This window comes from Equus quagga, chromosome 5, assembly GCF_021613505.1.
Source record: "Equus quagga isolate Etosha38 chromosome 5, UCLA_HA_Equagga_1.0, whole genome shotgun sequence".
Lineage (NCBI taxonomy): Eukaryota > Metazoa > Chordata > Mammalia > Perissodactyla > Equidae > Equus > Equus quagga.
The window spans coordinates 37,655,270-37,725,309 of record NC_060271.1 but is presented as its reverse complement, the minus strand read 5'-3'; the positions used below and the strand labels follow the sequence as shown (position 1 = coordinate 37,725,309).

Here is a 70,040-nt window from a genome sequence, read left to right as displayed (position 1 = left end):
CTGAGGATGAGGAAAGGTCCACAAGGCACTTGGCCCAGGGTCGTCCACCTGGTTGTTGGGACGTGTCAGCGACGGTTCTCGTAATTCCTGTCCTCATTCTCGCAGCGTTGTCCTAGAGAACCCCGGGGTCCACTGGAAAAGTGCTGCCTCTGGGGAGGGGGCTCATCTCCAGGTTGAGACCGAGGGGCTGGGGCAACATGCTAACAGGGCGGTGGGTGAGAAACCCAGAGCAGATGAGATGTGGGCAGTCCAGGCCAGACCGCAGCGGGAAGCAGGCCTGGGGGCAGCCTCTTGGCGCCCTGTCCTCCGGGCGCTCTACCGCTGTCAGTCCCGGCACAGCTGTGAAGCCGACCTCTGTCCAGCTGCCCCCCGAGCTGCAGAACCTCCTCAGCTGAAGAAGCAACCTTGTCAGGAAGCTGCTGCTGGCGCAGAACTGGATGCTTTTCAGGAATCTTCCAGAACTGCCCAAGACAGGAAGACTCTCCCAGCCCACCGAAGGAGCAGAAGAACCTGGGGCCAGCGCTTTGGTTCTTGAACAGGCCAGCTCAGGGACGCGGGAGCCGGCTGGCGGGGCCTCTGTCTTCCCTATGGATGGGGGGGGGGGGGGGGGGGGGCGCGGGTTGTCCGGTCTGATGAGCTCACATGATAGATGAGGCCATCAAGGCCCAGAGAGGACATGTGGCTTGCCCAGGGTCACACAGCTTGCTGGGGTCAGAGCCAGGACTGGAGCTAAGATTTAGATCTCACTCTTCTTCTTCTTTTTTTTTCTTTTAAGGAAGATTAGCCCTGAGCTAACTACTGCCAATTCTCCTCTTTTTGCTGAGGAAGACTGACCCTGAGCTAACGTCCATGCCCATCTTCCTCTACTTTATACATGGGACGCCTACCACAGCATGGTGTGCCAAGCGGTGTCCTGTCCACACCCGGGATCTGAACCAGCGAACCCTGGGCCGCCAAGAAGCAGAACATGCGCGCTTAACCGCTGAGCCACCGGGCTGGCCCCAGATCTCACTCTTCTTAATCTTGGCAGAGAGAATGGCTCTACAATCATTGCTTACAGAAGAAATCCCCAAAACAGTGGTGCTCAAACTGTGCTCCACGGAACCCCAGAGGGCTCTGAGGAACCCCTCTGGCAAGCCTTGGAAGGTGAGATCCACACCTCATCCCTGACCAGGGTGCTTCTGGACAGTCCCTGGGCGCTCGCTCCCATCAGGGCCTGCCCCCCCGTGCCAGTCCAGCCACGTGCGGGAGCACAGCCCAAGGTGAACAGGATTCAGCCCCCAGGGACCTGCCTTCAAGGTTGGTGGCACCACTGACCACCCGCGTGACCTTGGCCCAGATGACAACCCAGCCTTAGTCGCCTCCTCTGGAGTAGAACTTTCTCTCCCTGGGTTTTTGGGGGATCAGATGAGTAAAGGAGCCTCATGCATGGCCAAGTGTGAAACACCAGCACATAACAGTCACAGCCCGGCTCACCATCCCCCACATGCAGACCTCAGAGTGAGCAGTGATTCCACCTGGGAGGGGCAGGTGGAGGGAGAGAAACAGTACAGGATTCTTGTCTGGAATGAAAGTAAGTCATGCTGTGAAGCTCACATATTCGTTCATCAAACACTTATCAAGTGCCTTCTCTGGGTGGGACCCCAAGCTTGTCTCGAGCAGTGAGGAAACAAATGGACACAGTGTCCCTCCCCTCAAGGGGCTTATGTTCCACTAGAAGGAGACGTGTAAGCAAAGAGAGGCCCTGAAGAGCAATGGGAGCGGTCACAGAGCACGCGGACCCAGAAAAGATGCAAAAGAGGGGTGCCCTGGCATTGTCTGTGTGCTCGGATGACAGAACAGCTGCCTCCTGAACCGGAGCTTGAGAAAAATGTAGGAAAGAGGAGAGAGGTGTTGAAGCAGAGAAGAAAGGGCTCTGCGCCGGCGGTCAGAGGACGCGAGTTCGAGTCGAGCCCTGCCTCTGATCTGCCGTCGGATCCTGGGCCCAGAAGCCACAACCCTCGCTGGTCTCAGCTTCGCATCCGGAAATGAAGGCACCTGGACAAGGCAGCCCTTCCAGCCCTGACAGTGGGGACTCTAGAAAAGATGAGGATGCTGTGACTAGGACACTTGGCCAACAGACGCTGAACTTCATATAATGAATATTCGTATATGAATATTCAAATATGATGAATATGGACTGCATGCCCGGGGCCCTCCCTCAGCTCTGGACCTTTGCCTGGAGGGGTCTGCCCTTCAGAGGCCCGTCCCCAATGTCCTTGTGGCCTTTCTTGAGTAGTGGCCCCAGTAATTAATGTTTATGCCACACAACACATGGGGCTGCTGAGCAGCTTAGCAGAGGAGCGGACAGAAATGACCTGTGTCTGATGCCACCTCAGGGCTCAGCCGAGGTGTACAGTGGGGCCATGGACTGCAGGCTTATTTTGTGTGTCAGCCATGAGGGATGGTCATTATCCGAGTGCCACCACTCCCTGCCACCTGACAAATGTGTTTGTCACATACCACCCACTTGCTATACTAATGTTATTCTCATCCAGGAAATAGAATGGACTTGGAAGACAGAAAGTGGAAAAGAAGATAAACATAACTCTCTGCCCAAAACATACGGACGAAGAGGGAAATGTAAATATTTGTCTAATGACACAAATTCTATTAGCTCTAATTGATGTTGACTTTTTCCTATCTGAAATCTTAGATAAGTTATATAAGTGAAAAGCTATTCATCCTGTTCTGGTACTTTCTACAATTATTCATACGACGTGAAGAGATAGTTGTGGGTAGCTTGGAAAACCTCCTGGTTTTAATAACCTTGTTGCTATAAGAAAATGTATTTTGATCCCCAGTCACACACCTATCAAGGAAACGTTGGGGTGTAACCGGCTCCTTAGGTGTCGACTGGCCAGCTCCTGTAGAGTTTTCTTGAATATCACAATAAGGAGTGTTCAGTGTCCACTTGTCACTGGCGATGCCATCGGATAAATAAGGACAGAATAACGTCTTCCCCCGGCAGCCACCCTGTCAAAGAAGCTCCATCTGTCTGCAGAACTTCATACCTGGGAGGGGAGAAGGAATCCTCACGTCAACGCAAGGCGCAAGGTCTAGTTTATAAACCTTCCAGGGGAGAAAGACCATTCATTTCACAGGAGAATGAGACCATCCGGTAATTAAACCGAGGTCCTTCTGCAGGGGCTAGGGCAATGTTAAAGACTCATGAAAGAGACTTTGGATCAAGTTCCCACTGCGGATTGGTGACAGAGGGCCTGAGACATTCATCCTCCGAGCCCTGGGCAGGTGCATCCAGTCTGTCACCTCTGGCCGGCAGCAGCCTCGTCTGAAGTCTCCAGGGTGCCAAGCTGTGAGGGAAAGCAGGGCCCTCGTTCAGCGGTCCTCAGGCTATAATGAGCATGGGAAACACCTGGATGGTTGTTAACACTAGAGACGCCCCGCCCTAGACATGTTGAGCTAGCCAAGTGGTTCCTAATCCTGGAGGCGTGGGGCAGCAGAAACACCTGGAAGGTTTATAAACCCTCATGTTAGAGTCCCACCCCCAGAGATTCCTGTTCAATTGATCTGAGGTGGGGCCCATAGCTGTTCTTTAGAAGGCAATCCTAACACCCCTGATTGTTTAATCCAGCCACCCGCCCACAGGGAGCATTTCCCAAGACACCTCGACAGGTGCCTGGTTCCCGGACACCCTCCGTCCTTCCTGCAGCTGAGACCAGAGCAAGCAGGTGCAAACGCTGCCTGCCGTGACTACTGTTGTTGTTATCATTATTACTATCTTCATTTGCATTTGGTCATAGCTGCAAGCTCAGCCAAGCTGTTCCGTATCCCAGGTGCCAGGACCCTCCGGTTTGGGTGGCACATGGGAGCTAGGCTAAGCCAATCAGAACAGTGTTCCCGCCCCCCAGTGATTGGTTCAGCAATGAGCATGTGACCCAATCAAAACCAAAAGATTCGATTCTAAGGTTTATATTGATATTGTTGGCCAAGAGAATCATCTTCTTTTCCCCTTGTCCTGGGAGCATGTCAGTCTAGAGCAGCCAGGGCCGCCAGCATGAAAGAGAGGCTGCCTGAGAATAAGGCAGCACAGAAAGAAGTACAGCCAAGAGGTGGAGAGAGACCTTGTCTAGATGACATCATTTGATGTCCTGGATCCAGCCATATCTGAAGCTGGTTGTAGTCCTGGACTTTACATTCCCTTTTCTGTTCAAGTCGATTTGAGATTGGTTTTCTACGACTTGCAAATGACAAAGACATCCTACTACATTACATAACGCCCAAGCTCTCCTTGGACCACATCCACGCTGGCTACCAGCCTGGAAAAGGGCTTCTGCCCCTGAACCCCCTACTGCTGACTGGGGCATTGCTACCTGATTACAAGTTCCCCAGGTGCCAACTGTCTGCCAGGCTACTCTTGATCTCCATTGCCGCGCTCTGCTCACATGCCAGGATGCCTCTAGGTCATCTTGAATTAGGGTGACCCACTGTCCCAATCCGCCTGGCACTGAGGGGGCTCCCCAGCTGTGAGAAGTCCAGTGCTAAAACTAGGAAAGTCCCAGGCAAACCGGGGCAGGTTGGTCCTCGTATGTGAATTGCACATGGTTCGGAAGTAGAAACGGCTGGAAGCACTGGACAGTGGGCTCCAACAGCAGCCAACACAGCTGGGGCTGCCCCCAAGGGGCTGACCTGCTCCAGTGGGAGGGGAACCAGTGCCAGACCTTCCATCCTGCCTGCCTGCTCCGGCCGGTCCATGGCCAGCACAGCCTGAGATGGCCACCTCCAGGAAACCAAGTCCCACAGGACAAATCGTCCCACTAAGGGGACCCTCGCTGCCTCACAGGGAGTCCAGGTTTTGGTTTGGAAATTTAAAAATAATGAGATCGTGTGTATGATGATTCTGGCACCACACCTGGTATGCTGTGGACCCTAAATCAAGATGGTAACTAATGCTCCTGATCCAAATAGTGGTTGACTGTTTTCCCAGTAAGCACTAATTTTTATGGTGCTTCCTATATGCCAGGACTTACTCCCAGTACTTGAGTGATATTGACTCACTCTTCACAGTAACCTCAGGAGATAGCCGTTGCCATTATCCCCATTTTATGGGAGAGGAAACCTCAAAACTTGCTTCGTGGAGATTGAATCTGTAGGCCATTATTCTGGAGTCAGCCCAGCTCCTATTCAGGTCTGACGGTTCCATATTCATTCAACAAACATTTCATTGAGCATCTGCAAGGTGCCAGGCACTGTTCTAAGCACCAGGGATACGGCACTGAGCCAGACAGCCCCTATCTGCCTGGAGCTTACATTCTAGTGGAGAGGACAACAGTAAAGAAGGAAAACAATGACAGAACGCTGCTCTGCCTAGCTTTCGTAAAGGGGAATTTACCGGAAGGAGCTCTCAAGGCATCAGGAGCCGACGGACCTGCTCAGAATTCAGATCAAGGCGGGAGCCTCTGAGTGGCTGGGGCTGAGTCACGTGCCCACCCCCGTGGCCGTGTGGGCGTGAGAGGTGGGGTTCCTCATTACCTTCCTCTCCAGGAGACTGTGTGCGGAGATGATGTCATTCAGCCAAAAGGACATCAGAGGGGCGAGGACAAAGGAGGAATGGCTGCCGGGCAGCCAGAAAACAGCAGGCGTCCTCGACACCAGCCCTTGGATATTTAAAGACACAACAGTCCCAGGACCTCGTCTGTCCTCTGAGCTGAAACCCCTCCTTCCCCTCCGGGACTTGGTTTCCATCACCCGAATCCTAGAACTGTATGACTTTCGAGCTGAAAATGATAGTAGCCAGCTGTACCAGTGACCGAGCCCCCCCCCCCCCCCACCCCGGTGCAGGAGAAGCGGGGCATCCACGAGGGTCCAGCTGGAGAAACAGAACCAGTAGGAGACATGTATTGGGTGATTTATCACAAGCCATTGGCTTAGGCAATTGTGGGGGCTGGTGAGGCAAGTCCAAAGTCCGTCTGTGGGGCCGGCCGTGAGGACGGGTGGCTGCAGCTCTTGGGCAGGGGTGAAGCCACTGCCCACAGGGTCCACGGGGAGGATTCCTTCTTCATCAGGGAAGCCTCAGCTCTATTCTTATGGCCTTTCAACTGATGAGATGAGGCCCACCCAGGTTATCTAGGATACTGTCTAGGACTTTAAAGTTGATCATTACGAACATTGATCGCATCTATAAAATACTTTTGCAGCAACACTTAGATTAGTGTTTGATTGAATAACTGGGGGCTGGAACCTGGCCAACTTGACGTATAAAACTGACTGTCACACAGCAGTGACCTCACTAAGCCTCTCAGAAGATGTGGTGTGCTTAGGGTTGCCAGATAAAACAGTTAAATTTGAATTTCAGATAAACGATGCATAATTTTTTAGTATATATATGAAAGAGAGAGAAGAAGGAAGGAAGGAAGAAAGGGAAGAAGGGAGAGAGGGAGGAAGAAAGGAAGGGAGGAAATACACTTTAAAAGCCCACTACCTATAAAGACTCAACCTCTGAAAGACTCTGGGCAGGAAGGGGATGGCCCAGGGTGTGTGTACCAGGGGGCGGGGGCGCCCGGGCCGTCCTGGAGGCTCTGTCACATGTTAGCTGTCCCTCTAGGTACTGAGCTTGGTACTCGGGGAACTGACAGTCAACAAGACCAAGTTCCCCCCCGCCCTTCTACGCCTTCCGGTGTGAGGGAAGGAAGAGTCGACAGGTCAGTAACCACTACACATTGTGGCTAGCGTTCTGAAGGGAGCAGAGAGCACCCAGGGGGACCGATCTCCAGGAGGGAGGTCAGCGAAGGCCACTCTGAGGAGGTGGCATTTGAGGTGAGACCTGAAGCCTAAGGAAGAGACGCCACTCAGAGAGCAGGGCCAAACAGCAAGTGCAAAGGCCCAGAGGTGGAAGAGGCTGGCCTGAAGTGGCAGGAGGAAGGGCAGGGGAGGGGCCTGACCCAAGGCTCCAGGCCTGCGAGCAGTCGGGGTGCGGTCAGCGCCTCCCAGAGAAAGAAAGTGGGGATCTGAGGGAGGGACCTGCAGGGAAGAATCTAAGCAACTTCTCCTGCCCAAACATACTCACACGCACACGCACACACACGCACACAGACACACGCATACACACACGTGCACAGGATGCACACGTGCCCACAGACACATGCAGGCACATGCACACACGCACGTGCCCACATGTGCACACACATTTACTTGGTTCAGGGGCTCAGTCCTCTTGCAGGAGGACCTCTCCCCACCGACTCTGAGGAGGGAACCTGCAGGCAGGATGGAGGAAAATGAGACGCAGTACCTGGAACTCAAGGGCCTTCTTTGCAAAGCCCATCTGCGTCACATTGTGGTCGGTCTGATGTTAGGACCAGCGGCAGCCTGCCAGGGATCCTGGGGAGCTGCCTCCAGATGTTGCCGGGACGTGTCGCCCTGCACTGTCTCCGCCTGGCCAGGCCCCATCGTCTCTCATGGGACTACTGACATGACCTCTTCGATGGCCTCCCCGTTTCTGTCCTTGCCCCAATCTACTCTCCATGCAGCAGCCAGAGCAGCCTTTGGAAACGTTGTCAGGTCTTGTCTTCTCTGAAGAAAACTCTCTGAAGGCCCCGTCTCACTCTGAGCAAAGGCCAAAGTCCTAGTAGTAATCTACACGGCCCTACAGATGCCCGTGCCCTCACACCTCCGACCTTGTCTCCTGCCACCCTTCCACTCGCTCACCTCATTCCAGCCAAAGGGGTCTTCTCGATGTTCCCTAGACACCCCAAGCAGGCTCCTGCCTCGGGGCCTTTGCACTTGCTCTTCCCCCTGCCCAGAACACTCTCCCATCCCTCAGCCCTCATGCCACCCTATGGCTGGCTCCCTCACTGCCTTCAGCTTCCCTGATCACTCTGTTCCCCCAACCCTCCCCACCTCTAAGCCTCCAGCACTTCCCATGCTCCTTCCTGCTTTGTTTCCCTCTGTAGTACTTATCTTTATCCAACTTCCTTCGTTTTACTTGCTTGTGTGTTTATTGGTCTGTCTCCCCGGAGAGAATGCAAGTCACACGAGGACAGGAATGCTGTTCTATCCCGTGCCGTATACCCAGAGACTAAAGCAGTACCTGGCACACGGCAGGCAGTCATAAGGTTTACTGAATGTTGAATGGAGTCCATCTAGACTCTGACATCTGACAATCACAGGAGGATGGCTGCTGGAAGACTAAACTTTTGGGACAACGGCTTCAACTTAGCCCGAGAGCAGCGGGGAAGATCCATGAATGTGAGCCCTTCCTCCCAAGGTGAGGCCACCAGAGACCAGGGCTCTGTGTTCCTGGCCCTGCCACTTACCAGCTTGAGGCTTCAGGCAAGTGACTTCTCTGGGCCTCAGTTTCCCCACTTGTAAAGTGGAAAGAATGGACTTGATCATCTCTGAGGTCTGGCGACATTCAGGGCTTCCACAGGCACCCTCGGGAGGAGAGGGGAAAACTTTCTTCCGGGGTTCGGAGACCTTTCCCACACATGGCCAGCAGAAGATCAGATGACAGTTTTGAAAGGGGAAATGCTGTTGGCCAGTGGCCAACATCTTTCTCCACCTTCTGAGCGCGGCTGCTGCGGTGCGGTACCCTCTCTCCTTCCCGCTTCTCAGGCTCTCCCGTCTGCAGCTCAAGGCCGGTGTGCAGTACGGCGGGAGGGGACGGGTAGTTCCCTTTTCCCCTATCTTGGAGCATTTCCAGACAGAATGTCTAAAAGGCCTGGAGCCACTCCGAGGTGTACGCCGGACAGAAATCAGAGCTTCTGTGCACCAAATGCCAAGAGCAAAAATGTTCGTAGCTGCTTTATTCATAATAGTCCCAAACTAGGAAAAACCTGAGGTCCATCAACGGGAGAATGAAAAATAAATTATGGTATATTCATACAGTGGAATATTACACAGCAACTAAGAAGAATGTAGTGCAGCTATACAGAAAACCCTGCATGGGACGCCCAGGCACAATGTTGAATGAAAGAAGTCAGACACAAAGAATATACACGGTATGACTGTTTATTTGAAGTTCAGAGATAGACGAAACTTTATGTTGGTAGATGTTAGAACTGAGGTTACTTTGGGGAGCTTGACTGAGAAAGCGTAGGGAGGCAGCAGTCTTGGGACCCGGGCATACCCTAGATTTTGATGTGGGTGGCAGCTCCATGCATATGTTCATAGGTGGAAACTCACTGAGCTGTCCACTTAAGAGTTTCACACCTCACTGAATATAAATTATGCCTCAATTAAACAGAAGAAAGAAACATAAGTAAAGGGCCTGGAACCAGAGGAGGGTTCCAGCACAGGAGGCCCTCCGCCACCCCTCGACAGGGGATTTCCACGGCATTGGGTGGCATTCCCCCCTCCCCCCACCGTCCCCGGCAGCCCAAGGTCACTAACTGAGAACCCAGCCACAGCTTCCTCCTTCCGGGCAGCCTGCTCCTCAGAAGCCGGGAGGACGCAGGGCCCGGCTGCTTCTGGCTCCGGGCTGCGGGTGCTCCTCCCGCCCCCTTCCTGAGAGCCAAGGCCTCAGAGTGGGCCCCATTTCTCCATCCTTTGCCGGCCTCCCGCAAACAGTGTTCCCTAATCCCGGACGAGATGGAGAGGAAATCCTAGCCTGGCCTTGGTGGCTGTCTGGGTGAATCCCACAGAGCACCCAAAGGTGGTTGCGTGGTGCCAGCCGAGACACTGGCAAGTCTAACCCAACAGCCAGGACTGTGTCCTTGATGCTCAAATCATAGTTCTGCTGAGACCAGTGACCCAGACTCAAGAACAGCGACCCCCTCACCCTGCCCCCTCCCTAGCCCAGAACGGTTTCATTCACACTGGGAGTTTTTCCCCAGTAATGATAGGGGCCTCCTTTTACAGAGCCGCCTTTCCTGAGCAGGCATTGGTGTCTGAACTTCACAGGCATCCACTCGGTCAGGACTATCACTAACCCCATTCTACAGATGAGGAAGCTGAGGCTCTGAAAGGTTGAAGGACCATCCAAGGAGCTGTGATCAGTAACCACAGGGCCAGGATTTGAACTCAGCCAGCTCGGCCGCAGGGCCATGTGCCTCAGCACCAAACTAGACCGCCTCCTAAATGCATGGCTCTAAATACCAGTGCCCACACTGTGAATGTGCCCGGTAGGAGCTAAAAAGCAATAGAAGGTGACAGAAGTGGGGAAGTTTCTAACAAGATAATATCACAATCCCAATTCATACAAATTTTTAAACTTTCAATTACATTGAATTTAAAAATAATAATAAAATGCTTCCAACTTTCTGGCAAACAGAGGAGCAGTTAGCTCTGCAGTGCTGTTCCAACCGGGCCCAGATGCTGTGTGGGCTCGATGTCACCCCTGAGAAAACCCTAGGGCCCGTGGGGGGCTGTCTTCTCCTGGGGCTGCTCTGACTCGCTGTTCCCAGCCTGCTGGCTGCGGAAAGCTCAGAGCAGAGCCGCTGAGTGGGCAGAGGGCCGGCGGCACAGATGGCTTCGCAGGCGCTCCTGCCCACCTGGGGTGACGGAGGAATGAATGCCTTCGTGCCCACGTGCGGAGAGAAGAGCTCTCCAGGAGCCCGGGAGACTGGCAAGCTCGTGGATCTCTAGCAGGGCCCTTTGATGCGAGGCTGTCAAGGCACATGGGGTGAGGCCCTGCAGGGAGCTAGGCAGAAAACCCAAGGTGGCCCTCCTGGCTCAGCGTTACGATTGGATGTCCCGGGAAAGGGCTTTGTCCAGCTTGCAAGGCGGGCTGTAGATTTACAGATGGACAGCAGCCGGCACTCACTCTTTCCTGTAACTGGGTTTGCCCACTCTCTGACTCAACCTCTTGTTTCGTCCTTCCATTTTTATCCTGTTCTTCTCCAGGGCGTCGATCCACCCTGGCTTTCAGGACTATCAGGCTGCGGTTAAAGCGGCCTGCGAAGGGTCAATCTATTTCAGCGTGTAGATAATGGACCGCCTGTCAGGCACAGCCATCCTGCCAATCAGCTAGGGAATAGGCGGGCCTAAGAAAAGTTCGACCAATGGCCTTTAAGTTTCACCCAGGTAAGGATTGTGACTGGCCGCTGCCCTGCGCAGACTGGCAGGGACCGGAGGATGCAGGAAACCGGAAAAGTAGTGGTGAAGTAAAACCGGACCTTTGTGGGAACCAGTGGTTAAGAGGATCGGCTCTGGGTTCGAGTCCCAGCTCTGCCCCTCACCAGCTGTGGACTTTTGGAGAAACACTTCATCTCTTTTAGCTCCATTTCCAGTTTGAGGTTGAAATCACATAATCCATGTAAAGTGTTTAGCACAGCGTCTGGCATGTGGAAAGATGATGAGGAGTGACATTTTAACTGCTGTGTTTTTCGTTTCCAGTTTTTCTCACTGCATCAAGACCTCCCCCCGCCCGCCCCCCACCCATAATTCAGGCAGCTATTATCCTGTGCTTCCAGGAAGAGATGACAGCGAAAAAGGAGACCCAAAGGGTCCTGGCTTCGAATTTTGAAATTCTAGTAGATCCGAGGGAACAGAAAGGACTGGTGTTTATAGACAATAGAATAGGTTGTGGGCGGCAGGGGTGGGGGTGGAGGGGTGATTTGACGCAGATGCTGGATTAGCAAGGCTTCCTGCCTCTTAAGACCAAATAGAGCTTCCCAGATCAGGAAGAGGAGGAGGGAGAGTCTGAAAGGAAGCAAGTAAACGGAGAACGAAGGCCCTGGGCTATGTCCCATGGTGTCCCTTTCCCATGTGGAGCCAGCGAGGGCAGCAAGACCCTGGAGCAGGTGGCCATGGGATATACCTGTGTAGGTGGATCTGAGACAGCTCCATAACATTCCTCTGCACCCTAGCAAGGAGCAGGAGAAAAGGGGTCCCCAGGGTCCCAAAAGTGGCACACGAGTGGGGAAGAGTGATGGCCGCTAATTCAGGTGTCCAGGGGGGCCAGGCAGGTTCTGTAGATGAGTGAGTCCAGCCAGAATATGTAATAGGGAAAGGAGGGCTGTGGAGAACCCACGCGGCGCCTGCTTGGTCTAAAGGGGCAGCCATCACAGTCAGGTCCAGCGAATGGCCGCCTTGCTGGGTTGTGGGCCCAGAGCAATCCGCTCTAGATAACAAGATTCTTCTGTGAAAATTCCCATTTCAAATATTGGCAACTAATTTTTTTTTTTAATGTGTATTTTTGGCTTGATTATTTTTTTTAAAGATTCTTTTATTTTTTTCCTTTTTCTCCCCAAAGCCCCCCAGTACATAGTTGTATATTCTTCGTTGTGGGTCCTTCTAGTTGTGGCATGTGGGATGCTGCCTCAGCATGGTTTGATGAGCAGTGCCATGTCTGCGCCCAGGATTCGAACCAACGAAACACTGGACCACCTGCAGCGGAGCGCGTGAACTTAACCACTCGGCCACGGGGCCAGCCCGGCAACTAATTTTTTAAAATACTGTATGGGCCAAATAAAACATATCTGAGAACTACATGTGACCTAGAGGATGCCAGGTAGTGGCCTGTCGGCCGGCTGGGCTTCCCTCTGGCCCAGCATGGTGCGGGAGTCAGGGTGAGGGACCGCTTAGCGCTGACTTGCAGGGACTGACAGCTAGTCTGGGGAGAAGGATGGATGGCATCTGCACCAGATGTTCCCCCAGGGGGCTTTGGCACTACAGAAGGCCCTTGGAATTCAGATGCAGCCCCAGCAAAGGGGGGAGGGGCATTTCTACCACCTGGAAGAACAGCGGCTCATAAATAAATTAAGCTGAGTCATGGAAAAATAGTTATATTTCCTGCCAGCTCGAGTTTGTGGTCTGAATCTCTTACCTCCTCTGCTAATTTGGGGAATTTAATTATTTCTATGCTGCACGTGTTTTCCGAGAATTCTTTTTTCTCTTATGTCACTATGTATTCATTTATTTTATTTATTTGTGTATTATTTGGGTTAAGATCTTTATTTTGAAATAATTATAGATTCATAGGAAATTGAAAAAAAATTTCAAGGGAGGTCTTTTGTGTCCTCCACCCAGCCTTCCCCGGTGGTAACATCTTGCATAACCATCATACGATATCACAGCCAGGAAATTGACGTTGGTACAATCCAGCAAGCTTATTCAGATGTCATGTTTCACACGTAGTCATTTGAGTGTGTGTGTGATGCGTGTTGGTCTATGCAGTTTTATCACGTGAGCAATCAAGATCTGGAACCGTTCCATCGCTACCAGCTCCTTCTTGCTACTCCATTGTAGCCACACCCCTCCACTCACCTCCACCATCCCCGACCCCTGGAAATGTTCTTCCTCTCCATTATTTGGTTATTTCAAGAATATTATATAAATGGAGTCATACAGTGTGTAACCTTTTGAGATTGGCTTTTTTTTTACTCAGCATGATTCCCTTGAGATCCACCCAGGTTGTTACATATGTTAATAATTTGTTCCTTTTCCTTGCTTCGTAGTATTCCATGGTATGGATGTACCACAGTTTAACATTCACCTATTGAAAGACACTTAGGCTGTTTCCAGTTTGGGGCTATTATGAATACGTATGTATTTATAAGATTAGTTTAGAAAATGTCAGTCAGTGGCAGCTGTGTTCTGAGTTAGGATGAGGGACAATATTTTCTGTGGTCCCTCAGTCTTGGAAGTTTGCACAGACTTTTTCATTTGAACCCTGCAGAAGCCCTGGAGGGAGACACGGTGGAGAGTCATTCACTCAGTCAACACAATTGAGCACTTACAATGGGCGTGTACTATTCTAGGCGTTGGCGTTATAGCAGTGAACGAAACCAATTAACACCCCTTTCCTCCTTTATTATCCCCAGTATGCATACGGGAAAACTGAGGCTCAGAGAATCTCTAAGACTTGCTCATGGTCACCCAGGTAGCAAGCGACAGAACTGGGACTTGAACCCAAGCCTTCGACTTCCAGGCCACTGCTTTTCTGATTCTATTTTGCTGTCTACCCTCATTAACATCAATATCGGAGCAAAGAGCACATGCTGGAGATCCTGCGTGCGATGTTTTTAACAGCAGTTCTTAACTGGAGGTGATTCCCCTCCCCGACCTCCCAGAAACATATGACAATGTCTGGAGTCATTTTTAGTTGTCACAACTTGAGAGGCAGTTGCTACCGGCATCTAGTAGGTGGAGGCCCAGGGAAGTGGCTCAGCAGCCCGCAATGCAGGGGACAGCCCCACAACAAAGAACCATCCCACTCAAGTGTCCACAGTGCCAAGGTTGCAGAACTCTGGTCTAAAGGACCGTAAGAATCATGGACAAAGACAACAGCTACCCAGATGACTCAGTGTCGCATTGAACGTCCGCCCAAGTAGACACAACTGTTTCCATAACTGGTATGTTAGAGCAGGTGCATTCTTGGTTGGGGGCTGATGGAAGGGCATTGTGAAGCAGGGACAAAGAACCATCACCTCCACTATATCAACACTGGGAGGCTTTTCCGCCAGAGATGACGGTGTAGGGACAGCTGGAACGGCAGAAGACAGACTAGCGGGCTGCCTAAAAGAGGATGCAGAAAGGGCAGGAGGACTGTCCCTCCGCTCCGCGCCCTGCCTCGTCTTTTCCCCTGAGGAAACTTGTTAGCCTCCGTCGTGCTGTAGACATGTGCAGTAGAGCAGAGCTGAACATGCAGAGCCTTTGAGGAAGGGCAGGGACACGGTAGCACATTCAACCACACCACAAAGTGTGCAAGCAACACACCTTCAGTTCCAAAACCAAACTCTATTTCTATTTCAAGGCCCCAGTCTGCTGGGTGGAAGACACTTGATCGTAACTGATCAGAGTTTCCGTACCTCTTGTCTGGGTTGTGTCTTTATTTCTTGTTTGGTGGGAGGAGCTCACAAAGGGCCAAGACCTGGGCAGGGGGCAGTGGCAATCTGGTCTTCTCTGGCGCCTGCTGAGATGACCTCATTTCTGTCTTCCAGATGGCAGATGTGCCCTCCTCGGCCCTCCTGGAAGTCCTCGCTGCACCCAGCCTCTCTCTCTTTCTTCTCTCAACTGCTTCTGCCCTCTTGGGCACATGGGAGATGTTGGCAGGGCCTGGTAAACCTCTGCAAGGCCGTCTCAGCTCCTCTGCCAGCCACCCCATGTGATCACACCCTCCAGGGCCATGCTGGGGAAGGGACAAACACTCCCCTGGGCTTGCCCCCAATCCACACTCACTCATGAGGTCAGCTCAGGACCACTGTTGTGGCCACCACTCACCTCTCTGGAGACCCAAGCATCGTAACTTCCACTTGCCTGGACCCCCAGCCCAGAGACACTTGACCTTATCTGGGTCGGGGGAAATGGCTCTTGGATCTTGCTCAGTCTTCAGACCTTTTGTTAATGACACAAACTTCACGCCCACAGGGCTCCGGGGACTCCACTTCTGAAACTTAAAGCCTAGGCTCCTTCAACTCCAACGTCTCGGATCTTGAAACTCAAAAATGTTGTCTCTGCTTTTCTGCTGAATCAAGCTTCCCCCAAAGTGAGAAGAGCAAAAGGGAAAAAATTAAAACTTGCATCAATGTCACTAAATGTTAGCCCACTCCAGCAGCATGCGCGAAAGGAATGTGCAAACAGGACCATAGCAGGCGTGGGACACACTGTCATCTCCTGCCCTGGGCTCCTCTCCGCCAGGGGAGGCTGAATCGCTGTCTGCAGGTTCATCTCCCACCCTCCGAACCTGGATCAAGGCGTCGGATCAGACAATCACAAGCACCACCAGCATGGGAGCTGGGGTATGCGGCAGCTCAGACTCCTGGCAGCCCAGGTTCATGGCCAGACCCCGCCACTTAGCAGCTGAGTGAGCTTGATCAAGTCACTTAACCTCTCTGTGTCTCAGTCACCTCATCTATCAAATGGAGGAAATACAGTCCCTTCTTCCTGTGGCTGTGAGGATGATCAAACGAGACAGTGCTTGTAAGGGGTGTGGACCAGCGCCTAGCATGGCAGCACTTTGTGAACTTTGGCTGCTATTGTTGTCATTTCTTTACCTAGAGGTGAACCACATCGCATGCCCTCGTGGTCGCTGCTGGTGGTTTCGATGCAGTTCGTTACCTGGGAGGGGATCAGGGCATCTGTGCCCAGCCCCTGGCTCTGCTTCTCAGCTGCTTGCAAAAGCTTCAAACGGATTCTCTTTGGGTCCTTTCGTTGCAAGAAACAACTTATCAGACTAGTTTAAGCAAAAAAGGGAAACTCATTGGAAAAACAGGAATACTGCTCAGGCCTGAGGCCTGGAAGGCCAGCAGCAGTGCAGGCAACTTCTCTCTCGCACCCTCTCTGCAGGGGCCTTCCTGCTTTGGGGGGCACCAGCCCAACAGGGCGACCTCCCTGCCCTTGAGGGTGCCTGCTCTAGGTGCCTGCTGGGGGCGACCAACAGCCATTGGCCTCACCTTCCTGTCGGCAGAGCCTCCATTCGGTCCAGGTGTCTGCACCGATCCCAGGTGACTCCAGGGGAATCTTGAGAGTCTACACCGGTCTTGAGGGTCCTTGCCAGTGGCAGGTTTAGGAATGGGCATGTGATCCAGTTCTCGTAAGGGAGACATCAAGGAAGTTTACTGGGGCTTCTGGGAAAGGTTTCTTCATTGACGGAAAAGGGCCCCACAGGAAGAGAGGATGACAGAGCATGGGGCCCGAGGGAGCCGTGAGTAAGGAGACTGAGCAAATCAGAAGGGCCTGCCCGATGAAGTCCCTGTGTGTCCTTTCAAAAGGGCTCTGGCCTCGACGCCGAGGGCAGAGGGGAGCCGTCGCTCAGATCTGTGTTTCACACCGCTGAGGGTTCGAGAACGGATTCCAGGGGGCGAGCCGGCAGCAGGGCAGCGGTGAGGAAGTGGCCTGGCTGAATGAGTGATGGAGACGCAGCAGAAGGCTCTACGCGATGGGGTACGAAGGAATATGGGGCGATGAGATACTGTTGCTGGCTCTCTGTGTTCAGGGGTCTCAAGAACCTGTACCCCAAAGCCACGATGTCCTCACTGGCTCCATTCTGGGCCATCTGATCCGTCTGCACAGCCCTGGTTACGCTGGTAACTCAGGTAGAGACTATTTCTTGAATGACAATTTTTCAGGAAACGGGATGAAAATTGTTTCCCTTAAACTAATGGTCCAACAATCCAATTTCGCTTTGCACTACCGGAGCACAATTTCTCTGCCACGTGGACCTGATTCAGCCTTCAGAGAGACTGGGCCAGTGTGTCTCGGGTGATACCTGCGTGCCAGACACATCCGGTCCCCATGACTCATGTGAACCGCTCCAGAGGAAGGCTGGGTCACAGGAACCCGCATGCGATTTACTGCTGACTTTGGCGAGAGTCACTCGGCGGCGCGGAGGCATTGCTCAGCTCCTCGGGGTGTAGAAACGCCCCCTCATGGGGAGTAAGCGGGAAGAGGGGCTCACCCGCTCAGAATGGAGCGAAGGCAAAGAGTGGCAGATGGAGAAAGACCCCAGCAGGAAGGGGAGGCCCAGGCAAGGGAGGGGGTGCTCCCGGTGGACAAGACGAGGAGTTCCCGGCCTCCTTTTTTCCCCTAGTTTTTATTTTTAATTTAACACATTCTTACAGAAAAAAATGATTACTTCCCCCATCACACACACACACACACACACACACACACACACGCCTCTTCTCAATTTCTAAGGGTAACCACGGTCTGAGTCCTTCCACACACTTTCTGTGCATAATCAGATATGTATGTGTCTATGTCTTTTTAAAAAAGCACTTGTGTGGCATCATCATGCATAGTTTTGCTTTTCTCAGTTAATGATACGCCTTGGATATTCTTCTCTGCTATCGCTGCCTCCTTCTTTTTCATGACTGCATAGTATTCTGGGATGAGCCTGCACCATAATTTATTTAGCACATCTCCTATTGGTGGCATTTGAGTTGGTAACAATTTTTCACCATTACAGATAATTAGCAATGAAAATCCTTGATGGTTTTTCAAGCAGGCTCTTGAGCACATGTGTGGGTTCTCCTACACGAGGATCTATTCCTCTAAGCAGATTATCCAGCTTTACTTCACGACAGATTGAGGTCTAGTCCCTGACCAGGCAGTGTAATACTTTAAATTAGCTATTTGCCCACTGAGCCAGAGCAAATGGAAATGTACGCTCAGCACAGCATTCTCTCCTCTTAGAATCCAGTCTTTCGGAACTGGATAGCTTACTGCCCCAAACGACTCATGTTCAGATGACCCTGGACCATTTACAAGGTACTTTGTCACATTCTGGCTCACCTGATCCTCTTATTGATTCTTCAGAGTAGCTATCATTAGCATCACTGTTTTACAGATGAAGAAACTGAGGCTCAGAGAGGAGGAGACATCTGCCTAAGGTCACACAGCTCATAAGTATGAGCTTATGACAGAAACCAAAGACAGAGCTGATGAAATCCTGCCTTCTTTCTAAATCCATGATACAGGCTGTATCATGCGGCCTCATGAGAAGAGCTTTAGGGTAGACAGTTAGCTGAAAAGGCAGGTGAAATAAACATCTGTCTCCATGCCTGAGTCACAGGACACATTAGTTTCCTGTGGCTGCTGTAACAAATTACCACAAACTTAGAACAACACAAATTTATTGTCTTCCAGTTCTAGAGGTCAGAAGTCCAAAATCAGTCTCACTAGGCTAAAATGAAGGTGTCAGCAGGGCTGTGCTCCTCACAGAGGTTCTAGGGGAAAACCCACTCCTGACCTTTCCCAGCTTCTAGAGACTGCCCACGTTCTTCGGCTCATGGCCCCCGCCAGCAATCGCATCACCCTGACCTCCACACATCTCCTTCTCTGACTCTGACCATCCTGCCTCCTTGCAAGAACCCTTGTGACTACATTAGGTCCACCAGGATAATCTCCCCATCTCAAGATCCTTTACTTACTTCCATCTGCAAAGTTCTTTTTGCCATATTCACAAATTCTGGGGATGAGAACGTGGATATCTTCAGGCAGCCTTTATTCTGCCTACCATAGGGGGTTCCTAGCATAGCAGTTAAGAGTGAGGGTATACCTCAGTTCAAATCCTGGCTCTACATTTTGCTGGCAGAGCCAGATACATATCTTCTCTGAGTCTTAGTTAGACTGAGCTGAAAGAACAGAAATAATAGAATCTTCCTTCTAAGTCTGTTGTGAGGATCGACGAGCACAATGTTTGCAGAGCACTCGAAACACAGGGCTCAGTGAATGGTTAACTGTCATCTTCCCCCTGCCTATTATGGTAAAGGGTAACAGAAATTCCACCATTCATGATTTATTCCTTTGGCTCTTTCTCCCATCTCTCAGGCCCTTGTCAGCTGACACTTAGTGGGATAAGTCGGCAGTTAAATTAAGTCAGGATCCTCAATGGGACACAGAGAACCTGGAAGATTCAGAGGAACTAACCACGTAGAGGGAGAGGGCTCTGAAGGGGAGGATGACGAGGAGAATCACGCTTCTTTTGCCAGCTTCTCAGTTTTGCCCGTGGCTCAGCTTTGGCTGACAATTTCTCCAGCCCCTCCCCCGATTAGCCAGGGCGAGCCTGCCTGAAAGGAACCCTCCGAAGATGATGTTCTCAGATAGACGAGACCTGCTCTGTTGGTTCTGCAGCAGAGCGGGGCAGCTCTGGTGTTGGATCCTGGCGTGGAAAAGTACTGACATTCTGCCTCCAGGTAGGAGCTGGGGCGGCTGTCTAAAATGATCCTCCACAGTCCGGGTCTCGCCAAAGTTGGTCTCGCAGAGTGAAATGAAAACCAGATTCCTGGTCTTATCGGAGAGCTATGTGACTGGTTCCCATCACTCTGCGGGAGCCTGGAAAGTTCCCAAACTCACTGTCGGGGATGGATACACACAGCTCTCAAATGGGAGCATGTTATCCCGGGTACCTGCCTAGACAAAGGGTTCTCCCCATTTGCTGAAATAATGTTATTATTAGGGGCTTTCATTCATCCAGCAAATATTTATTAAGCACTTCCAGGGGGCCAGGAAAGTGGGCAGGGCACAGGGGTCCCTGTGCTCAGGAGAGCAGGAGGCAGATTTGTAGGGAATTACATCACTGTGCAGAGAGTGGGCCAAAGGTGACTTCTTCCTGAACGGCAGACAGGAGAAGCGGAGAATCTTGTCTCAGGGTAGAGAACATGTGCAGACTGACAAGGAATTATTCTGTAGCAGGGAGAGGGAGCACGGGCTCTGGAGCTGACCAACTTGGGTCTCACTCCTGAACCTTCCCAGCTGCGTGACCTGGGGCAAATGACGTCACCTCCTTAAGCCTCAGCTTTCTCTTCTGTAAAGTGAGCATAACCAAAATTGCCTCGGGGTTGTTATGAGGGTTACGTGAGGTGGTGCAAGGGAAGTGGGCGGCAACCTGTGCTTGGTCCATAGCAAGGATGTGGGGAGTAGCAGCTGTTAGACCCATGCAGACTCACTCTATTTTCCCACAAATCACAAAACAGCCCAAATTTGTCCTTTTGTGGACACCATGGTCCGTTTAGCTGTTCCTGTGCTTGTTAAGAAGCAACAATGGGAAAAAATACCCGCGTGTGACAACTCTGTAGATACACACTCGTGGGGACCAAGTGTACCCACGAATTCAGCAGTTTGGAAGTGAACTTGATTGCAGTTACCACCAGGGTGTCTGTTTTCTGTCCTGGACAGGGCGCGTTCCCAGGAGGAGGCGCCTTCTGTCCTCAGCTAGATTCTCTGACACCCGGCCAGCTGCCTATCAGCTTTTCTCAGGGTTTGAACTTCAAAGGGCTGGACACTCATCCGAGAAAGGGACCCCGGCCTGACCTCTCTTGGAATTCAAAACAATTGAAGGTTGAGAGACGAGGCGGGCTACCTTCTCCCTCTGCCTTTAGAATCCCGGTTTTCCGCGGTCTGCCTGAGACCAGCCCACCCAAGTTCCGGCGCCTAGGCGGCACGATCCCAGGCAGAGGCAGAGCCGCAGGCAAGAGACGCCCTTGTCCAGCTGGGCTTCACCCGCCCCGGAGCCAGGCCTCGGGCAGCAGCTTCCGGGCGCTGAGCAGAGGCGGGCCACCCGCCGGCCACCTGGTCGGCAGGACGACAATGGGTGCTTCGTTGGGAAAGTTATCTGCAAAGCTGGAAATGACCCCCCAGCAGGGGAGGCTTATGGGCCAGGGAACCCCGGTCCTGTGCATGGACGCGGGCTCCCGGAAGGGGCTCCACCCCGGCCGCGGCCCTGGCGTGCGGCCCAGAGGGCGCCCAGGGGACCGGGAGAGGGTAGGAACAGGGCCGAGGGCATGAGAAGACTTGCTTTTTAAACACTCGCTTCCTCCTTTCCTACCTCCGCCCGTCAGTCACCTCGCAGGGCACCAGCCCTGGGCGAAGCAGGCGGACCCCAGCGCCCCGAACCCGCCCGGGGGTGGAGAGGGAGGCGGGGGCCTTCCCAGGAAGAGGGGAAGAGACAGGCGCACGGGCGGCCAGGTGAGCGCTCGGCCAGGTAAAGGGGCGGCGCTCGGGTCCGGGTGCCGAGCCTCGGCTCTCGCGTCTGATCGGGCAGGGAGGGGCGTCTCCCAGCTCAACTTAACCCGTAAATACCCAGGACTCCCGGCTGAGACACCTGCCCCCAGTCCCCGCCCCGACGCACCCAATTCCGCGGCCCCTGGAGAGGGGGAGGTCAGGGCTCTATCTGTCCCCGACCCCGGCTTAGCCAGCTCCGTGTGACAGGGTAAGAAGGAGGACTGGGGCCAGCGCCCCGCCCCAGCCGACGCGAGGGAGTGGGTGCCCGCCCCCGCAGCTCGGGTCGCGCGCTCCGGGCCTCCGAGCGGCGCGGAGGGCGGGGAGGGAGGGTCTACCGGTGGGCGGCGCCTCTCCCCGCTGGAGGCAGCTCCCGGCCGGCGCCGCCCTCTGCCTCTCGCCGTCACTCCCTCCCGCACGCCGGCGCTCCAAGGCCGCGCTTCCTGCGTCCGCATCCCGGTCTCCGAGCGCACGGCGCGCCGTCTCCGCCGCCGCCTCCCTCGACCGAGATTCCCCCGAGGCCCCAGCCCCGCGATCGCGCCAGCCCCGGAGGAGGCAGCCCGAGGGGGCCGGGGTCACGGAGCCCTCAGCCCCCGGCTACCTGACCGAGACCGAGCTGGGCTCGCCGCCGCCCGGGTGAGTCTGCGCCGCTGCTCCTTCCGCCCCGCCGCGCCCCGCGGACTGACTGTTGTTGGAGGGGAGTCGAGGGCTGTGTAGGTCTGTCCGTGCGCCCGTCTGAAGCTTCCTGCCTGGGGTCGGCTGCCGGGAGGACTCGGTACCCGTACCCTCTGGAGCCGCGCCCCGCCAGTGCGGGACACCCCCCGTCTCCCGGCTATCGCGCTGGGGCCAGCTGGCCTCGGCTGGGGGGATGGCAGCCGGCTCCGGGGCCCCCTGTCGGCGAGGACAGGTGTTTCGAACCCTCGGCCAAAGAGGCACCTTCCACCGGTGCTTAGAGCAGAACTTGCCAGTCGGTCCCCGGAAACCACCCTGGCGCTGCCCGCGGAAGCCCCCCGCCTCCATCCTCTCCTCCTTCCTGGTAATCGAGGCTTTTTACGGATTTAGATTAGTGTGTGTGTGTGTGTGTGTGTGTGTGTGTATGTTTTACGTACTAGGAACAAAAGAGTGAGGAGTTGGGCGTGAGCAAAGTGGGGGTGAAACTGAGCACAGGGCAAATACTCAGAGTCCCTCACGTCTCTAGTCTGCGCCCTGGCGGGAAGCGTGCGCCCCGGGAGCGTTGAGTCTGGTTGAGAGGGATGGCCGCTTTCAGGAGGAAATCTTTCCTAACCGAGGGGCGAGGGACGTCCGCGCGGTTTCCCCAGCCCGGCGCAGGCCCTTCCTGGCCGGTGGCAGCCGCCGCGGGGCACCGGCGCAGCGCTGGGACGAGCCTGTGCGGCCGGGACCTGGGGCCTCCCTGGCAGCGCGGGTGGTCCCGGGCTTGGAAACAGCGGCTCCGCGGGAGCGGGGTGGGCGGGGCCGCAGAGGTTGCTCCCTACTGCTGCCTTCTGGCTTTCGTTTTGAGTGGGTCGCTTCGAGCATAGCTCCCTTGTGAAAGATGGGCTCTGGGACGTGCGAACGGCTTTCACACTTTGGAGATTTGTCACCTAAAGATCTCGACCCAAGTGAGAGAGCCAAATGGAATCGGGATGTTCCCTCCGAACATCGCCCTCCCCAGCCTGGGAGGAAGGCAGAAGAGAGAGCAAGGGGAGGAGGCTGGCGGCCATGTATTCCTCACCAAGACCTCCTCAGCTAGTTCCCTGATGAGGGCTGGCCCCAGGGACACAGGGCCCAGGGGCCTCCGGGGGCTGCAGCCTAGTGAGGGAGTCAGAGGTTGTAAGTGACAAGTGTCGCAGAGTGTTGGCCCTGTAGTCACGGCCCACCACTCGTTGGCTGTGTGACCACGGTGGACAGGCACTTGGCCTCTCTGAACCTCAGTTTCTTCGTCGGTATGATGGGAATGATAACCCCCTGGGGCCGAGTGGGGCCTCCATGCCTAGCAGTAGCAAGTATCTGTAGTAAGTTCTGTTCCAGGGGGAGAACAGAAGAAAGAAAAGAACTCAGACTGAGGCCAGCCAGGAGGTCCTGCTGAGAAAAGAGTGCTGGAATATTAAACAGGGACATAGAGTCCCTGGGGGGATGGGGGAGGTGCTCAGGGAGTGGGGGGGTGGGGAGAAGAGGGAGTGGAGGTCTGGAATGAGCTGGACTGGAAAGGCGGGGGCGGTCAGCTGCAGGTGGGACTCTGGAGTAGGCAGATGTTGACTGAGTGCCTGCTGTGGGCCAGGCAGTGTTCCCTGTGCTCAGTATAGGCCACTGAACTAGAAAGATAAAGAGACAGATTCCATTCAAGCTCTTTAAGCAGAGCAGTCATTTGATCCTCTTGACCCTGAGGAAGGTCACAGTGAGTTTGGAGAAGGGTGCTAGGAGAGGGGAGGTTGCTCTGTGGGTTGGGGGCAGTGGGAATGAAAATGGGGGCTGCATCGGAGCCCCTGCAAAGGAGACAGGGATTAACATGTGGTCTCCATGTGTGGCCACTGGTCAAAGGTGAGATTGTGGATTCGATGTGCGGCCAAGCTGCTGGCCTGTCTTGATCCAGAGAGCAGTCGGTGTGCCAGGGACCTTGGTGGGGCCCAGGCCCCTCCAGGGGTGCTTTCCGGCCCCTTGGCTGTAGAAGTCACAAGGCCCAGGAGTTTGTCTGTGTAAGGAACGGCAGAATGGGAGGTGGACCCAGCGTCCCCTCTCCTGTTGTTTGCACTGGGCAGCCCGCCCCTTCTGGGGCTCCTGTTGTACTGGGGCACAGTGCTGGTCAGTGTCCTCCCCTCCCTCTGGGGGGCTGGCAGTCGACTCCTCAGAACCCTCGGCTGGAGCCTGAGGAGCCTAGCTCTGGGCTTCTCTGCCCCCAGCTCCAAATTGAGGTGGAGTTCCAGGGACTGAGAAGAGTTTTCTCCCTAAGTGCCAGGAAAGTTCCAGAAGCTCAGCTGCCTTCTGACTGGGGATATGGGGAAGGGTCTGCTTCTGGCTGCTGGCTTTTGCTTTCACTTTTGTTGTGTCTGCTCTGATGTTTGGAGGAGTCCTTCTCACGATTGACGGCTGTAAGGGTGTCGTCCATGCTGTAAGTCTCCCCGGGCTTGGAGGTGGACCGCGCATGGCCTTTCACCTGCCACAGGAGGTGAAAGGAGGACCCGAGAATGTCTCTCTGGCGGAGCGGACCAGTCTCATTGGCAAATGAAACTCAGAGAGGGGAAGGGACTTGCCCACGGGCACACAGCAAGTCTGCAGCAGAACGGGGACCGGGACCCAGCCCTCCTGGCCCCTCTAGGGTCCTCTGCATTGTCCCAGGAGGCCTGGCCACGTTCAGGTCGGACACCTGTTTTAGGCCCCAGTTGAGTCCAGGTTTGGCGGTTTCTCAACATCTCAGTCTTGCCGGCTGCTTCGTAGAGTGTTGCCCCTCCCCAGCCTGGACAGCTGGCCTGGCTTGGCCTGGCAGTGTTTTTTTTCCTCCCTCCTCCTAGATGGAGCCTTTGGTGCCCTGGCTGCTTCTCCTGGGAACTTTGGCTCCCTAAAGAAACAGGTCCTTTGTTTGGTTTTTCCTGCTTCAGGCGCCACTGCCCTGCCCCTCCCAGACAGCCCCAAGACACAGCCGGAGGTGGCTCTCTGAGGGTCTCTGCTGGGCTCTTCCTCTCGCTGAGACTCCACCCTCCCCTGAGCCCCAGCCTGGATCTCCAGACCCCTGGGTTGGCCCTGGCCTGCTGGCCGGTGTTGTTTACTCGGGCCGGGCCGCTGCCGGTCTCCTGTTCTCCCTTGCCCGAGATTGATCAGACTCAGCAGTCCTCAAAACCGAATGTGGATCCCTTTAGCTCGTAGGATGTTGCAGCCGGAAGGGACCTTCGCCATCAGAAAGTCCGATCTGCTTATTTTACAAATGGGGAAACCGAGGCCCAGGGAAGGGAAGGGGCGTGCCTGAGATCCGAACTAGGACTAGACCCCAAGTTTCCCACATTCTGTCTGGAATGATTTTGAGGATAGTTCTTGAAAAAAATAAAAAGAGCACTCAGCCCATCCAAGAGCCCCTTTGCCCGGCACTCCCTGCTCCAGGTGTTCTGGGGGTATCCACAGTGACACGTCCAGCGGGCGTAAATGCTCAAGCCCCTGGAAGATGAGGGGTACACCATAATGGGTATATATCTGGACATCTTTAGTTCCTGTCTGCTCAAAGTGGCATCAATGCTGGGGAGTAAGGTGGTGATTAAGCTCATTGCTGCTTCCTTAACCATGCTTTACACCGTCCTCCTGGGTAGATGGGCTTTTAAAGTTGTTTTCTTCCCCGGATTGCCAAAGAAGTCCGTGTTCTTTGTAGAAAACGTGGAAGGAAAACATCACGATATGCAGGCAGCCACTGTTAATATCATGGTGTTTTTTTCGGATTTTTTTGTTTGCTTGCTTGCTCTGCTGTTTCATATCCTGGCTTTTCAATTCATCCTCGTAACGTGTATTTTCCCCGTGTGACAGCTTTTTTACACTGGTTCTAACCTGTCAGTCTCACTTGCTTTTACCATCTGATGGCTGGAAAGTACCAGGTGGCCGGCTTTCTGCGTTGGCTCCTTCGGAACGCTCCGTGGCCAGAATCCTGTAATGCTCTGCAAATTATTCACCACCGTGCGACTTAGGGGACCATTTCTCTGCATCATGGGTGTTTGGGAAAGGGCTTTGTTTACAGAATCTAAATCAAAAACCGATTCTCAGTGAGCCTCTTAGAAATGGAGGCGGTCAGCCATCTGGGTAGGATTATCCAGAGAGGGCAGAAAGCTTTGTCTCTTCTCGTTTTGGCTGTGTTAGTTTTAACCCAGCCAAGTGCTCCTACCCCACTGTCACCACCCCTTGCCCCAGATCTCTCCAGGATTAGGCGTTGGGGTGGCGAGTGCGCGTCCCTAGAAAAATCAGTATTTGGCTCACTCGTCTCCAAGCCCTGCCCCTTGGCGAGCAGGTGTTCCCATGGCACAGATGTGCAGAGAATTTACCTCGTCAGGTGACGAGGTCGGTCACTCCACCTTGGGGACTTCCTTGGTACCTCTCATCCTCTAACAGGAGCCCAGCTTTGTTAAGGCCCCAGAAATTGTCAATGGTAGAAGCGATCTCGGAGGTTCCCTAGGCTGATGTTTACCGACTGTGGGCAGCGACTTATTAGCAAGTTTTGAAATCAGTTTAGTGGTTTTCCACTGGCTTTCTTAAAGTGAAGTAGAAGAAAGTAGATTTGCATCTCTTGTCGTGAGAAATAGTCTTTAGTTAAACTTCGTCTCGGGTCTCTGTATGTGGTATGCACTGAGTCACCAGAGAAACATATTTCCAGCAGCCTGGTGAGAACTGTGGGCCGCACGGCTCCGGTCCGCTGGTTTTTATACTGTGATGCTGGGAACTCTGGGGTGGCTTGGACCGCTCCCAGAAGCAACTCAGGGGTTTGCATGGACAGGGCTGAGTGGTGGCGGGCAGGGCCAGCTGGAAGGAACCTCTGCCTACAAATGTTCCAGATGTCAGGGGTGCAAAAGAGCCTTTTTAAAAAATTCTTGAGACTTTAAAAATAGAACAGCAAGTTAGAAACGGCTGCTAGTTTAGCCACCTCAATTCTTAAAGGAGACAGGGGCCGGAAGACAGAGAGGCCAGGGCCTGTGCCGGGCAGGTGGCCTCTCAAGTTTCACAGTGATGACACTATCCAAGGGTAGACTTTTGACACCTTCCCATCAGGCGCTAAAGTCAGTATCAGCCTGCTAACCGCCCCAAACGCATCTTCCCCATGCAGCCTGAGTCCCCTACGGGGTATGCTGTGCCGTTCCCCAAGAATTAATGTTTGTCATGAAGCCTCTGACTCTGGTGCCAACAGCTCAGTTTGTGTTGCCGCGTGAACAGCACTCACTTGTTCAAGGCCAGCACTTAGAGTAGGGTTGGTAAGCCTGTTTTGGTATTTCTCCTTTTTTTTTTTTTAATGTTCCCAGTGCTTCTCTAATGGAAGCGTCCTGGAGGCAGTGGGCCCAAGGTCGCCCAGCAAATCCTGGCAGATCCAGGAAGAGAACTCACCGCCATGGTCTTCTATGATGTATGGTGTTCTCGATGTCTCCAGAAGGTTCTGCTATTTCTTCTTGTCAAGATGTAGGACCAGGTGGCTCTAATTCTTGGTGGATTTTATGTCTTTGCCACTTTTTCCTCTTCACATCTGGTCTGAGAGAGAGAAAGAATTTACTTACCCTTGTTCCACATTTTCCCCACACCCGCTGGCCAGGCTTGTGCTGGTTAGGGTGTGGGCATGGTTTGTTGGTACTTGGTGGGGAAGGATATGATTTAAAAAAACAACAACACCCTTTCAAACCCCAGATATGACATCTTCATTAACTGTAGTTTGGAGGGTGGCAATTACGTATTGGAGTTGCCTTTGGGTAATTGTTGTTTTCAAACAGTGACAGATGCGAATTCTGCTATCTGAGGGGAAGTCATCTTTAAACAGACAGACTGATACGTACTGTGTGCCGGGCGCTGAGCCAGTGGTGAACTAGAGAGGGCCAGCTCGCGCCCCCAAGATGGGGCTGATTTCCTGGTGGAGATGGCTGTGAGGGGCCTTTACACTACAGCCCGGGGGTGATTAGGACGCCCAGGAACGCGAAGGACGAGAGTCAGGGAAGGGTTTTCAGAAAGAGTGGAGTCCAAGCTGAAGTCTGAAGGGGGAGCAGGTCAGCAGCAGAAGAGGGTGCACCTGGCAGAGGCAACAGCCTCGCGCAGTCCTCGCCACAGCCTAGGAAGTAACAGCCCCACCCCCGCCCCTTTACAGATGACCACAGAAAAGGCGATCCATGTGATTCCACCTAATAAATGCAGAGCTATTGTTTGAAATAGAGGGGGTGGTGGGGGGAGCTGTTTGGCCTCCACTGTGTGTCCCCTGTGCTACCCACCGCAGCGTTGTTCTGGCATTCACTCATCTTTGTCACCTCCAGCCTTGCCCAGAGTCTTGGGGGTGCACCCCCTAAACTTCCGTGAGAAGGTTTTGGCCAATTCCTGCACCGAGCGCCAGCTGTGGGGTGCTGAGGAAATTCATATGGGGTATTCATATTGGGTATTCATAGCGCCCTCCCCTCCAATGTGGAACTTGCATGACCTGCGTTGAACACCCGGTGGAAACACCTGGTCATCTGTCCTTGGGTGATGTCTTGCCTTTTCCCAGCTGATGCGGGGTCACCTCTGCTAGGTGGTAGCTTGACCTTTTCCCCCTTGGTGACCTCCGCCTTCCCCATGTCACAGAAATGGAGGCAACAATGGGTTGTGTCTCATTCTTAACTTATTTTTTGTTAATTATAAAGTTAGTTTGTTTAATTAGAAAAAATTTTACACATGGTAAAAAAAAATCCAACAGTGTAAAATTCAATAAAATTCCATAAAATCATCCCAGCCCCTAGCCCCTCTTCCCAGAGATTGCCATGGGTCATGATTTCTTGTATATGCTTCTAGAAATTTTCTGTGCATATCTAGCTGCTTTCTAATGCTGCTTTTAGAGGTTCTCCTGGTCATCAAAGCAATAAAGCGTTACAGTTGTCAGGATCATTATGAAATTGTTGGGTAATTTTAAACTTGTAACATATCAGGGTACTCAGGTCACCTTTAAACCCACTAACTGCTTGAAATTTTATGTCAGACCTTCCATCTCTGCATTTTTCTGTGAAGGGTCAGTAGCTTTCATCAGATTCTCAAAGGGGTCTGTGCACCCCAAAAAAGGAAGAACCCTGGATCGTAGGTATGAGAGAAGCAATCTCGTACAGAAAAACGGGAGATAAACATGTCATTAGCTGGCGGGTACAAGTTCCGAATTTATGCATCGTTTCTGCTGTGTTTTGTGGTTGGAAGTTGATGGAGCCACTGATGGACCAGATTTGTCTCGGGCTGAGGGGACGGTGCCTGGCTGAGCCACCCGAGGTTAAGTTCATGGAGGGTTCCGGCCCCGCGTGTTTGCACTGACTCATCGCACGGGGGGAGTTATGTCAGCAGCTTGAGAATGCATGTGTGGTCTTGCCCGGCACGAAGTTGCCCAGTTACTGGGAATTTCTCACGGGGAGGAGCAGATGAACTTGCTTCCTACCAGGGATTTCAGGCTGAAAAAGATTCAAAAAGAGTTTAGGGGAATTCCTGGGAGGCAGAACCATATCCGGTTGGTGGTGAAAGTCTCGGACGTTTGGGGGAAATGGCCTTCATGGGGTCAATATCCTTGCTGGAGTGGCGGGGTGGGGAAACCGCCAAGTCCTCCCATCACCTTGTTTTGGGGTGGCCCTGGAGGAGGCAGGTCCTGGGCTGGGGGCTGGAGAGAGGATCTGTCCTTGGAAGGTACTTCCAATCTTAGTTTAAATGTACACAGGTCACTTGGGCCAAGCACTGTTCTAAGCAATTTGTGTATATTAACCCGTAACTCATTGATCCTCATAACAGTTCTATGACATGGGGAAACTGAGGCAGGAGTATGCCAGCTACTGTGAGAACAACCCCACACCTCACGGGCTTGAGATACAAAGTCACAATTGAACGTTTTGGGTGGAGAAGGCAGGATCTTTGCTCCACAAATATCGTCCCTCCGAAGCTGATTGCCCTCTTGCTGCCTGTTGTAGGGAGGAGGTTTTGCTACATTTCACACCCTGGTTCAGACATCTTTCGTCAGTTGGAACGTCTTCTTGAGGAAACAACCCAAGTGTCCAACAGAACGGCCTGGAAAAGACACTGTGGTCCATCCGTGCACGGGAATCCCACAGGGTCACTAAAAAGGGTGGTGGTGGAGAACACTTTGAAAGACATAGAAGGACGATTCTAATCGATTCATGTAAAAAGGCAGGTTACAAACCTGGCCCATTTTTTTAATTTTAAAAAAGATACGAAGAATTCTGCAATTTGAATCTTTACCATTTCTAAGTTTCCTAGGGAGAAGCGTGTACTGTGTTACTTTGTATTAAAGTAACAGATTTAAGTTTGGGCGGTGGCCCTGATGACCTCCATGACTTGGACAGTTGCTTAATTTCCCCAAATGGGAAGAATAGTTTTAGGATTTTGTGAGGATTAAATGAGCTAAATGTAAAAAGTACTTAGCACATTGTCAGTGTGCAATAAATTTTTAGGTGCTGTTATATCATAATTATTTTTTTAAAATATTTTCATTATGATAAGCCCACTACAAACCAAACTAACCATTTTGGTAGCCCACAGGGCTTTGTCTCAGGCTGTGGTTGTGGACCCATGACGAGCCCGTCGCTACCCCTTCCCCCCACCCCGGCCCTCTGCTTCTGGGCTGAGTGACCGGGAGGCTGCTTTTAAGTGTAGACCGAGGCTCGCTCTGGCTGAGGTCTGGTTTCTGTCTTCTGCACAAGAAATAACTCAGTGTTCTGGGCATAAAGGCATACTGGTTAAAAGTGCGGATTCTGGAGTCAGCCTATCTGGATTTCACATCTATGAAATGGGGAGAATTATGATGGCACCCTCGTAGGGCTGGGGTGAGGATGAAAGGACACTGTGCTTGTCTCCATAAATGCTAATTCTCTCAGATATAAGGTCCAGCTGCAGAAATTCACAGAACATGAAATTAACCGTTTAAAAGGGAACAATTCAGGGGCATTTAGTACATTCATAGTGTTGTGCATAAACCTCTGTCTAGTTCCAAAACTTTTTCCGTCACCCCAAGAAGACATCCCATACCCAGGAAGCAATTATTCCCAGCTCCCCTTTCCCCCGACCCCCTGGCAACTACTAATCTACTTTCTGGATATTTCATATCAATGGAGTTATGCAATATGTGGCCTTTTGTGTGGGGCTTCTTGCTAATTAAGTTGGTTTTTTTCCTTAAAAAAACCTGTTTTAACCACGCTATTGAGCGGTATGAAGCACATTCATCATGTTGTGTAACCAGCAGCAACATCTTTTTCTGGCACTTTTTCATCGTCCCAAACAGAAACGGAGGAAGGCTTTTTAAATGCCCACATGAGTGGTTCTTTAAACCTTAGCACATGTTAGAACCTTCTGGAGGGCTTGTTAGAGCAGATTGCTGGGCTCTCCTCCGTAATTTCTGATTCACTTGGCCTGGGGTGGGGCCCAAGAATTTGCGTTTCTAACAAGCTCCGGGGGATGCCAGTGCTGTTGGTCGGGGGGCCCACATTGGAATAACCACTGCCTGAGACTGACAGGTCTGTGGGAGAGAGGGGCCGATGACCTCCTTCAGGGGGAGTCAGGGAATCCGAACCACTAGGACCTCTGGGTAAGAATGAGACCTTAGGTGGTTACGGGGGTGGGAGCCGAAGTGAAGGTGAAAAGGGGGTGCTGAGGGATCAGAGACCATCTCCATCTGAGGAGCCAGGAGGTCCAGCCACCAGAGGGGACCACAGGGTGGCTAGTGGAGAAGACTCAGGGCAGCCTTTGCCTGGTGGGTGCCCAGCCCCTGTCCGGTGGCCGTCCTGGGGATGCTGTTGGTCAGCAGGATGAACCGTCAGAAGGAATTGCTGGACAGACATTGGAGGACAGAGGACAGGCTCAAACCTGCTGGACCGCAGGGCACCTGTCCGTCACCACATCCACCTCTGATGACCTCCGGGGTGTCATGGCTGCTGCCTCACTTCCACCTCCCAAATTTCCCACAGGTTCCTCTTTCAGCCAATTCTAACCTAGAACCAGACAGGGAGGGGGATTCTGGGAGAAGCAGTTCCAGTTTAACCAAGTTGACACAGCATAAACTCCCACAACAGATCAATGGATCCTTGCCGTGGAGCCATCTCCCTCAGCCCGCAGGCGGTTCTAGGGGCTCAGCTGTGGGTCCCCCAGATCTCCCCGGGGGGCCCTCTGGCTGGCACAGATGTGGCCCCCCCAGCAGTCCTCTGCTCTCATCATCAGTCAGCTGGATCAGAACGCTCAGGGACAACTTAGAAACAGATTCCCAGGCCCCCGCCTAGGCCGCTGAGTCAGACTCCAGCAGTGGGACACAGGAATCTGGATTTTTAACGTGTTCTCTGCTTGATTCAGATATCTAGCCAAATTTGGAGCTCCTGACATACGGAACAGAAAGTGGGCTCTGGGGCCAGACAGACGTGGGTTAGAATTCTGGTTCCGTGCTTGTTAGCTTTGTGATCTTGGGCAAGTGACTTCCCCTTTCTGATCTGATACCGTCTACTCCTCTGTAAAATGGGCGCAGTGCTTGCCTTCCTCCTGGAAGGTTGTGGGGACTGAATGACAGTGTGTACTGAACTTCTGGCATGTAAAATGTTATGCTCCTTAATACAGGCAATAATTTGCGTAGACATGTCTAGGGGTATGTCAGAGGGGCCCAAAGTCTTCCTTTCTTCATAGGAATCTGGGCCTCACCCTGACCATATTCTTAAACAGACTGTTTTCCTGACGTGGTGAAAACTGGGCTTTCTTTCCCCGTGTCTCAGCGCACACTCCAGGCATTGTTTCATATAAATATCAGTTGCTTATTTCTTCTTTAGGCAAATTTCACAAATTCCATCTTTAAAAAAAAGATCATTCCATCAGGACCATTCCAACTTCCAGCCCTGTTTGTCTCAAAACTCTCTTTCTTGAATCTGGACTCTCTGAAGTTTTCTGTAACTTCGAACATTTCCGTGACAGTCTCTCCTTTCGCGTCGTCTGTCATTTTGACACGCGGTGAAATTGCTGTGGTCTGTGGGGCAGAACGAACTGCCTCTGCTAGAAAGCAAGCTGGCAGCTTTCATAGCGCTGCCCCTCGGTGGGTCAGAGCCGCGCCTCCCGGGCCTGGCTGTTTGATGAAAGGAGCGTTGACTTTGAAGTGTGCCTTTAGAGAAGCTGTTATTCTAAAGCGAGCAAAAGCAGCAATAAGGAAAACAGAGGGTTTTGCATTTCAGCCGCAAGGAGGGAGGGGAAGGGTAGGGTGATTTGCATAGTCAGAAATCAGGGAGGGGGGCCTTTCCAGAATGGCTGTCAGCATGAGGCAGAGGTTCAGAGACCGGCGTGCATGGGGCACCTCTGGGTGGGTTGCAGGGTCCCGCCCCTTGGCCACACGTCTGTGGCCTTCACTGACGTGATCTCACCATCTTACTGTATCGGCCTCGACTCTTGAGATTTTTCATCCTGTGAGCATTCATTATTTGCCAAGGTTTCCCCGTCTTGGTGAGGGGCCTGTGGTAGCCAGCTCAGGCCGCCATGGCAAGCACCATAGACGCGGGGTGGGGGCGCCTAAACAACAGAAACTTATTTTCTCACAGTTCTGGAGGCTGCAAGTCCAAGATCAAGGTCCGGCCTGGCCAGGGTCTGGTGAGGGCTGTCTTCCCGGCTTGCAGGTGGCTGCCTTCTTGCTGTGTCCTCACATGGCCTTCTTCCTGAGTGCAGGGGTGTGGCAGGAGAGAGAGCATGAATCCTGCCCGCCCCACCCTCATGACCTCATCTAATGCTAATCACCTCCCAGAGCCCCGTCTCCAAACACCGTCACACTGGGTCAGGGCTTCCACAGAGGAATTTCACTTCAGTCCAGAACAGTGCCCTACCTTCCTCTAGGTTGCTCAGGCCAAAATCATCTGTGCCCCCTCATCTCTCCCTTTACAGTCAAATCCATCACAAGTTCATCTCCATCTGTCGACTTTGACCTGGGCTAGGAGAGTAACCCCCTAACTGACTCCCTGCCACCCCTTTGCCTTCTCCATCTTCCAAGGTTATTTCTGCCTCAGGACCTTTGCACTCACTGCCACTTCTGCCTGGGATTCCCCCACCTTCCCATCCTGCTGTGCTGCTCCCTTGTTGGTCTCAGCTGAAATGTCACCCTCTCCAAGAGGCCTTCCTCGATTGCCTTGTCTAAAGAACCACCTCCGCCTTTTCTGTTATTCTGTTTTCTGAACAATTCTTGTTAATCTGTCCCTTCACTTGTTTGTCTCAGTGGAAGAGAAGCTTCATGAGAACCGGCCCTTGTCTTGCTCCCTCATCCGTTCATCGTGCCTGGCACCCAGGAGTTGTGCAGTGAATGTTTGTTGAATGAATGAATGAAGTCAGCAGAGATTTGTTGACACTTTGGGATGTGTACAGTTCCTGCCCAGAGTTAGAGGAATCCCAGGGAAATATAAAAATGCCAAGAGGCTGCAGTGAGAAGAACACAGATGTGAAGCCCTTCCTGCTTAATTTCAAATTTGGTTAAAGAGAGAAAGTGGAAATGAGAATTACGCCCTCGAGACCTGTCGAAGTGGCCAGCAGCCGTTGGGTAATATGAGGACCTGCGTTGGCAGAGCTCAGGAGGGGAGAGCCACTACTCGCTGGCCACGGCGGGAGGCTTCGCAGAGAAGGGAGTGAGAGCTGGATGTGGAGGGTGGTTACACAGCCTTCATGGGTGCTGGGGGAGGAGAGAGCACCAAGGCAGGGGGACGGGACAGCATGCAGAGGATGTGAGCAGACCCGCAGGACCAGGGTCGTGACATCAGGACCGGAATTTCCTCCTTGGATGTGCCCCGGATGTTGCACTGTCCTTTCTCCTGGGAGAGAGCAATGTCTTTATCCCTCTGGTATCGTTGGGGCCTAGGACAGGGCCCTGCACAAAGCGGGTGCTTAAGGAACCCTCACGGAAGGTTGGATGGGGTAGTCCAGACGCTGCCGGGAGAGCCGGACTTGTCCTGTGGGCTGTGGGGACTTGTCTGAAGTTTTGATAGACACAGTGGCTGGAGGGGTGACATGGCTGGGCCTAGGGGCTGAGAAAGCCCCGGAAAAGTGGGTGACAGTAATGATCGCAATCAATCAGGCCTGAGAAATGGGAGGAGGATGGATGAGGCAGGCAGAAAGAAACAAGTTTGGGGACCAACGGAATGTAAAAGTGGATGGGGGTTGTAAACGCACATGTCTGAAAGGAGGCAACAGGGGATGTTAAGGAGAGAATCTGCCAGATGTGAGGCAGCAGGGAGTGGTGGGGATTGTGGCAAAGTGGGAGGCAGGCCCTTTCACAGGACGCAGCTATGACTAAGCACCAGCGGCTTGTCACATGTGAGAATTTGGGCCAGGGTTACCAGATTTGCAAGTTTCATATCTGAGATCACCCATGTTCTCAATATTGGCAACTCTTCTATATTATATAAAATAAATAACACTTCACAGGTGAGTAAGATACATCCACGGGCCAGATACAGCCCTCGGGCTGCCAGTTTGAGACCTGGGAGAGTGTATGTGTTGGGAGATGGACCAAGGAGGGAAGGGAATGCCAAGGTCACCGGGAGGATGGTGAGCTCTTGCACTGTATTTAGGAGGTCTGGAGGAGAAAGGGTGGGCAGTGGGTGGGCGGGAGGTGGGGAGTGGAAGATGTTGAGGTGATGTGGACGGTCATGTGACAAAGGAGGACTTAGGCTGATGAAAACAACTGATTCTAGGGAAGCAGCTGAATTGCAAAGGCAGTTGGCTGGAGACGGGAGGGGGCCTGTCACTGTGGTTGATTGCTGATGGGCATGGAGGGCGTCTCTCTGAGACCCTCTCTGGGCTTCTGTAAGGGGTTTATTCTGTTTTGGAGTTTGGGGGTGGTTTTGCTTAAGGTCATCCGATTTGGACCCTGCTAGGAGGCAAATGTAAGAATGCTGGTTTTGGGGCTGGCCGGGGGGCGCAGCGGTTAAGTGCACACATTCTACTTCGGGTACTTGGGGTTCGCTAGTTTGGATCTCGAGTGTGGACATGGCACCGCGCGGCAGGCCATGCTGTGGTAGGCATCCCACATATAAACTAGAGGAAGATGGGCACGGATGTTAGTGCAGGGCCAGTCTTCCTCAGCAAAAAGAGGAGGATTGGCAGCAGATGTTAGCTTAGGGCTAATCTTCCTCAAAAAAAAAAACAACAAAAGGAATGAAGAAATGCTGGTTAAAGCCAAGGGGACAGGGCTTTGAGTCCTGGCTCGGCCCCTTGCTCTTGGGGACCTTAGGCAGAGTCTTCCGTGCCCCCGTCTCCTGGGTCTCTTGTCATAGGTGGTGGGAATGCCAGCCCCTCCCTGCTGCTTGTGCCCCACGCGATTGTTAAAACTGTTCTCCTGAGCCCACTCTCACTCCGCAGGGCCCCGGCTTTCTCTCCTGAAACGAGGGGCTCAGGAGGGACGGGCCCCGGATCCTTCCTGGTTCCCTGCATCCCGCCTGGGCCTCGTGAATCCCACCTCAGCAGAGTGGGCCGCTCTCCCCAAGCCGCCTGGAGCCACAGCCCACCCCGCGTCTGGAGGAACCTCCCTTCACTGCTCAGGAGCTCTCAGCCCCCTGGGGGGATCCTGAAGAACAGTTATCAGCCTCCTCCGTGGTCGGGGGACCCGCAGGGCATCCTGAGGCCCCGGATGCCTGATTCGGTATAGTTTTGTGGGACAAAGGCCCTGTCCTCATGGGGCTTGCCGTCCCTGGCAGGAGGGAGGGTGACACAGGCTCTTCAGGAAATAACACCAGAGCACAGTGTTGGTAATGACATTTGCTGAGTGCTGACTGTGGGCCAGGCACTGGGTTGTCTGGTTTATCTGGGTGGTTTTATGTCAGCCCCACCGCAGTGCGTTAAGGTCGGTTCCATTACAACGCCCACTTTACAGACGAGGAAACTGAGACTCATGCGGTGAAGTCGCTTGCTCCCCTCCCTCCCTCCGGTTGCAGAGACGGCTCCCTGGCTGGTAGGAGGCCCTGTCGTGTAGCTGTACAGAGCCAAGCAAGTGGGTACATTGGGGGCATCTTGGAGGACGTGGATTAAGGCTGAGACCAAAGGGGAAGAGAACACAGCTGGAGGGAAAGAGGCTGTTCAACCAGATGTAAGCCGTGTCCTCTGTTTCCGGGCCCCGTGGGTGGGGGAATATTGCTCAGTTGTCAGGAGTCACCGGTTACATCCCCAAACCTAAAGCGGAAGCGAGATGACGTCCTAGGGCCGCATCAGTAGTGACCGTGGGGAGGATGCTCAGCATGGTGTTGAATGTGACTTCCGTCTGGCAACTCCATTGGAGAAATGCTACCTTCTGGTACATCCTCTTCACGGCTCAGCTGAAATACTTGCTCAGGTTCATCCAACCAGGATGCGGTGTAGCTGGGGCTCGAAACTAGGACTTTCTAACTCCTGAGCCAGAATGTCTAAGCCTGGCCCGATAACGCCTCCTTTCCTTGGCAAAGGTGTTAGGACTTGGCTGAGTTGACCCACAGGCCACGGGAGGCACATGTGGCCGGAATTCCTGGGGCAGAGCTGGGAGGCAGTCCTGGGAGAGGAATAAATCGGTCCCTGGTCCTCCCTGGCCGGCTTCCACACTGTGGCTCTCCCAAGCCTCACCTGCCCTGCCGGGTCCTTCCACGCCGCCCGTCTCTGCGTCCTTACGCCCCGCTCAGCCCCCAGGCTCCGCCATGGTCCACACCTGGGATAAGGGTCTGCGGCTTTCCTGAGCATCCAGGAAGCTTGCTAAAAGCAGATCCTGAGCCCCACTCAGATTCCGACACTGTGAGTCCATCATGGGGCCCCAAATCTGCATATTTAGCAAACCCTGCCCTACCTCTGCGAGGATGGGGATGCAGGAGTCCTCGGTAACAGCAGGTCACAAGTTACCACGCCCTCTGCTTCCTGACTGCCACCTCCTTTTGTACGACTCAGGTTGTAGACTCCTTACTCCAGGATCATCGAGTAGTACTGCCAGTGTGCCCATTTTACAGATGAGGAAAACGAGGCTCAGAAAGGTGAAGTGACTTGCCTAAGGCCACCCAGACAGACCTGGATTTTAATCCTCACTGGGTCTAACCACCCTGCTTTACTGCCTTGCCCAGTGGGTGTGGGGTCCCTGGTGGGGTTTAGAGGACAGGCTGCCAGTGATGCGTTTTCATCAGTGCATCCGTCTGTAGACCACCAGGGAAGGAGGCGGGACAGTCAGTCAGAGCCTTGGTAACCAGAATGTTCCTTCTCCATCTCCGTGGGCTCTTAAGCCCTGGTCTGAAGGGCTGACGTCATTCATCAGAACAAACCACCCAGAATCAGTTCAGCTTTCAAAGCTGAATGTGGATGAAAATGTGGAGAGACTCAGGGATCGTCGTTGAGGCAGACGGACCCCCTGTGATCCTGAGCAGGTCCTGTAAGCTCCCGGGGCCTCCTGCCTGGATAGAGGGCTTCCCGGGGAGCCGACCAGGGCGCCCCACCCCAGCTGGGCTGCTGCAGCTCCGGGAGACAGGCCTGAGGCCAGCACTCCTGCCACCCGGGCAGTCCTGCTCCTGTGTGTTTGTGACGAGAAACGAACATCTGCCCGGACACAGGCTCTACACGAGCATTCATGGCAGCGTGTGCGTAACAGCGCAAACGAGGAAGCAGCCCAGGTGTCCACCGCAGGTGGAGAGATAACAACGTGATGTATGCACACCGTGGCCTGCTGCTCTGCACCATGAAGGAAGGAAGAAATGCTGATGTAGCAACACACCGGCTGAACACGGGAAGGTGGACGGAAGAGCATGTCCTGCACGAGTCCCACTGGATAACCCTCCGGTACGGGCAGGGCCGACCTGTAGTGACAGAGCAGATCTCGCTGGCCTGCGGTGGGGAGTGTGGCTTCATTGGCAGAAGGCACACACCGGGAACTTTCTGGGGTGACGGAAATGTCCTGTGTCTCGATCTGGGCGGTGGGTACATGGACATCTATGGTCGTCAAAACTCGTCACGTTTTACACTAAGACCTGTGCATTTTACTGGATATCAATTATACTGTAAGTAAGCGAGTCGATCAGCAGATGCTCCGCCCCAGCCCCGGCAGCTCACAGTCCGCAGGTCTTGAGAGAGGGATCTGCATTTTCAACAAGTGCCACAGACGGTGGTGACCCCCAGCCTGGAGGGGACCCCCCCAGACTAATGGCTAAACTCTCTGCTGGCGAGGATGGCTGCATCTTTGAAGATGTCAGGCACTTACTGTTAGTCTCTGTTTAAACATAAATCTAGCTGGGGTCAGAGTCTGGCCCCGGGGCTGACTCCTGATCATCCGCAAGACCAGCTCTAAGCCACGGACAAAGCATGCTGTCACCAGGCTGATCCTGGCCGTGTGCCGAGCGTCACAGGGTCTGCTATGCTGGGAGCAGAGGGCAGGATGCCGTGCAGGGCTGCAGACATCTGCTGGGCACCAGGCAGAACGAGACAGGCCCTCTCTGGGTTCTGTCTCCCTGGCGGCCCTCCAGATCGTAATGATTTTGGTGTGTTGAGGAGCTGTTGTGTTATAGACACTGTAATGGTGGTTTTGTGTACGTGTCAAATGATTTAAGAGGATGCGCTGTGCAGTTCTTAGGAGCCTGGTACTCAGAGTCAGCCTAGGCTGAGCTGGGCGGGTCCAGGCTGCAGTCCGATGGGAGGCTGTCTTTGCCTTCGAGGACGCGACAGGACAGTCTCCTGGGCCGCCTGTCGTGACAGGGAGCCAAAGGCCTTTTGAACCATGTCCAGGGAACCTGAAGGTCGGTGATGAAACCCTCTCTTGGGTTCTCTCCTCTTAGAAAACTCAAACCCTTGATCCCAGCCATTGCCCCAGTCTCCTGGCCGCCACGTTTACCCCATAGGAAGAGACTCGGGGCTGACTGTCCCTGTCATGACGCACGGCACCCTTCCTGCCCCGAGGGGAGGGGGCGGCAGCAGACGAGCTCGAGGTGGACACAGGATCCTTTGGTTTGTTGATTTTGTGTGTTTGCTGTAATTTTTTGCCTGCATCTTGGGAACCACAGTGTGTTTCTCAAGCTGCTATGTTTCCTCTGGGTTGAAAACAAAAATAAAAGGCAAACTGTCAGACCGTGACTTCCAGCTGCCTGCACGAGGCTCTGTGAGAGCTGGTGTATAAATGAAAAATGTGTGACCACGCTCGGCTGAAAGCTGAGCGGCCACACAGCGCAGCTGGTCGCTTCTGGATTCAAATCCCCTCTCTCTTCTTGGCTGTGTGACCTTGAGCCTGTGTCAGGCTGCCTCTCTGAGCCTCAGTTGCTTCATCTGTAAAATGGGCACAGTCGTGGCACCCACCTCACGGGGCTGGTTTGAGACCGAGCAGTGAAGGTCTCAGCATAGGGCCTGGCACGTGGTACAGACTCAACTACTCAACAGGAGTTAGCTGACGTGATCATGGGTATGGCAGGAGCACTCTGAGTTGAACTGTTCAAGTTCTGCGTCTCTCACCAGCTGGCTGTGTGACCTTGCGCAAATTACTTCACCTCTCTGAGCTTCAGGTTCTTCATTTGCAAAATTGAGACCCCTGTGTTCCCTTTGTAAAGGATTGTCCTGAGGATTAAATTGAGGGAGATAACTACCAAAGGCAGCCTGGCACAGAGCTTAGGACATACAGGTGCTCCAGAAATGGTAGTGGTTGTGCTGGTGATATGACAATGGGGACACGTGGCCCTGACTCTGGAGAGGTTGAGCACGGTCGTGAGTGCCCCCCCGAAGTGTCCTGGAGCTGCCATGATGGGGGTACCTGTTACAGCCCCAGCGACAAGGGACGTGGCAGACAGGAAGGGCTGCAGAAGGAAAGCACTAGACCTCCAACGATGAACATTGCTTGCCTGGTGGCTGTGAGGGGGAGGCGTGCCAGCTGCACAGAGGGCACAGACGTACCCCCACTTCCTTCGTGTGAGTGGCACCCGCGGCTTCCCCATCAGGCTTGTTTCTGACTCTCGCCTGGAGGTAAACGGTTACCGCAACAGTCTTTGGGAACGTGTGGCTAGACAGGCCCTGCTTACCCAGATCCGAACATAAAGATGTCATTTACCCAAAAGCACGGAAGGATAATGATTCCCCAGCGGCAGGATTCTTTATTTTGTAGACATATTTGCTGGGAAATTCTTTCAATGTCACGCCCCCGTTGTGCATTTAAAATGCTGTTTGATTTACAAATAAGAGGGCGGGACGAGTGTCGTGATGGGGGTCCGATCCCTCCCCGCCTGGCCCCAGTGGACCCCTGCTCTGCCTGTCACCCGCCGTGAGAACTTGGGTCATGAACTCTCCTTCCTCGTCTGTAAGACGGGGATTCACGTAAATAGTCCCTCTGTCGCCTCACGGGTTTCGTGAAGAATAAACAAGATAATCCTCGTAAAGAAAATTGACTGCCACCTGGGCAGGACTCGATACTTGCGCGTATTATTAATTCCAAAAATATTTGCAGAATGCCTTCCATGTGCCTGGTGCTGTCGACCCAGGATTCTGCCTGTCTGACCAGCTCCCCGGCCGCTGAGGCTGCTGGTCCACGGACCACGCCGCGAGTGGCCAGGCCTGGAAGAGGGCAGAGGGGGGGCCGGGGTCCGGATGGCAGAGCACCTGGGAGACAGAGGGGGCATTTGGTTTTTGTTGTCTGGACAGTAGGAAGCCAGGCAGGCGAGTGACATGACTGAGGACACTTCTAGAAGTTCATTTTGGCTGCGATGTGGGGAGGACTTACTGGGGCAAGGGGACATCAGGGAGCCCAGCTCGGAGGCCCATGCCGTTGTCCAGGTGACGATGGCAGCCACGGAACAGGCAGGAAGTCGGTTTATTTGAGACCTTTGGACATGTAGAATTGATAGCTCTTGCTGAGGTGCTGAATATAGAGATCCTTAATAATCATAATATATATTATCATACAGGCTTCTTAAAAAAATTTAGACCGATAGTGTAGAACAGTCGTTCTCCGATGGGGCGTCTGGTCCCCCCAGGGGCATTTGGCAATGTCTGGAGACATTTTTGGTTGTCACAACTGGAATCGAGATGCTACTGGCATCTAGTGGGTAGTAGAGACCAGAGATGCTGCTAAATATCCTATGACACACAGGATAGGCCCTACAACAAAGAATGATCGGGCCCAACATGTCAGTGGTGCCGGGGTGGAGAAACCCTGGGGCAGAAGTATAGAAAGTCAGGGGTGCGCAGCCCCCCTCCCATCCCCTCAGCCCCACAGCCCAAAGATAACCACCGTTGCACAGTTTGCTGCCAAACCGTCCCGGTGGTGATCTGTGCAGATACACAGATCTCCTGTGAACCGTCTCACTCTGGAAGGAATGCTCAGGAATGCTCAGGACTTGGGAGCATGGAGCCCGGCTTGGGGGTGGGCATCTGTTTGTTTTGCCGCATCTCTTCCGCTCCCACCCTATGCTGAAGGTCACTGCCCAGCCACGGGGCTGGGAGGGGGGCCAGTGGCCCAAAACCTTATTGCTCTATAAATTGTCATCTGCTTTCTTTTCTCCAAAGAGCTCTCTAGAAACTGTATATTGGTGTGATGCAGGCAGCTGCCCTAACTGGGACTAACTCATAAAATCCAAGAATTCCAGTGCCAGAAGGAACTTGGAGATAATCTAGTCCCACCCTACCTCTTATTTCACAGATGGGCACACTGAGGCCCAAGACTTTTTGTAAATGGGAAAATCCTTTCATGTTAAATAGTCCCTTCTTAATTTATTGGGGTTTTAATTTCAGATTTTTTTTTTTTTTCCTGAGGAAGATTGGCCCTGAGCTAACATCTGTGCCAGTCCTCCTCTATTTTGTATGTGGGTTGCCACCACATCATGGCCACTGATTTCAGACTTTCAATGAAATGCCTAGTGACAGCTTATGTTTCTGGGTTTTTTTCTTGGTGGCGTCCATACGTGAGGTTGGTTACAATGGCTGACAAAGGGACGTAGTTCAGCCTTGTAGTTCGTGAACACTGTGTGTAGACCCCGGCTGGTCAGGGACAAACACTTCCTCAGTTCACAGCAAAATAAGAAAACCGAGGACCGCGTATTAAATTTCCCTGATATCAAAATTAATCTCCTGAGGCGTGTCCTTCTTGCCAAGATGCCCTCCCGCTCCTCTGCCGCCGCGCCGGCCGTTCTGCGTGAGAGGGAGGCAACAGGAGAGGGGACGAGGCTTTCTGTTTGGGTTTTGTTTTGTTTTAACGCCCTTACTTGGGAGAAGAGAAAGCTTGCAACCCAGTGTCAGTCCTCTCCAAAGACTGGAGGGAATTTACTGGTCTGTGAACCCCGTAGTCTGGGAAGTACTGGTTTCGTCTCTTTCCACTGGCTGAACTGAGGCTTGGCGTCATTTTCCAGTACCCTTGGAGCCCCACGGCCGTGCCGACGCCACTTTTCAAGGTGGCCTCAGATGTGGAGTGCTGCGGCCTCTGGCCATCCCCATCAGCCCTGCCCTCATCCCTCAGGAGACCTCACAGAGCTCCCCCAAGTGGAACGAATGATGCCCATCCCAAGCGAGGACCCTGCAGGTCCAGGAGGTCTGCTGTGGCGGCAGTGAGGGTCCCAACACCTCAGCCAGCTCTGGTCTTCCAGCGGCCGGCCCTCTCGCCGCCCCGGGAGCAATTCAGCTCCCTGCCCAGCCCGTGGAGGTGGGGGAGCTCTGCCATGAGGCGGGGGTGCCTGCGGAAGGCTCCTGGGAAGCCTTCCTACCTGTTCTTCCAGACCCCTTGGGTGCGCAGAAGGGCCTGAACACCAAGCTAAGGGCTTTGGTCTTTGATCCTTGGGCACTGGAGAGCCACCGAAGGTGTCTGAGCAGGGGAGTGACAGGATAACAAAGTCTATTTCAGGAGGATAAACATGGCAGAACCGGACAGAAAAGAAAGACTGGGGGCAGGAGCCAGGCAGGGACAGTGCAGTGTGGGGGCCACCCTGAGTGGCAGCAGTCGGAACAGAAAGGAGGAAGGGATGGGCATTTGTGATGGAAGGACTGGGAGGGAGAATTCAGGCCTGGATGCGGGGGAGCTGGGGGTCATGGGTGAGCTGGGTTTCCAGCCCAGATGAGAAGGATTGTGGCTCTGCCAGTGTGGAAACTCCTGGCCTCAGTTATCTGTAGAACGGGGTGAGAGGTAGGGCTGTGGGGACGATGAAATGAGATCATGCATGGAAATCAGCTCTGGCCTGAGTGGAGCGGTAGGCAGGTGTGAGGAGCCAGAGGGCCCTTGTGAGCAGGGCTCTATCCTGGGGGTGCTGGGGAGCCATGGAGGGATTTTTGACTGAGGGTGTGTGGTCACATTTGCCTTTTGAGAAAGACTCCCCCAAAAGCATCGTAGAGAGGGCAGGCCAGGAGGCCACGGAGGAGGCCCTTGTGGTCCCTATCCAGGGGAGTGTGAGGTTGGCCTGGACCAAGAAGGAGGTGGCGGGCCATCCTGGGGTGGCCTCTCCCCAGCCCATCTTTCTTGTTGTCCCCTTTGTGCTCTGGCAACTGCTGCGATGAATGTGGGTGGCAGGCGTGTGTCCTGGCAGCCCTGCACTGGGGCTCTCCGTGACCCTTGGCCTATCTGTGTATGCAAACCATATGCTGGGCCAGCCCCTGCGACAGCCGCTGGGACAACAGAGGCCTGGGTGTTTGACCAGAGAGGCAGCAGCTGCCCAGTGGGAGTGTGAAGCCCAGCGCTGGGTTCACTTTCCCTTCCAAAGCATCGTCCCCAGCCCCCCGGCCACCCCCATGCCCCCCGTGGTCTCTCCAGCCTCTCCCTTGCCTCATGGGGACCAGATCTGCAGCCGTCCTGCCAGTTTCCTCTCCTGTCTTCCTCCTCCTGGGCTGTCACTGTGTCCTCTCCATTTTTGCCCACTTTTCTCTCCTTCTTTGGGTTGCTCCTGCCTCTCTGTTCCCTCCTGTCCTTCCTCCCCAGCGTGTCGTCTCTCCTAGTTTCTTCTCTGTTGTCCCTCTTGGGCATGCAGGAGGCTGAGGGCAGAGTCTCTGGGGCGGCGCAGTGCCTGGCCACAGGGTAGAGAGACGGCATCCCCTCGGGCGTGTCCGCCTGTCCCTTCCAGTACGCTTCTTTCTTTTTTCCCGGTGTCTCTCTTTGCTAGAAGTACGTTATAACCTTAGCAATAACGTTTTCAGGGGCAGGCCTGGCTCTTCTCCCTCTAATTCTGCTGACCGCCTAGAGGCATTCCCAGCCCAGTGATTCATGGCAGTATCCATGGGTGGCCTGTTCTAGGGCAGAGGCCTGGGGGGAGGTTTGCTAACCATCAGCCCAGCGATTGTGCCCTTCCTCAGTCAGTGCACGGCCACAGGCCCCTCTCGCTCTCAGTGAGTGACCCGAATAGTCATCCTCAGAACATCCCAGCCAGTCTTGGAAAGAGACCCGGTACCCCTGGAATTCAGGCCTTGAGTCTCGCCGAGTTCAGGACTCCCCCCTCTGCTTGCAGCCTGGCTGTGCAGTCTGAGGATGCGCAACCAGAAGGTGGTGGCGGAGGCCCGCTCAGTGAGCACCAAGCTGGCCTCAGAAAGGGGAGGCCGGGGGACCGCTGGTGGTTTGCTTTTGTTTTTGTTTTTATAGTCATCGTTTATTTTAATTTTTTTTATTAGGCAAGAGGGTATGTATGGGTTCACACAGGGGAAACGTGGGTATGTCCAGCTGGGTTCACGGGTTCGATGGTGTCCCTGGAGCCTGGCTCCCCCTCCCTCTCAGCTCGCCTGTCCTCCGTGCTGGCTCCCTCCTCAGAGGCCCAGCTGGCCATGCAGCTCTCTGCATCCCATCCTTCCTGGAAACCCTGCAGGGACGGGCCCAGCAAGGAGGCCCCCCCTTGGGGAACAGGAAGATCTGATTGGCCAGGCCCGGCCACGCCCAGGTCCAGGTGGCCCGTCCCCCGCCTCCAGTGCCCCTCTTTGGAAGTGACTAGTGCAGCAGCCTCTGGACAGCTTGGGGGCACGCAGCGCCGTCTCCGAAGGGTCCCTGCAGAGAGTTCTGGCATAGTGCTCAGCATCCCTCAGATTGTCCGTTTGGGATTTTCCTATCCGATACTGAGTTTTGTACAGAGAGGGCATACCTGTGGGTGCCTGGCACGGGGTGGTTTCTCTGAGAGCCTGGGTCTCCGCGCCCCCAGCACCTGGAGCACAGGCAGGCGTGCTGCGGCTGCGCAGTGAATTCATGTGGACTCAGTGACTGGAGGGCTGGGGCGGCTGGAGTTGGGCAGCCCCGCTCCTGCCCCCAGGGCCGCCCCCACCGGGCAGCTCCACCTGTCCGTGCCCAGCGTGTGGGGGGCACTAAGGAAATAGCAGCTATTGTATCATTGTTGTTACTCTTGTGACTCCACCGTTGCTATTGTTCAACCTGGAAGCTTCTCCCGGCTCCAGGAGCCATCTTGACCCTTGCTGACTCTCTCCCTCTGGCTACCTTTGCTTTAGTAAGCCCGCTCTGTGCCAAAATGTGTGGCCTTACGATTCCTCCAGTGATCTTCAGATCTGAACAACCCACAGGGTGGATCAAGGGTCAGACCTCACAGATCCTTAAACTGTGCGGTCCAGGCCCTCTGTGGGGTAGACAGTGTGGCCTAGCTCCTGGCCTGAGGCGACAGGGGACATGACTGGAACACCCACAGACTCACCGGAGACCTTGACACCCGCTGTGGGGCTTCTGGGTGGACGATCTGGGCTCGAATGTGGACGGTGCAGGTTAGGAGCCTGTGGTTTCTGACTGGTCACTGCCCTCGGCCCCCATCCCTCTCATAGTGGGGACAAGGGAGCAACCAGGGGGCGTTTTGATGATCCAGGTTGCATACATGCCGTGCAAGCGTGTCCTGCTCAGTGCCCGGGCCCAGGAAGTACTCTGAGCGTGGGCTTGAGTTGCAACCCTCAGCACTGTGCTGGGGGGGCTCAGAGAGGGGCGGAGTCCTTGGACATGAGATGCAGCTTCAGGCGGCCCCTTGAGCTCTGAGTCACGGCCTGACCTGGGTGGCGGAGAGACACAGGGTCAGCTCCCAGCCCTGACCATCAGCTTCTGAGCAGGATACTTAAGACACTGGCATTTGTCTCTGTCATTCAGTGGTCTGGGACAACCCCAGGGGCCTTCACTCTCTCTGCCATCAGCAAACCTCTGCTTCTGATGTTGGACTGAGGAGTGCCTTGCCCATGGAGGCAGTATATAGATGTTTGAAAACTCCTCTTGAAGCCTGGTGTGGGGCAGTGGGAGGCAGGATTTCAGAGGGACTCTGGACTCAGCCTGTCTGGGTCACACTTGTGCTCTGCTACTTATTAACGCGAGACTTTGGGCAAGTTACCTGACCTCTCTGGGCCTCAGCGTCTGCATCTGTAACGTGGGGATGAAGGTAGTGGCTTCTCCTTGAAGGTTAGGTGAGATAAGCCGAGCTCAGAGCCAGCAGTCGATGGTGTTGGCTGTTCTTATCGTGACGGAAAGATGCATGCTTTTGAAAAGAAAAGGCCCTCTTCTAAAATGCATACTCCCCCCAAGTTGTCATGTGACACACATCGTCTCCATCCAGGTCTGCCTGAAGCTCTGAGAGCCATGCTGCTGGGTACCAGAGTGGGCACTTATCCAGGGGGACAGTCTGTGGAGGGCCAGTGAACCCCTGAAATTGGACAGGACTGTACCTAGGGCCTTATGGTGGGCTGGACAATGACATTATTAATGAATAATGACACACTTCCCAAAAACATCCACATCCTAAGCCCAGAGCCTGTGCATGTGTGACCTTGTATGGTAAAGGCCTTTGAGGATTCACGTTATCCAGACGCGCATGATGTAGTCACGAGAGTCCTTAGAAGAGGGAGGCAGGAGAGTCAGTCAGAGAAGGTGTGCCCGTGGAAGCAGAGGTTGGAATGAAGCGCTCCAGAGACAGAGGAAGGGGCCAGGAGCCGAGGAGTGCAGGCGGCCTCTGGAGGCTGAAGAAGACGAGGAAACAGCTTCTCTCCTGAACCCTCCAGAAGGAATGCAGCCCTGCTGACGCCTTAATTGTAGCCTTCTGCCTCCAGAACAGTAAGAGAAGGAATTTGTGTTGCTTTAAGCCACTAAGTTTATGGGAACTTGTTACAGCACCAACAGGAAACCAATACAGCCCTTCTCGGGGGAGGGTCCCTAGGTGTTTATCAGGTTTTCCCCTGCGTTGACAGGCAGGTGATGAACAGCCACTGGTCCCGAGCATCCCACCTGGCCCAGGAGACCCCTGCTGAGTGTGGTGGCACCCACCTTCCCCTCCTGCTCAGGCCTCCATGTTCCTATGTAGCACATCTGAAGTGCGAATATGTTTTTCACCAGTAATTTCTTTTCTGGAAAGGACTCTGAGAAGCCCCACAGAACAGCCTGTCCTGTCACGCGGGGTCCCAAATTAGGGCCATTCCAGGTGCCACGGAGCATCCTCCCCTCGTCCCTGATCACACCTGATGCCGGCTCTGGGCCTCCCCTTCTGAGCTGCTGCCACCTGTCTGAACGGGGAAGCTGGCTGCTGTTTGTGCTGCGGGATCAGTGGAGGCTCCTCTGTGGGGATGGGCCTCTTAGCCCCTTCTCAAGGCCACAGCCTGGTGCCCACCTCCTAGCTCAAGTTGGTCATTCACACACCCAGAAGAGCCACAGCTTTTCCACAGAGCGCTCTGCACCTCCCCGCCAACCCTGGTTTCCCACACACATGACAACAGCAGCCAGCCATGTGCCAATGCTGTGCCAGACCTGGCATACGTTATGTCACTGGATCCTCAGAAGCAGCCTCTGCCTTTTACAGATGGGGAAACTGAGGCTCACAGAGGTGAAGTACATTGCCAGGGGTGTGCAGAACTAGACGAAGACGCCATGTATTTATCACTATGTCAGCTACTCATTCTTTCATTAAATTCCACTGTAGCATTATGCTGTGCTTTTCATTCACTCAACGGACCTTTATTAAGCTCCTGTTGCCTGTGCCAGGCCTCTCCTAGAACGGAGAGAAAGCAGTGGACAAAGCAGAGAATTCCCGCCCCAGAGAGCTCACCTTCCAGAGCAGTCTGTCTGATAGAAATAGAATGCGAGCGCCAGGTGTAATTTAAAATCTCCTGGTAACCACATTTTTTTGAAAAAGTGCAAAGAAGCAGGCGAAATTAATTTTAATAATATATTTTATTTAATTCAATATGTCTGAAATATATCATTTCAACATGGAATTAATTAAAAATGTTAATGAGATACTCTTTTCGTCCTCCTAAGCCTTTGAAATCTCCTGGGTATTTTACACTCGCATAAGACATTTCAGTGCAAAGCAGCACCTTTCAGGAGCTCAGATGGCCCCACGTGGCTAGTGGCTCCTGTATTCAATGGTGCAGCTCTTGCATAAAGCAGGTTCCCAGTGGCCATCCAGGCAGCCACCTGGGTGTTACTGGTGTCACAGAGCCAGTGTCACCCAGTAAACTGAGCAGCCGTCAGTCCCTTCCTGCCACATCTAGTTTGGGACTACGCCGGCCACACCCGGCTCTGGGCTTCTTGCGGCTGGGTTGTTGTGGAATTCAGGGAGCAGCCTTTCTTTGTGGGATGGCAGGTGGAAATGCTGAGCCACGGCTTGGAACACTGGGTTAATCCAGCCCTTAATTTGTGCCATATCTTCGTCAGTGGCCCATGCAGGGCGACTCTCTTGTTTTATTTATTGTTGTTATTTTATTTCCGTTTTCCCCCGTCCCTGATTCCATTTTTCCTTTCCTCCTCTCCGGGGCCGCCATCCCAGGGATTGAACCGGCCCGGGACCTAGAGTTAGGACTGATTGTGGGGAGCCCTGGCAAAGGACAGTCAGGCTGTTGTTCCTTCAGGAGGGGGTGGTCACTGGGCAGGTAAGACAGCAGCATCCTCTGAACTTCTCTGGGACACTTGAGGCTGACCATTGCCCCTCCCTGTTGGCACCTCCCCCTGGAACCTCTGGACCCAGTGCGTCCTGGCTCCCTGGGCTCTGCCTGCTGAGCCCTTCTCAGCTCCTTCACCCGGGCTGCCCTCTCCCCACTGCTGGCTCAGGCTCCCTCGGAAAGCCCGTTCTGAGTCTCACACTGATTCCTGCGATGATTACATCTGTGCCAGTGCTCCATTGATGAGGGTTTTCCCTGCGTGTTATCTGTTCGGCAAGGTATCATTATTGCCATTTTACAGATAAGGAAACTGAGACTTCGGGGATAAGGAACAGCCAGCTGAGCGGAGTAGCCGAGGCTCGTGCCAAAGTCCTTGCCTTGACCCGCCGTGGCGCTCACCTCCCTGATCTGCGTGTGCCTGTCACCACGGCCCTCCTGGTTCTGGAACTTGTGCCTTCACCCAACAGAGCTGCAGGTACCCGCAGCCGGCCTCCCAGGCTTTGCTCCCACCACCTCGAGCCTCTCGGCCTGACCACCAGACATCCCCCCCATTCCAGTCCTCACCCTGGTTCTCTGTATGGGTCCTTCACTGACGCCCCTAATCTCTCCATCTGAGAACAAGCTGTGACTCTCTCCACCGAGTTCCCCTCTGGGTCTGTGGCTGCGTACAAGTCACCACAAACCGAGCGGCTTCAGAGAACTCTGATTATTTCATGCTCCTGTGGGCAAGGGGTCCAGGCACAGCTTAGCCAGGTGCCCTGCAAGGCTGCGGCCATGGTGCTGGCCAGCGCTGGGGTCTCACCTGGAGGCTCAAGTGGGGAAGGAGCCCCCTCCAGGCTGTTGTGGTTGTGGGCAGGATTCACCCCCTTACAGTTGTCCGAAGAAAGGCCTCATTGTCTTGCTGGCTGTCATTTTGAGGCCACCTCGGGTCCTCGCCAAATGGGTCTCCCCCTAAAATGGCTGCACACTTTATCAAAGTCAGCGTCAAGAGAATGTCTCACGAGGCGAGCATTACAGCCTTGTGTGATATAATGTCATACACAGAACCACCTTCATCCCATCGCTTGTGCCATATTTCATTGACCAGAAACAGGCCGTGGGTCCCACCCCGACTCAAGCAGAGGGGTCACACAGGGGCGTGAGCACCAGGAGGTGGGGGCCATGGGGCCTCCTTAAGAGTCTGCCGACCACACCCTCTCTCTGATTGTCTTGTTTTGATGGCAGGAGGGGAGAGTGGAATGGAGAGACCGCTGTCTGGCTTTGGACAAGAGCTCAGTAAAATACCATCTGGCTCTTGGAGCTCTTGTGATGATAAGGAAGCTCTTACAGGTCAAGCTTTTAGCACTGTCCTTGGCATAGCTGTGAGTCTTATAAATAATAACAAATTTACTGTTACCATTCACCAGGCCTGGGCTGCTTTAGGTGACAAAAAGCCCTAAGTAACAGTAGCTTCAATAAAATAAACCTTTAGGGGGCCGGCCCCATGGCCGAGTGGTTAAGTTCGCACGCTCCGCTTTGGTGGCCCAGGGTTTCACCAGTTCAGATCCTGGGTGCAGACGTGGCACAGCTCATCAGGCCATGCTGAGGCGGCGTCCCACATGCCACAACTAGAAGGACCCACAATTAAAATATACAACTATGTACTGGGGGGATTTGGGGAGAAAAAGCAGAAAAAAAAAAAAAAGATTGGCAACAGTTGTTAGCTCAGGTGCCAATCTTAAAGAAATAAAATAAAATAAAATAAACCTTCATTTTTCTCCCATGAGAAGAGAGTCCAGAGGTCCGTAGTCCAGGGCTGGGAGGGCAGCTCCGCATTCAGCCAGGACCCAGGCGCTTTCTGTCTTGTTGCTTTCTGGTTCTCTACCTCATGTTCCAGCTTGGCTGCTGAACTCTAGCCATCACATCTACATTACAATCAATAGGAAGAAGGAAGGGGCAAAAAAAAAAAGACATGTCCCTTCCATTTAGGAACCTTCCTGAGTGTCCCCCTCCCGTGATAGACACTCCTGCTTGTGTCCCATTGGCCAGAACTTAGCCATACGGCTCGGCCAGCTGCACAGGAGGCTGCGTAATGCCATCTTTATTCTGGAAGCCACAGGAAACTGGACATCAGTCTTCCTATGATGAAGGAAGAGAAGAGTGGATATTGGGAACCGAGAGCAGCCAAAGAAAACCACCCTCGTGAGAATATGAGGCTAGTGAGTGGGCGCCACCTCTCTTCTCTCTCTCCCTCCAGCACGGGTAGGAGAAGACAGGATCAGGAGGTGAGCTGTGCCTAGAAGGTCCTCGCCTTTTCCAGCACTTCGCTGGGGCCCGACTGGCCTTTACAGATCAGAACGGCAGCAGGAGAGCGGCCAGCTGCCCTCTGCAGCCCCGAGAGACCGTCTTGCAGTTTCCTCGGGGCCGACGTGTAGACGGGAGGCCACTTCGGGATCACGTGTGGGCCGCTGAGAAAGCACCGTGAGTCTTTTTCGGTTCCCGGGGCAGTAACCTGGGGGAGTGGGCTGTGGTGAGTGTGGGCCTGTAATGGCGGGGAATTGGAATGGCATCCTCCCTGGCTGCACCGTGTCTTGGCGCTTACTGTATACACAGCACTACACGCTTACTGTGGTTAAAACTCTCGCTCTTCCACCCTGTGAGGTCATGCTGTCCACGCTCGTCGCCCTGGACGAAGGGGATGTGAGTCCAGCCCTGGCACCGGCTGCGACCTCTCTAACTCGGGGTTGAGTGGCACTAGGCTGCTGGGAGCAACAAGGGGGAGGATGCTGGGAAGTGCTGGCAAGCCGTGGAGGTCGGAGGTCATAAGCCGAGGGGGGTCGGCCAAGGGGAGTTCTTGTTTTATTTCCCAATGTGAAAGAGGCGCCAAGCCCCACGAAACAAGCCCCTCCGTGACCGCTCATCCTCTCCTCTGTCCTGTGGGCTGCCCCGTTCTAACCTCTATTCCAGCTTCATGGTTAAACATCCCAGCATCAATTATTTACAGTATGTCCCAATGAGTATCAGGGTTTCAGGGGACAGAGTGACTCACACAGGGGAAGTTTGTTTTTATGGAGGGGAAATGACACGAAGGAAAACAGGGAATTCTACCTGCTGACCAAGAGACTGAGGTCAGCCTAGGGAGGGCTTCTGGCAGCCAGGGTGTGGGGCGGGGGCTCTCCGTGGAGTGGGGGGCTAGGAGGCAGTGGGTGTTGGGTTGTGCTAGCTCTGGAGTCAGACATAGCTAGTTTGAATCTTTGCTGTGCCATTCACTGTGTGGCTTTGAGCAGGTATCTTAACTTCTCTGAACTTCAGTTTCCTCATCTGTGAAATGGGGCTTGTTCTAGAAACTTTCTCATTAGGGTTCTTGGGAAACTTAAATGTGATAAGAAAAACTAAATTTAAAATCTAATTATATTGATTAGTAATAGTAAATATTTAAAATAAAATTGACTAAATTTTATAAATAAAATAAAATTAATAATAATGATAGCCAGCCATCGTGGTCTAGTGGTTAAGATTTGGTGGCCTCATTGCCTGCCACGGCCCAGGATTCATTTCCCAGTCAGGGATCCCCACCCACCCCCCGTCTGTTGTCTGTCAGTTGTCAGACTGGCGGCTGCATGTTGCTGTGATGCTGAAAGCTGTTCCACTGGGATTTCAAATACCAGCCGGGTCAGCCATGGGGGACAGGTGTCAGTGGAGCTTCCCGACTAAGACTGTCTAGGAAGAGGGACCTGGCCACACACTTCCTAAAATATTGGCCATGAAAACCCTGTGAATAGCAGCGGAGCTTGTCTGATGTGGCGCCAGAAGGTGGGAGGATGGCACAGGAAGACCAGGCAGGGTTCCTTCCACTGCTCTGCGCAGGGGCGCCAGGAGTCGGGATTGACCTGACGGCACAAACAACGACGACGTCATAAGAGTAACACTAATACATGCAGGGAACGCACGCAGCGCAGCGCCAGGCGCTTGGTCAGCGCTCAGGACGTCCACTGCTGTTGCTCCGATTCCAAAATGTAACAGTGGGAAAAAGAACTGGATGTGACAAGTGACTTCCTAAAATCGGAAGCAGGAGGAGACGGGGGCTCGAGAAAGCGGCTCTGGCTAGAAGGCTTCAAGAGGGAATGGCGGGTGGCAGGTGGAGAAGAGGGGATGGGGAGCTGGACGAGGTCAGCTGCATCCAAAGGGGCTCTTGGCAGAAGGTTCGGGAACCACTTCAAGGGAGGCAGCAGCGCTGTGGCTGGAAAAGAAACAGTCCAGATATGGGCATGGTAAACTCGCTCCCGCCGCGTCTGCGTCTCCTGAATCGGGTCCCGGCTGCCAGAGGCCTGGGAGCTGGGAGGGCCGGTCTGTCTGTCTGCTCCGCACACCTCTCGTCTGAGTTAAAAATGCCTCCGACCAGGACCGCGTGAAATAAACGCCTGCGTGGTTTTGTCCCGAGGGCGTGGCAGCGAGCTGTGGTTTTGAGCCCCTGGGAGACCAAGCGCCTGTCAATACGGGCGTGAAAAGGCTCCGTTTTATCACAGTTTTCATCCCAGCAAAGGTGGAACAAGTGGAAACCTGGCTCTTTAGCGGAGTCGTGGGTTAAAATGTAAGCCCGGGAGAGGGGGGGCCAGGCTGCCCCACCCCCTCCCCGCTGGCCGCACAGGGAGTGGGTGCAGAATTCACCAAGTGACTGGTGTCACCCGAATCCAGGAACTGCCCAGCTAAACCCACGCCTGGGTGAGTCCGCAGTCTGAGCGCTGGTGGGTGCCGTGGAAAGGTGTGAACGCCCGTGCTGCCTGTGTTCATCTCCTGTGGCTGCGCTAACAAATACCCCAGAGTTGGTGGCTAAAACAACTCCGATTTGTTCTCTTACAGTTCTTGAGGTCAGAAGTCCACAGCGAGCTCTTGTGGGCTAAAGTCAACAGGTCGGTGGGGCCGGTTCCTTCCGGAGGCTCCCGGGAGCATCCATGTCCTGCCCTTTCCAGCTCTAGGGGCCGCCTGCGTTCTGTGGCTTGCAGCCCCTTCCTCTCATCACTGCGGCTTCTTGCTTCCAACATCCCATCTCCCACTTCCTCCTCTGACCTTTTGCCTCCCTGTCATAAGGGCACTCCTAATTAAATTGGACCCACCTGGGTAATCCCAGCTGCTCTCCCTGTCTCAAGATCCTTAACTTAATCATATGTGAAAAGTCCCTTTTGCCATATAAAGTCACAGCCACAAACTCCAGGGGTTAGGATCTGGGTGTCTTTGGGGACCATTATTCAGCCTGCCCCAGCCTTTTCCCAGATTCTGAGATACACAGGGTGGGGAGTAGCACACAGCCCTGAGCTGGACCCGGGATCCTTCTCTGCCCCCAACTTGAATGGCCTTGAGTTAGCGCCTCACCCCTTCCGGCCTCTCTGAGGATGGATGGTCACGCCCCTGCCCCCTCAGTTCTGTAAACTGACGTGTTTAGAGCAGTTACTCTCTGCCAGGCGCTGGGACAGGCCCTTCAGCACTCGCTCACTGACTTTTCAGCTTTCCTGTCCCTGGACACTGCCCGTCAGCCTCCTGCTTCAGGGCCTCTGTTCTGCGGTTCCCTCTGCCTGGAAGCTCCCTCCCCAGATGGCCACAGGGCTCCCTCCTGCGCCTCCTTCAAATCTTTGCTCAGATCTGACTTTCTTGGTGGCTGTGTCCCCGGACCACCACATTTAATGTCACTTTCCCAGCTCTCCTGGCCACTGTCACCAACAGCACTGTCTTCCTCCAACTTGACATTCTTTAGTAGAATTTTCTCTGTTAGGCCGGTTGTCTAGGGCTCTGCAGGGACAAGGCCTTCTGTCTGTCTCGGTCACTCCTCTGTCCCCAGCACTCCGAGCAGGCCCCGGCACGTGGTTGCTGCTCAGTTCATATTTTGCTGAGTGAATAATAAACACCTGCTCACTCACGGCTTTGGGTTCACACCACAACAGCCCAGCGGGGGAGATCCCAGTGTCATCGTTCTTACAGTGAGACAGGGGATGGTGGCAGCAGAGCCGACACAGGCAGGCCGCCTCCGGCCGGGAGCGCCCACCGGGAGGCCCACCACGCCTCGGGCGGGCTGGTACCTGCAAACAGCCTCCGCGCTCCCCGACTCTAGAAGTTCTCCTCTCTGCCCTCCTCTGCTTTTTGCTGCAAAATGCCTCTTTGGGAGGAGGATCCAAGGGCATCAAGTTGGTGTCCAGACAGCCTGCTGCACGAGGACAAATGCCGCGTCCAGAGGGTGCCCAGAGGGTGCCCAGGGTCGCACGAGCCCGGCCCGCAGCCAGCACCCTGACCAGGGCCCAAGAAGGAGGATGCACTCCAGCCTCTCCCGCCAGGCCCCCGACCCCCCCGCCTCGCCAGACTCGGGGCTGAGCCTCAGAAGTTGGCGCTCCTGGTCTCGGGAGGGTCGGCTGTGACATCTCTTACTTGCTCCTCGAGCCCAGAGGGTAGCCCCTGGTGGGACCGTGGACCCAGCCCTTCCTAACAGGGATTCTGCCCTGCGCTGGTTTAGTTAATCGAGCTTGGCTGAAAGGCTAGTTTTCCGTGGTCCCGTGGATGAGGAAGGTCTGAACAAGGACACAGTGCACAGGGCCACTCCTCATGAGCTGTGAGACCCCAGGCAAGTTTCTCAACTTGTCTGTGCCTCAGTGTATTCAGTGATAATGTGGACAAAGGTGGGCACGATAGTCCCCCCCTCGTATGGTGGCTGGGCAGAATAAATGAACCAAGCCGTGCGAAGCACTTAGCGTGCGCCCAGCACACAGTCAGCATCCAGGAAATAGGAGCAGATGTTTCTGTGGCTGGCGGGTGCGAGGGCTGCCGGGTGGGAGGCAGGTGGGGTGGTCAGCGCCTGTGCTCAACTTTGCTCACCAGAGTGGAAGGCCACTGGGGGCTCAGCCCAGAGCCTGGAGAAGGATCGAGGTCTGAGCTCTTAGAAGGTGACGGGAGCTCTGGCTGCTGATCCCACGGGCCCCAGACTATCCTGGCGGAGAGACACAAGGAGACGCCACATTTCCCGGGAAATATGGAATGTGGCTGGAGCCCCCGAGAGCGGGTCCCCGGTGCCAGCCTTGCAAATAGGGTCACACGCCAGCCGCTTGCTTAGAGAAAGACACCACGTCAAGCTCCCGAAGAAAAGATGCCTGGTTTGTTGACTTGCTCCTTCTGTTTACGTCCTGGAGTCTTCAGAATGAGTTTGTCTTCCTTCATTTCGCCACCGCCTAAGTGGGTTAGCAAGGAGACGGGAGATGTCAGGTCTCATAAAATTCACTCGTGTCTTACGCTGGGGTCGGGGAAGCTGCCTCCCTTCTCTGGCGGGTGTCCTCTCTCCCGGCGCTCTGTGACTTCTCAGGTGGAACCTTTGCCTGGAGTACCCTAGTCTCCTCCTACCCACGGACTCTGCCCAGGACATTTCCAGACACCGTGAGCTGCTGCTTCCTCTTCCTTCTCCCTGCCTCCCTCACATCGAATTCACAGCTCTTTCTGCAGGCTCCTTCTGTGTGCCCCGTTTTAGCAGAAGTGCTTCGTGGTTAAAAGCATGAGTTTTAGGATCAGACATACTTTCTCCTTGCCTTGTGCTAGCTGTGTGACCTTAGACAAGTTACTGTGCCTCTCTGAACCTCAGTGTCCTTATCTATAAAATAGAACTAATGGCATTTAAGTGACTCTGCATGGAAGTTGCTCCGCAGAGGGCATGGCGGAGCTGGCATCCCACACACGTTCCTCTTACCTGACGGTGACTTCCCCGCTTCGAGGACCAGTTGCCTGCCTTCCTGCTGGACTGTGAGAGTCTTTCTCCCACATCGGGGCCCCCAGAGCCCTGGGCACACAGTTGGGAGCCAGGAATTGTTGGCATCAAATTCTTTAAAAAGCCTTTTTAGAAGAAATGCATCCCTGTGAAATGCATCTCGTGCTCTTGTCAGGAACGATCTCCAGGGTAAACCGTGCATCGCTCATTTCTGGCCTGTGCGTCCTGCCCAGGGAGGGCCCCGTGGGACTCCGCCTCGTGGGTGCTGGTGAGACGCAAGGGACCAGAGGTGGACTTCACAGTCAGCTAGATTCGATTGTGAATATTGACTCTGCTGCTTACAGCTGTGTGACCTGGGGCAAGTTACTTAACCTCTTTGAGACTGAGATAGTGAGGCTAACTTCCTTGAAGGGGGAGGATTGGATGCATTTGAAAGGGTGCCTGTCACGGTCTCCACGGCTGCTGATTTCATCCTTGCTACTCCTGGTGACTCCCTGCTCCTGCTGTTACCGTTCCTCCGCCTTGCAGGTGACTTACCCTCCTTTCTGTCCCTTTTCCCGTCAGCCCTCTCCGGCTCGGGCAGCCCCCCTTCCCTCTGCTTTGCTTTTACGACTCATTTGCACAGTGCCGTTCATGCTTCCCGAGTGCACAATCCACACCAGCCTGTTCTGAAAGAACAGGAACCTGATACCCTTTGACCTTAGCTCTGGGGGAGGGGGCCTCAGACTCCCGGGGGGACAGGAGGGGCCTCAGTGAGGGCTCAGAGCCTTTCTTCCCGGCCCCGCCCCCTCCCCTCGGCCTGGGACGGGAGCTTGGGGACAAAAGGGCCTGTGGCCTGAAACTTGACCGAGGGAGCCCCGCTGAATTCCTCCTTTGTGACGGGAACGGTGCACGGCCCGGCCCTGCGCAGGGAGCCCGGGTCCCTTTCCCAGTTACGCGGCTCGGCAGGAGGAGGTGGGGTGCAGGGAAGATGGTCAAGGGGCCTCCTTGTGCGGGGGCCGGTCGGTGCTGCCAGACACCCCCGAGGGCCACGTCTCCTCCCGCGGAAGCCGCTGGGCTGGATGCTTCTGGAACGGTGCCGCGCAGAGCCCAGGAGCCGCGTGAGGGTCTCCCTCAGACCCCTGGCTTCCGACCTGTGTCCCGCTGACTGTCTGGGATCCCGCGGGAAGCGGGCAAGGGACGGCTGGACCGCCGACGCAGGGAGCCCGTTGCTGTTTCAGCCGGAGCAGCGCTGTGTTCTGTGGTTGGATCTCACTTAAATTGTCATCTTTATATTAGAGTCAGAAAGACACCAGTCCAGGCGTGGCGGGCAGGTCTCAGCAGGCGGAGCCCTCCGATGTCCAGGGCTGTGACCACCTTCCCACCCTGGACACAGCCCCCTCCCCACCGCCCTGCGCCTGCCCCCAGGGGGTCCCTGCTGGCTCTGGTGGCCAGGGATGTGCGTGGGAGCGGAGACAGCAGCTCCCAGGCTGTGGGAACGAGGCTCGGGGCTCTCACGGCCTGCGACTTCTCCCCGGGAGACCAGGGGAGGGCCGGCACCTCGAACCCCCCCGGGGAATACCGATCGAGTTGGAATGGAAATCACATTTCGTCTGGGCCCCTTTCCCATGCTGCTGGCAGGTTGTCCGCACACAGATCCAAGATTCAGGTTCCAGGGAGTCCTGAAAGTGAGCTCTGTCTAGTCCTCTCCCCTCGGTGCCAGCCTCGAACTGGGAAGTCCCCTCCTTGACACGGGGCACCAGTGAAACTTTTAAACTTGCCAGATAGTCATGCCTTCATTCTACAAATGGTTATTGTGCGCCTGTTAGGTTCCCAACGCACCCAGCTGGGCGCTGGGCATCCAGAGATGGACAGGGCAGACGACAGCTTTCCTTCGGGGAGGGGACACGCCAATGGGGGAGACGGAGCCAACACAAAAACAAAACAAGACTGTCATACATTATGAGGTGATATCATCCATCCTTGGGAAGGAAGGTCGTCAAGGAATGAAGCGTGGGGCTTGAGAGGAGCTGGGTGAGGGAGGGGGCATTTTATATAGAGCGGCCAGGGAAATGCTTGCTGAGGAGGTGGCATTTGAGCTGAGAGACAGAAGTAATAAAGGACTAGCCAAACAAAAGAGACAGATGGAAGAGTGTTTCAGGCAGCCGGAACAGCAAGTGCAAAGGCCCTGTGGCAGGAAGTGTTTGGTGTGACTGAGAAACAGAATGGAAGCCACTGAGGGTCGGTGAGCCAAGAGATAAGATAGGAGTGAGGCAGGAGCCCATCAAGTCTGGTGGGATTTGAAGGCCACAGCAAAGGAGTTTGGATCTTGTGCTAAGAGTGGTGGACAGACATTGATGGCTTTTGGAAATACCTATTGCAAAATATTTCAGCCAATCAAAAGAGTATCTAGAAGATATATGCAAAGTGTGAGGAATAATATAATAAGTAAACACCCCTGCACCCTTCACTTTTCCCCTCCCCAGCACCATTTCTCACTCCTCTGGGGAGGTAGCTATTATCCTGAATTGTAGTTTTATAATCTTTGCATTTCTTCCTAGTATTACCAAAATAGAGCCAGATACAACTTGGTTTTGCCTGGTTCTGAACTTCATATAAATGGAATCCTGCTGTGTGTTCTGCAATTTGCTTTCTGCTCTGCATCCCATGTGTCAGACTGGTCCATGCTGGTGCCTATGGCCACAGGTGACTCATTTTCACTGCTGCGTAGTACTCCACTGGGTGACACCATCATGGCTTAACTTTTCTCTTGGGACGTAACACCACTCGCTTTTCTAATGTTGAACCAATTCCACATTCTTGGCATAGACCCAACTTGATTGTGATGTATTATCTTTTTAAAAACAGACAAACATTGTTGGGTTCCATTTGCTCGTGTTTTGTTTAGGACTTTTGCTCCCTGCTGGAGGATCAGATTGGCCTGGCATTTTCCTTCCTGGCCTTGTCCTTTTTTGGTTTGGGTATCAAGGTTGTAGAGGCCTCATAAGTGACTGGGTCTCGTCTCCTCCTCTTTCATCCCCCGGAGCACTTGTGTACGAAGGATAAACCATGGACGGACTTGGTAAATGTCGCTCCCACGTGGTCATCCTTGTGCAGCCCCACTTTTCTGGTACAGAATCGTGGCTTCTTTTGGTACAACTTGTCTACCCTGCCCCAACCTGTGCCCTCCCCCTAAAAAAACAGAAAACACATCCCTCCCTGCTACCCCGCCACGAGCCCCTCAAATTGACATGCTCCCAGCTTACTTAGAAAGCGGTATTTCTGTTTTTTTGCAGGTGGATCCTGAACTCTAGATTGTACCATGAAGGGTCGTTTCCGGGCTGCCCTGAGCTGTGCCAGGTGACAACAGGTGGGTGCCTCTCTTAACGGGCTAACAATTTTTCCTGAAAACCCAGATACAGGGTTATTCACTATCCTCAGGGCCACCTTGCACAGGAGCGCGATGGGGCCAACTCCAGGGTCCAGAGCTGGGTCTGGCTGACTGGGACCCCGGGCTGCCCAGCAAAGCTGCTCTGTCTGTTTCAGGAACTCGCTGGAAAGTACGTGATCCAAATCCTCCCTAGGCACAAAATTAGCTTCTTTCCCTATTTTTGAAAAGGAAAGAACATCACACTAAATATAACATGGGTCAGCAAGCCAAAAACAAGACACACCAGCCACCAGCTGCACCTCCGGGGGCTGGGTTTCCACACCCCGGAGAACCGTCGAGATCCTGGGCTCCGGAGGGAGGGTGAGTCGGGGAACAATTTTAAGCTACCGCTGGACATGGAACCCTGCCGTGAACCCAAAACCCGAAACCCTTTCTTTCATGTTCTTACTCTAAAAGGGCCACATGCACAGATCTGGGTTTTCCAATTCTTCTTCTCCAGTAAGAAAAAGAAAATAAAAATCATTCTAATCCCATTGCACAGAGAAAATAACCGTATACATCATGGCATGTATAGTTTGAGTGTTTTGAAATTTAGTACAATACATTAAATGGTGTCTCTCAACCTTTTTTCCCCACTACTGTCCCCTAAGGAGTCTTTTTAGACGTCTTTTTGTAATGCTCCCCTCCCCCACCCCATGAAGGTGTCATCCCATAGGTAGATGGCGTGTCCGTTTGTGTGCTGCGGAGGGCCACAAACCACTGTAACATCTAAGATGATTTCACACCATCCCCAACAACCAATTTTTTCCCCCATGTTGGGGCTCTCAGCCCATTGAGAATGCAGGCTTTAAATAATATCAAATAACCTTTCTATAAAACCTTAGAGTGTGCAGGTCACATAACTGTTCTAGGTGCTTTATCCACGTTTGTTTACTTACCATAAATCCCCTATGAGGTGAGTACTAGAGAGCTTTCATCTCCATTTTACAGTTGTGGGAACTGAGGCACAGAGAGGTTAAGTAACTTGCCCAAGGTCACACAGCTGGGAAAGTACAGAGTGAGGATCTGAGCCCAGGCAGCCTGGCTCCAAAGTTCACGCTTAACCACCAAGCTGTGTTGCCCTCCAACAACACCTTCTGATTATAAAACATTCAAAATTCAGAAATCGAGTAAAGGACATACTTGCCAAGCCCCCTCCATCCCCGGAAGCATCATTGGTACAAGTTTGGAATGTGCCCCTCATCTGGGAATTTTACGTACATGTTTGTGAAATGTATGAAAATGTATGGTCTCTTTTTTATTTTAACGTAAGTAGGATCATTTTCTCTGTATATTCATATATACATATCTGTGTATAGAATTTTTTTTCCTGCTTTTTCTCCCCAAATCCCCCCAGTACATAGTTGTATATTTTAGTTGTGAGTCCTTCTAGTTGTGGCATGTGGGATGCCGCCTCAACGTGGCCTGACAAGTGGTGCCATGTCCACGCCCAGGATCCGAACTGGCAAAATCCTGGGCCGCCGAAGCAGAGCGCATGACCTCAACCACACGGCCACGGGGCCGGCCCCTACAATTTTTAAAAATAGAATTACACTGAACATACTGTTTTTTTAACCTTGTTGTTTGACTTTAAAATATATCACTAGCAGCTTTAAGACCATAAGTTAACAAGTGCAGGTACCATATTTTATTTAACCAGATCCAGATTATTGGCTATTTAAGGAGTTTCTAATCCCTCATCTCTATAAAGCGATGATGAATTTCTTTGCCTTGTATTTAGTTCTTAGAAGCTGGAATTGCAAAGCTAAAAGGTGTAAACGTTTTTGAAACTGTTGATCCATAAATGCCAAAATCTGCCACCCAGAAAAATTGCATGCAGTTGCCCATCCCAACACCCTCAGGTATTTATTGCCTGTTTTCAATCAGTGGCAATTTAACTGGCCAAAAACGTGTGAATCCTGACATTTTCATCTCTGCCCGTGACTCTCTTCTGGGGCCTGTTTTGCTCACTGTCAGCGAAGCTTGAGCTGAGAGTTAAGGAGACGGGGAGGGGGGGAGGTTGAAGTGGCCCCAGTCGCTGGTGTAATAAACGCACCATCAGCTTCCCAGCCACAAGGTCTACCTGTCGGGTCCTTAGCAGGCGCCCCATGGTGGCTTTTTCATGTCTCCTGCTTCCAGCGCCAGCCTCGGCCTGCACCTCTCCACCACTGAGCCCTCGGCTCTGGCCTCGTCTCAGATCCGTTTGGCAGGCCGAGGCCTTCCCAGGGCTGCAGTCCCCTCGTCCTTCCCTTTGCTGGCCGTGAGCGAGAGTGTGAGGAACAGATACCCTTGTGTGTCAGTGTGTCCGTCGGTACGGCAGGCGCTTCCCGGCTGGTCCCACGCAGCCGTCTGCCGCAGGCTCCCCGTTCAGTGCCCTGCGTGCATGCACATGTGTGTTCACAGCCAGCACACAGGCATGGGAGAGCACGTTTGTGCACATATGCGCACACACAGTGCAGCACAGTCAGGGGGCAGACCCTGTTCTGTGAAGTGGGACTTCTCTCTCGCAGACGCTTCCTGTACAGCCCCAAGCCCGAGTTAGGAGACCCGGCTGCCTACCTCCGCCGTCCCTGTACTTTCTCTTATGTCGTCCTTACTCCTTGCAGACTGCCTTCCTGCCAGCCCGGAAGCCCCACTCCCCCTTAATTTGCTCCCACTGTTTCTCGGTGCCTGACGCTGCTCAGCAGATGCACAGAAATATTTGTTGAATGAAAAAAAGAAGGAACAGACTTCAAGCTGACAGAGGATGTTATCCCCAATATTTTTAGAGTATTTTTCAACAAAGTGGCCAGTTTCCAATTGAGCCCGTTGTTTGATGAGAAAATGCCTCTGCAGCGTCGGGTTTCAAGTGGGCTGGTTAGCCGGCCTTCTGGAAAGATCGGAAAGAATGCAGAATTGAAAACAGGGCCATGCCCATCGAAACATCTGTCAAGCTTTACTGTTCCGCCAAGGCTGCTGTGGCAGGGTTAACACTGAGGAGCAGTCAGCCAGGAGCTTGCTCGCTGGTCTTCTGGCCCCTGAGTGCTCTAAGCTAAACCCTTCTGGGGACGTGGGTGTCTGGATCACTCTGCAAGCCGACAGATGGTTATGGGCCCCCAGGATGGCTCACTGCTCCCTTTAGCCCACAGCCTCTGAGCTGCTTCACGGGAGGAGCCTTTCTCGGCCAGCTGGGCATAGCGGCTAAGATGAGGAATGTGTGGGCTTCTGCCCCTTTAAGGAAAGCAAAACTCCACGTGGCTGAAGACAAGCCTCTCTTCCCGGTGGCTTCATGTGGCCTCTGCTCATTTCATTTTGTGAGTCCCTGCGATGCCCCAGGAGCAGAGATGAAGCAGACGTGGCCCCGGGGAGAGAGGGACTTGCCGTGGTAGTTGCTGGGGGCTGGTGGGAGTGCACGGAAGGGGCAGCTGAGCAGGGGCCATCAGGGAACCGCAGAAATGCCAGGGGATGTCGAAGAAGGGCCAGGTGAGAGGTGAGTGGGAGAGGTATGGCCAGGTTGCGTTAGCCACGAACGTGAGTCTAAGGAGCCTGGATTTTCTCCTGCAGGAAACAGGGAGCCATTGAGGGTGGTGACCAGGCGGCAGTAGGCTGTCTGGACTGGGACGTGTCATTGACCCATGCCCGTTACCCAGGCGATTCTGGAACACCTGTTGACCACGGCTCCTGCATGCTGTCGTTCCCTCTCTTGGCTGTACCCCGTGAGAGTCGAGATTTTACTGCATTTCATTAAATGCCACAAAACGCTTTAGTGACCCGGAGCCCTGACCTCTCAGGCCTCCCGCAGGGAAAGATCCGGCTTTTCCTTTTCGGGTAGGGGCAGGCGGGCCAGCCTTCCTTCTGCAGCTCACAGGAGCACCAGCACGTAAGGCATCTGGAATGCATCAGAGGCGAGGCCCAGCGGAGCCCGTGGCTCAGTCCCGCTTCTTAACTCCTCCAGGAGCACAGTCACTGTGTTCCCAGCAGCGTCTCCAGTCGGAACTGATTTTCTCTCTCCTCTTTCTGCTTGCCTTCCAGACCCCCCGGCCACCGCTGTCCACACGGGACGCCTCGAATTTGCTGGAAGCCACCCCTCAAGAGTGTGGCTGCTGTTTTCCTAGTGCAGCGCTGAGGACTTTGTTCAGTGCACTCAAGGGGGTTTTATTGCTGCTGCTGCTTTTTATTTATTTATTTTCTTCCTTTGAACTGGGCTGTGCCCTGTTCTCGCTGGCATGATGGCGCAGTCCAAGGCCAACGGCTCACACTACGCGCTGACCGCCATCGGCCTGGGGATGCTGGTCCTCGGGGTCATCATGGCCATGTGGAACCTGGTGCCCGGGTTCAGTGCGGCCGAAAAGCCGACAGCTCAGGGGAACAAGACCGAGATAGGCAGTGGCATTCTCAAGAGCAAGACCTTCTCCGTGGCCTATGTGCTGGTCGGCGCTGGGGTGGCCCTGCTGCTGCTCTCCATCTGCCTGAGCATCCGGGACAAGAGGAAACAGCGGCAAGGCGAGGAGATGGCGCACATCCAGCACCAGCAGGGGGCCGAGCCTCGTGCCCAGGAGGAAGACAGGTGAGGACTGGCTGCCTCGCCCCAGATGGGGGATGGGCACACGCACACACACACACACGGGTGGGGCTCAGCAATGAGAATTCTTTAGTCCAGAGGTCTTACCTTCCCACTTTCTCCCATTCAGGCTCCGTAGAACAGCTTATCGTTTTACCAATAGCTTTAAACCTCTATCCCAGAGTTTCCCAAATAATGCGATATGAATAGACTACGGGTGTACTGAGATTTTGACATCCCCAGGGAAGCTGCGTGGGGCCTGGGGTGGCCAGAGCTCCTAGACTGGCTGCTTGCCCGTTCACCCCAGCGCTTAGAGTGGAAAAGGTTGCGAAGCAGTGTTCTGTTTAACCAAAAATAAATTTAAAAGATAAGTGATAAATCAGGGAACATATGATAAAGGTTGACATCCCTCTGATTGAAAGAGCCCTCACAAATGAGTGTGGAAGATGAACACACCAGCAGGAAAGTGGACAAATGAGCAAGCATTTCGTGGATGTTCAGACAGTAGATGTTCAACCTCATTAGTCACAAAGTGCAGACAAAAAGAAGGCGTCATTATTCTCTGCCCATTGTCCTGGCGGAGAGAGACAGCCTGGGTGTTAGAGGCTGTAGGGAGCGGGTTGCTGATGAGAGTGCTGACTGACATAACCTTTCTGAAGGAGTTTCCCACCAGGAGGCGGGATTGAAGATGCTGTTCTTAAGAGTTTCTTCCCGGGAGACAGTCACACAAGTGCAAAGGAGTTTATACCCATGTGCTCATCAGGGCCTTGCTTAGCACAGCAAAAACTGAGCAACAACCTAAATATCCATCCTTCGAGCTAAATTATTACACACCCATTCAATGGCGTTCTGCACACCGTTGTTGATCTCTCTGTGCTGATGGGGGACCCTGTCCACCAGGCTGAGAAAAGCAGGTCATAACGCAGCATCTCTGGGCACGTCTTCATCACGTCCAGTGGTGGCTGTGGGGTCAGAGACGGCTCTGGAAAGGGCACAGCAGAATGTTAACAGGGTTATCTCTGGGGGCAGGGGTTCAGGATGTTTTTATTTTCTTCATTAGGTTTTTCTGTGTTGTTTGAATTTACTACAAGTATGTCTTATCTTTATAGCGGGAAGGGAGTTCTTTTTATTTTGGGAAAATTAAACCCATTTTCTAATAATAGATAATGTATGCCTATTCTAGAAAACTTAGGAAATATAGAAAAGAACAGAGAAGGAAAATCCTCCCCTTAACTCCTCAGCCGGCCATGAGCACACACGAGTTCCTTCCTAAAGGAGATGAGAGGGAAGCTGGTTTCTAACAGGGGGCTTTCTGGTGTTGGCCATTGTCACCCCACAGGTTCAAGGGCAGCATCCTGGAAAATGGCTGTTGGCCTGACTCCCTATAAATGTGCCAACAACGCCCTGACTTTTCAGTGTTCTCTTTCAACAGTCAAATGAGAGTAAGGCAGAGGACCTGACCTGACCTTTGAGTCTTACGATGAAATTAGAAGATAAAATTACAGAATAATTTGAAATACACATAAATTTTATATTCCGATATTCCTTCTCTACCTGGGGGCAAACATTTTGCTTCAAACCGGCAGCTATTTCATGCAGGTGTCTGTTGCCTTTGGCCAAAGGACCCAGCTGGGCATCGGAATAGCCTACCCAGCACGTTGTTCAGTATGAGGCATAAAGGTGGGGTGGGGGGGCGGTTAACACGCAGAGAATCCAGTGTAGTAATTGAGAGTGTGGCCTTCACTTCCTGCCCTTCCACTTCCTAAAGGTGTGACCAAGTCACATAACCTCGATGTATGTTTCCCCATCTGTAAAATGGGTATAATAGTACCTAACTCCTAGTGTTGTTAGGAAGGTGGACTTGGTTCATGTGTGTTGAAGTACCTGGAACAGTGCCTGCCTCACAGCAGACAGTGGAAGCCTTAGCTTTGTTACATCTAGGACCCATGTGTCGTTCACAGGGCAGGTGTCTGTGGACCCAGTGCCGGTGCAGGATTTGGAGTCCATCTGTTTGTGATTTTAAGTGACCTGAGCGCAGGCTCACATGCTCCGTATTCACACTGTGTTCACTCTCCCTGTTCACGCTCCCTGTGTTCACACTCTCCATGCTCACACTCTCCGTGTTCACGCTCTCCGTGTTCACACTCTCTGTGCCGTGTCTGTTGTCTTACAGCCAGGAGGAGGAGGAGGTCTCCTCGAGGTACTACGTCCCCAGTTACGAGGAAGTGATGAACACAAACTACTCGCAGGCGAGGGAGCAGGACCAGAACCAGAGGATGAGCATCTCTCTCCCCTCCTATGAGTCCTTGACGGGCCTCGATGAGACGACCCCCACGACCGCCAGGGCCGACGTGGAGGCCAGCCCGGGGAACCCCCCCGACAGGCAGAACTCCAAGTTGGCCAAACGCCTGAAGCCACTGAAAGTTCGAAGGATTAAATCTGAGAAGCTTCACCTCAAAGACTTTAGGATCAATCTCCCAGACAAAAACGTCCCTCCTCCCTCCATCGAGCCTTTGACTCCCCCGCCACACTATGATGAAGTCCAGGAGAAGGCCCCCGACGCCCGGCCGCCTGACTGACGGCGCCTCTCAGGTGTCTTCCCTCCTGCCACTCACCCTCCGCACCCACAGACCCCCAGTGAAGCCACTTCAGCTGCAGATGAGGAGCGGAGGGGCCAGATGCCTCCTTAGCAATTTGGATGGTGGGGGGTTCTGTGAATTGGGAGAGACTGTGACGTCTGCGGAACCTCGTGTAGCAGGCACGTCAGACAGAGATGCTGCCTCGGCTCTCCTGATGTTGCGGGGCCATCGAGGGGTGACCCAGGCACCTTCCCCCTTGTTTTCCTTCAACTCTGAGTTGTCGGCCACACCACTCCTCTTTCCGGTTAGGAAAGGATACCCAGCAACTGGTTAGATTGTGGTTTTGTTCTGCTTCCACTCGGGCCATTTTGTCCTGCCTCCGCTTTCTTCACTGGAGTCCTGAACTGTGGGTGGGGGATATGACTCAGCTTTGGAGAAAGGACACGGGGCCGTTTTGTGAAGGAAGAGAATCAAGAGGCTGCATGATTATGTGGGGCGAGGCCCAGGCGGGTCTCTCAGAGCCCCTGATCCGTCGGGTCTTTGAGGGCCCCAGGCCTGAGGATGCATAAGGTCGTAGTCTTATCTGGTACTCTCTCCTCGTCTCTCCTGTGTAACAGCAAGAAAGGACAGCTGTGTGGGATGTTGTGTTCCTTCTAAAATGCCATGCAGCCGAGCTTTTTATAATAAAATATTTTATATGTAGGATGTCTGGGTGCTGATTACTTTAGCAGCTGTTCCAATGCTGACTTGCTTAGGGACAATAATAATAAGAATAGCTAATATCTACCAAACACTTAGTAGATGCCCGGTGCTGTACAAAGGCATTCACGTGTGTTGTCCCATCTCGTCTGGGTCCGGGTATTACCGCCATTTTGTAGGTTAGCTCGTGGAGGCTCAGGTCAAGTAAAGCACCCCATGTCACACCGCTAGGAAGTGGCAGAGCTGGGATTTGAACCCAGGCCATCTGGCTCCAGGGCCTGAGTGCTTAATCGCTCTACTGCACAACTCAGTGGGAAGAGCTTTTTCAGGCTTCGAATAAGGACCTGTGCTCCCCAAGAGCTGAGGCTGTCCCTGTCGACCCACATGCCCGACAGAAAGTTCTGGTTGTTTAGACAGCAGCTGTCTACCTGTCTAAACATCCTTCTGACATCTTCTCTCCCAAGAGCTGGCCCAGGAGGGAGCGGACGGGCTGTATGATCATGGAGGGGGTGGGGGTGTCCGCACGCAGAGGGCAGAGTGCCCACCTTTGGGGCCCAGGAGAGCAGAGCAGGATTTACAGACTGCTGATTCCCTGGGAATTACAGACTGCTGAGCCTGGGGCGGAGACGGGGTGGGGGGGGGGGGGGGGGGGGGTGTCGGGGGTCAGGTCTGGACCGTGGAGGGGGAGTCTGGGAAGACAGACCAGAATGGAAAAGCGCCTTCCTGGAAGTGGTGAGCGTGGAGTGGGCCTGCAGGGCATCTGCGTGCTTGGAGCTTGGTAGGAGAGTAAATTCCTGAGCCCAGATGTTTCCTAAAAGCTCCCGTGGGAGGAAGGGGCGGCCTTTGGGGAGTGAATCACCTTCTTATCTTGGGATCGGCAGCAGGGCCTCAATTCCAACCTTTCCCTTTCCTCATGCAAATCTCTCTCTAAAAAAGGGAGCCGCAAGGATCTGCTTCGTGGCCTGGGACACCCGGGGGCCTGGCCTGGTCCCAGCCCACTTCTGAGCCAGCTGTGGCTCCCCGTGTATCTCTGGGCCGGACTTGTGCTTCAGTTACTCTTTATGCTTCCACCTCACGTGAGGACAGACAGGAGGAAGGAGAAAAGGGGAACCGCAAGCTTCCAAAGGAGCTGAAAAGCGACTTTCTGCAGGGCTCTCAATCTCGCCACTGTCGACATGTCAGGGCGTCTGCCCAGCCTAGACCTTCCCTGGGAGAGAAAGGGGTTTGGGGCTCGTAGGGGGCTGAATGTGGCCCCCTCTACATATC

General features: G+C 53.7%; 1 protein-coding gene across 6 annotated transcripts; it reads left to right on the top strand.

Moving 5' to 3' along the window:
- The first annotated feature begins 21,725 nt into the window (after nt 1–21,725).
- TMEM51 (transmembrane protein 51) lies at nt 21,726–68,778 on the top strand. Of its 6 annotated transcripts, none has more exons than XM_046662124.1 (7): nt 21,726–22,014; nt 50,135–50,308; nt 52,070–52,293; nt 60,088–60,232; nt 60,823–60,896; nt 64,968–65,502; nt 67,670–68,778. In XM_046662124.1, exons 6-7 carry the CDS (start codon nt 65,162–65,164, stop codon nt 68,073–68,075), a joined length of 747 nt encoding a protein of 248 aa, XP_046518080.1. In that variant the 5' UTR covers nt 21,726–22,014; nt 50,135–50,308; nt 52,070–52,293; nt 60,088–60,232; nt 60,823–60,896; nt 64,968–65,161; the 3' UTR covers nt 68,076–68,778. The 6 variants fall into 6 exon arrangements, with proteins under 6 accessions (XP_046518080.1, XP_046518082.1, XP_046518085.1 ...); XM_046662127.1 differs by lacking the exon at nt 21,726–22,014 and adding an exon at nt 44,831–48,013; XM_046662126.1 differs by lacking the exon at nt 60,088–60,232.
- Nucleotides 68,779–70,040: the final 1,262 nt, after the last annotated feature.

What these genes read in the sequence shown, in the direction of transcription:
- TMEM51 (XM_046662125.1), top strand. Translation starts at nt 65,162, where the DNA reads ATGATGGCGCAGTCCAAGGCCAACGGCTCACACTACGCGCTGACCGCC. An exon ending in CGTGCCCAGGAGGAAGACAG is followed by an intron (nt 65,503 to 67,669) that starts GTGAGGACTGGC and finishes GTTGTCTTACAG; the next exon opens with CCAGGAGGAGGAGGAGGTCT.